General features: G+C 33.5%; 3 protein-coding genes across 3 annotated transcripts; all 3 read right to left on the minus strand.

Moving 5' to 3' along the window:
- Positions 1-2,543: 2,543 nt before the first annotated feature.
- Positions 2,544-3,239, minus strand: LOC111711770 (uncharacterized). Its single transcript, XM_023486206.1, has one exon. It carries the CDS (start codon positions 2,994-2,996, stop codon positions 2,583-2,585), a length of 414 nt encoding a protein of 137 aa, XP_023341974.1. The 5' UTR covers positions 2,997-3,239; the 3' UTR covers positions 2,544-2,582.
- Positions 3,240-3,256: 17 nt separating this feature from the next.
- LOC111711771 (uncharacterized) lies at positions 3,257-4,182 on the minus strand. The gene is made up of 3 exons (XM_023486207.1): positions 3,896-4,182; positions 3,510-3,658; positions 3,257-3,402 (listed from the first exon to the last, which is right to left on the minus strand). Exons 1-3 carry the CDS (start codon positions 4,054-4,056, stop codon positions 3,260-3,262), a joined length of 453 nt encoding a protein of 150 aa, XP_023341975.1. The 5' UTR covers positions 4,057-4,182; the 3' UTR covers positions 3,257-3,259.
- Positions 4,183-12,180: 7,998 nt separating this feature from the next.
- On the minus strand, positions 12,181-36,414 carry LOC111711769 (inositol phosphoceramide mannosyltransferase 3). Its single transcript, XM_023486205.1, has 14 exons — positions 36,319-36,414; positions 31,542-31,597; positions 30,664-30,727; positions 27,341-27,406; positions 26,878-26,968; positions 24,139-24,215; positions 23,524-23,605; positions 22,095-22,141; positions 21,606-21,661; positions 20,906-20,946; positions 20,456-20,509; positions 13,793-13,849; positions 13,627-13,710; positions 12,181-12,318 (listed from the first exon to the last, which is right to left on the minus strand). Exons 1-14 carry the CDS (start codon positions 36,378-36,380, stop codon positions 12,289-12,291), a joined length of 867 nt encoding a protein of 288 aa, XP_023341973.1. The 5' UTR covers positions 36,381-36,414; the 3' UTR covers positions 12,181-12,288.
- Between the last annotated feature and the right edge of the window lie 35,675 nt (positions 36,415-72,089).

Here is a 72,089-nt window from a genome sequence, read left to right on the forward strand (position 1 = left end):
CCAAAAAATGAGGAAACGGATCGAAAATATTGGGAAATCCCTCAAAAATATTGGGAAATCCCTCAACAATATAAGATCCTGATAAACCGGAATCCGACCTAAAAATTGAGGAAACGGATCAAAAAAAAACGGGAAATTCCTCTAAAAATTGGATTTGAGGGATTTCCGATAATTTTTGAAAAAACAGGAAACGCCTCAAAAAAATTCATTTTCGGGAGGTTTCCGTTTTTTTTGGGTCCGATTCCGTGTTGAGGCGTTTCCGTGTTGAGGCGTTTCCATAGCACCAGTTTGGTATCAATATTTATTCTGGATCTAACCTTTGTTTGAGTATTTGAAAAACATTTTGTTTAGTTTTTGAATCATAAATATTTACAATTAAAATCTATTTATAAATTTGTTCATTTTTATTAGGTACAAAATATACATACACTGATGCACTGTGACCCATACATGTTTGCAGTCTCAAATCATTTTGATTTGAACTGAATATAGATTTTGTGAATCTTGATATAAGCATTGATCTGGACTCAATGGAGGGAGGGAACCCCTGGACGCCATGAGCCTCCGCTATGCAGAAATGAGTAGCGCAACACATCAAAATTTGCCTGTGTAATACAGGAGGTTTTTTTTAAACTTTTGTTTTAAGTTTAAATAAAATTTTTTTTGAAATTTTTGGACATATAGTGGCATGAGAGGCTTCTCAAAAATGAGAAGTTTTTATTAATTATCATAAATAGTGCCTAATTATGACTAATAAAGTGGTATCTAAAACTTTAAAACATTTTTTACACGAAAAGGAAAAAATTTAGAAAAAAATTTGAATTGAATTTCATTTCATCTTTTATAATCTTTGATTTTAGCATTTTTTTTTAAAGTTCAAATTAAATCTAAAAAAATTGTATTTATTATTTAAATCTTAACATTTTTCAAGAAAAGGTATTATTTAAATCAAAGATGACAACAAAACAAACCAAGTTTACTCCAGAAATATTCTCCAAATATCATCCTTTCTGCGCAAGAAATGTTTAAAGTTTTATGAGTCCATATATGTTTCTAATCATGACAATCAATGAACAACTTTAATCTTTAGTAAAATTCTTATGCCACTACGTCAAATAAAAAGATGTTAAAAGTTTTCATCACTTATAAAAACGAAGATTTAAAAAAAATTGTGCTGTATAGTGCAGACCCGTTTACTGCTAGCGGAGGCACGGTCTGCATAGCGTAGGCTTTTTCTGCATAGTGGAGGCTCGGTGTACCTAGCGAATCTGGGAGGCTCAATGTCTGCATAGCAGAGGCTCATAGCGTCCGAGGGTGCCCTCCCTACTCATGCAGACATGGAGTAATTCAATTTCCCTTTGATAAACCATTGTTGTTATACCCTGCAGGGATAACATAAATCGAGGAATCATGAAATAAACCATGAAATATTAAAGTTTTCAAGGGTACCATTGTGAATTGGGCATACACAAAAAGTAATTCATACTTGGTCAGAAAAAGCTTTCAGCAATGCAGGGTCACTTCAAATTTCTTTAATTCATAATAACATTAATTGTAGTTTTTTGACTATATGGTACGATTCAAATTTTGAATGTTCCTGACTTCAGGTATCTTCGTCCTGCAGTTCACAGCTGGTCGTTTCATTGCTTTTAAAATACAAATGCTTCATGCAAAAACTTTAACCTCAGTACATACAACAAATAAAATGTAAATGTACAAGTTAGTTTTCGTACTGGAGCTGAATTTTCAGGAGAGAACCAATCATACCAAACATTTATTTACTATTGTCTGAGAAAAACAAATCCGTCCAGCCCGGAGACGGGTAAAATTGTTTAATTTTTACTATATTTGTTAATTTTTAATTTCATGAAAAATTTACCAACACATATAGAGGATAGAAAACTGTTGACGTTCTTAAATATTTTATTACCGGAGCTAGGTGTTGTATCATTTGCACTAATGATTGATCGGACTAATGTTTTAGTTGAGGGTTAGGTTAAGACAATTTCTAGGCCGAGAGCTGCGGCTAGGACAGGCTAGGGGGCCGAGCGCTGCAGCCACAAGTGTTACTGATCAGCTGACTTTAGTGCAAAAGTACGGTAGTTCAATTGAACATTAGAGCAAACGATATAGCATCCTGACTCCTGAGCTATACAGGATTTGACGGAGAAACACAATCCTGCCAGGAAATTAGACTGTTCATACTGTTTTTAATCAAATAAAGTTAAAAAATATAAATATTTATTTAGTAAAATCAGTTTACAAAGGTACTTAGGAATGGAAAAAATGTTGAAGACATAAACTGCGTTTTAATTAAATTGAAAAAGCTGTTGTTTTAAATAACATTAAAATATAACTAAAAATCAAAAACAAAAATATATCTATCAACTATAAAAAAAAATATCCATTGAAGTAAATTTTCAATAAATCTGATACAGATTATCACAGTTAGATCCAAATTAAATAACATCATGAAGAGCATAAAATTTTCAATACATTGGTCGGAATAAAATTAATTGCAAAATACATTTAAAACCATAATTTTCAATTGACTAGACATATCTGATTACAGGATATAGGTTTCAACACTGACGGTTATGACGATTATTCCATACTATTTCCTTATACCGATCCCTCTGAGCCCGGGCTTCAATGATTGCGCAGTTCTCAGTCTGTCTTACAGTCTGAGGTATGTCCACCTCAGTTCTAGGAAGAGGTCGGCCAAAAGGATCATTCTCATCGATCTCAAAAGGTACTTCGTCAAAGGAATGTTCTGCCATGTTATGAAGTATGCAGCAAGCAAGCACTATCCTCTGAGAGTTTTTCACGTTACATCGCATTTCTCTAAGGATAGGAAACCTCTGCTTTAATCTTGCATATACACATTCTGAGCTTAGAGTGCGGAGACCATTGAGAATCTTGTTGAAATGATGCTCCTGACGCGTCGATGGACTCTCATAATGCTTGAGTACCTTGAGACTTATAGGGTAAGCCATGTCAGCTGCCAGAAGGAACTCATGAGGTTCTTCATGGTTCTCTAGATCAGCTTTTGCCTGACTTTGTCTCCAGACACGCACATCATGAGCTGAACCAAACCAACCTGCATCTACTGAGTAAATCACTTTGTCATTAGAAACAATTTGGACATTTAAAGAATAAAACCCTTTCCGACAAAAGTAGAGATCAGCCCACTGTCTGACAGGAATTTTTCAAGGGCATTTCTGAAATCGGATGTGGCAGCCTTCTCGTACCAAACTTCTCATAAAACCTGAAGGAAGTGGTGCGCATTTGCTTCCTTTGTTGGGTTTTTAATCCAATCGTTCCTAATCCTGAGGAGGGCTTTAACCACATGAAAAGTGGTCATTCGCGCTGCATTCTGGCTCAATCCACCAATAGCTAGACCTGTAAACAGGGTTTTAGTAGAAAATTTAAAAAATCTAGCTTACAGAAAAGTTTGGAAAATGTTGTTTGATAATGAATTTAACTTCTTTAACACATAGAAACATTACCTGTGGTGTGTTGAAAACAAGCACCACTTAACTGCAGCAGAGCGACGGCCACCATATCCCGTGGGGACAGGGGAAAACCTCTTCTATTCACCCTCCTAAGATCGGCGTCCAAAACTCGGGCAATCCACATGACTGTCTCCTTGCCGAACCTTAAGCATGAATTAAATTACTAAATTACTAAACTATTTCTGGGAAAATTGTCTTACGACTAGGACAAGGTCGATCACCACTACTATGAAATTATACCATGGCGGAGCGCTGAAACCCTTTTCATAAAAATGCAGGTAAGACATAACATAGAGCACTTTTAACTCGTACGGCAATTAAAAAATCTTATTTAAAGATTTTACTTACACAATCTAAGATGCAAAAATCGTGGACTATACCTGCAATGTAGCTTAAAGGCTATATCAGACAGTCCAAAGAGATTTACATTGGCCTTCCCTCTATTTCTTTGGCCAATCCTTCGACGGTGAAAAGTCAGAAGGTCCTCTTCTCTCCTCAGGCGCTCCAGTCTCTCCAGTCTAGCCCTCCGACCTGCTCTCATCCTTCCTTAATAGATATGTAGGAAACGGTAGAAATATAAGAGCCTACAAAATTCTCCGTAACGAACAAGATGGCGACTTAATGTTTTTTAATTTGTGATTACAGCTGATAATTATCCGAGTCTTTGATTGGTTGAAAAATATCCGCGTCTTCTGATTGGTCGTTACAACTGAAGTTCATGGTTAAATTTATTTTAACTCTGAATTCATTATTTTACAGAACTTTTAACCACGAACTTAAAACTTGTGCATTCTTTAGTTTTAGACTCATGAGAACATGATAAATGGGTTGCCAGCAATCCCAGAAGGACCAGATAATCTACAGATTGGGAATACGGAGAGTACGGAGGAGGACACTACAGGTGGGGTTATATATGATGGAGTGTCTGGAGAGACCGATGAGCCGGAGGGAAACCTTGAAAGCGTAGAAATACCAAAGACATCTTTAGAGTGGGATTCTCATATTGAGTGGAACCAGACTATTGTTCCGGAAAATTACACAGTCAATTGCAGACGAGACTACTCGCAGGAGCAAAAGGATTGCCGAAAAACAGATCCTGAAGTTGAAGTAATGATTTTTAATCTGAGAATTTTTTATTGTTTAGGAAAGTAAAAGAAAAAAAAACGTTTTCTTGTATAATATATAGAGATATAATAATAAATAAAGAATGAAAATGAGTATTAGAAGCTGAGAAGGAACCGTGGATTAAGTTAAATATAAACATTAAGACATGTACTGCTTAGGATATTCTGGATATCAATGTTAGTTTTATTATTGTAACCTTATCGGTACATAAAAGCAATTTTTGGTATTCAAGATGGTTTTTTTTAACATTATAAGATTTTGTAGGTTTTTTTTTGTCTACAGGTTTTCACACTGAGATGAGAAGTACACAAAACGACATATACATTGAAACTATTTTTGTTGCTTTGAGGTTTATAATTTTTTTGCTTTTATAATTTCATAATTTTGAATTAAGATTAAGAGAACACATAACGACATAACATTGAAATTATTTTTTGTGCTTTAGAATTTTACCATTTTTTTGTCTTTTGACATACATAATATTTGATAAGAGTCGAATTTTATTTTTGACAGAACCAGTGCTGCCACGAAACTGGTAAAAAAATTCGAAATTAATTACATAATTTTGAAATTAAAAGTTGGTAAAGTAAAAAGTAAAATTAAAGACTTTGATTTGCAACTGAGTTCAGTACTTTTGAACCCATTCCAATTGCAGAAAGAGATAATTGTGGGGTTTAACTGCAAATCCGTAACTTTTTAAATAATAAGGATGTATTTTACATTGAATGTTATCAAAGTTTCTAAATAAAGGAATTTCGGGGCATTGTACAATTGGAAAGGTACATGTTTGACGAACAAGAGTTTTTAAAAATATTTCATATGAAGCATTACCATCAGAGAATTTAGTTAATAACAACGATTCGCCAAATAGGTCGACAAGGTGTTTCAAAAATAGTAAAATTAAAATTGATTTAGAAACAAAACGATGGGAAATGTTGTATTTAGGGGGTCCTCCAAAAAGATCATTAAAAACTTGGGTCAAACGAGATTCAATTTCGCAATGTACATAATGCTTGATTGAGGCAGGGTCACCTGTAAAATTGTGTTTTTCACAACTAAGGAATTCAAGAAGTATGCCGACTTTTAAGTGTTTTGGTACAAGTAAATTAAAAATAAAATCTGCAGGATCCAAGTTACCTTTTAGTTTGTGAATATTATCATGAATAGCAATGTTTGCTAAAGAAGTTAAAGGAAGAGGGTTTTTTTATTTCGCCAATGACGGAAATCACTTACACTCAAAATTCTGGGTTTAGGATCATTAAAGGGGCTATGACCCAACTTAGGTTTGGGGGTAGATAAATATTTAGTGGGGGAGTAAAGTGTCATATTAAAATAAAAATAGATCCGTAAAATGAGTGTGAATAAGTGATACAATAAAACACAAACCAATACAAAGATTGAAGGGTACACAACTTAAAACTAGTAAAAGTGTTAGTATAAAATATGTACAAAGTAGCAAAGTGTTGGAATTGCGACGGTTGAGTTAGTAGGACAGAACTTCTAACGTCGTTCCTGAAAAATAAAAGATGTATTATTTTTTTACCCTTTTAAATAAATTAGATTTTGTCCTATGTATAGAAGCAACGTATCTTGTGTTTTTGTGTTTTGACTGTTTTGGTTTTAGTAGTTTAATAGTAAGTCCAATAATTAAAGATACAGACAAGGTAAGAACACCAGCAAGGGAGACATAAATTTGATAATCAGGGTTAAGTAAGGGGTTTAAAAAATAATAAATAGTTTCAAAATCTTCAGGCGTTAGATAGCTAAAAATTATATTAGTATCAAGTGATTTCAGGCCAAAAAGGTAAATTGTATCATTGAAATTAACTTGAATAGTGAATTCAGATTGAATAAGAATTGGTATATCATAAGAATCTGGGTTAACCCTATTCCCGCTGGGGGGGGGGTCAATTTGACCCCCCCCCTGTAGTTTTTTCTACATAACTCAAAAAGAGCAAATTTGCAAATTTTTTTGCAGATTCTAAAAGTAGAGCACAAGAGCTTTCTAATGATGTATCATTTGTCATATTTGGATATAAAACATGGGATTTAGAGGGGACGGTCAAATTGACCCCCCCCCAGCGTATCCTGGTTTTCAAGTACCCCAGCGGGGATAGGGTTAAGAGAGTGATTTTGTGAAGGTTTGTGGGTTGCCGGGTCTAACAAGGTTAATTTAGATTGAGGCGGGATAAATACACCATTCAACGTGAGGAATGGTTTAATTTGGGCAGTAAATAGGATGGGGCAATTTAATAAAATTTTCGAGACGTGTTTTTGTTTTATGGCATCAATACAAGGAGTTTGAACTACAGATAATTGACAAGTTTTAATTTCGTGAAATTCTGAGCAAGTTTGATGATAATAAGTGGAGTTGTCATGAATGGGGTTGTATAAATGATTTAAATCTAAAATTATCCCAGCTATGGGGGTAGGTTTTAGAACTTGAAAAGTTTTGAAATCATGATCTTGGGTTAGTTTAACAGTGACTAATGCTCCTTCTTTGTAAAACGTTAATTTTTCGATGCGGTAAGTTTCCTTTTCATATGTTCTAATACATCTATTTAGATTCAAATTTAGATTGGTTTCAGCAGGAATTTTAAAGTTTTGAAGTAAAGATATAGCAGAATATTGTTTATCAAACAGAGCAAGGAATTCGTGTACGGTCCCTTTAATTGAAAGAAGAGAATTAGCTAATAATTGGAATTTTTCTCCTTCTTGATTTTGTTTATCTTCATCCATAAAAGAAAAAGATGAAGGAAATTTGTTATTAATTAATTGGAGGCTTTCAATGAGATCTTTGAAAGTTGATTGAGATATATGCTGACGTTTAAAAGTGCAGGGGGAGGGGAGGTGTTTATTGTCGTCTTGATTTATAAAGGATTGAGTTTAAGCGTTAATTCCCCTAATCATTTGTTTAATGGACGTTAAATCAATGAGTACATTGTTTAGTACCTTGGGTACTTCTGTACTTGGTTCAGGTTTAATTATTTGGTAAATTGTTTTAAACACGTCAAAAAGTTGATCAGTTTCATCAGTAGTAAGAGTGAAAATTTTAAAATCTAAATAAACCCTAGTGGTGGTAGTCTGTTTAGCTAGATCTGTTTCCGAGGTTGGTACTAATAGATCAAGGTCTAGGGCTAGATTTTTATTGAAATTGCTCATCAGCAGAATAAGTATGAGGAAATAATTCATGATTTTCTTGCCTGGGTTGAAGTTTTTTTTATATTAAAATGAGTTTGTTAGTTTGGGGGGGGGGGAATTCGAGGTTTAGATTATAAGTTTTAGATTGATATTTACCTTATACAGAGAGAGTGTTCTCTGTTTGAAGTTTTGCCCAGCAGTAGAACTGTAGGATTTGCATTGCTTGAGTTCTGGAATAATTTGAAATGGTTTGATCACTGTTGAAGATTGGGTGAGGTTTCTCCAGTATATTTGCATACCAGTTGTGTCCAAATCCAACAACTCCAGTAGTTGGGATAAAGATGGTTCTTGTAAACCTAGCCAGAAGTAGAGCTGATACATTAATTTGGTACCACAGGTGAAGTAGTACAGTTGATGGGATTTGGAAATTTCCGGATATTGGAGGTTGACCTAGTACTACAAATTCAGGCAGTTTACCTCTTAGACGCAGTATATCTTAGGAAACTCTGGTTAGACCACAGAAGAACTGTGATGTAATGAATTAGCCCAGGTCTCAGGTTGGTGACACATGAGGAAGGGGTACAAATTCAACTCAACAAAAATGGGTATGTTTAGAGGAGCTTTTAAAGCTATTTGCTTGAGATGAATGAGTAGATTGCGGTCAGCAGGTAGGTGGTGAAGAGCTTTGCCTTCCAGGTGTATAGTTCCTTGGAGAGAATTATTCATATGAGTATAATAATGGGTTGGCCATTTCTGTTCTACTGAGAAATCTGGTGACAGGTTCAGAGTTGGGAACGGTGAATTGGGAAGAGTTCCAGCTTTGTCTAACACTTGAATCCTGATTACTATTGCTTTATACATCTTGCCATCTGCTGTAGATATTTGACCTGGAGTTTGAGTCAAGTAAGATTGTCCTAATAAGTGAGGACCAGCATAAGTGCCAGTGCGGTACATCAGGTCATCAACCTTTGCTGGTAAAATGGTGGCATTGTTCCAAAGAGTCTTGAGGAAGATTCTGACGTTTATCTGGTTGATCTCATAATGATATTTCTTGTAATTCTGAGTTTTATCATCTAGTTTATCTCCAAATCTTAGGACTCATACTATATATGATACAGCTGAGCTGTCTTCTTTTGTCATATATCTTGCAACCAAATCAATTATGTTAGGCATCTTGAAAGGTTCATCCTGGATCTCGGCTTGAAAATTGGTGAATAATTCAGGTTGAGTAATGTATCTTGATAAATGAGGAAGATTGTGAATCTTCAGGGTTTCTCTGATCATCAGTTCTGATCTGGTCGTAGCGATAGTGTTAGGTCGTCTTTGTTGATTTATCTGTTGTATCTGGTCATGGGTAAACATATTTATTACTTCTGGCGATAGTTGATAATGAGGTTTTGAGTTCATCAAGTGAATCAAGAGGTCCATGATGGTGACAAAGCCAAGGTCGCACATGGGGCATCTCAAGGTATTATTGTGGAAGTGAAGATGGTGAGAAATCAATGTTGTGTTTATATAAAAACGGTGACAAACATTGCAAAATATTTCCCTCTTTTCGGAATGATTTCGGCTAAATCCACAATGTGTCATCAGAGACAAAAATGATGGGAATACTTCAGTACATTCTAGACAGAGCAGGGGTCCCTGGTATTGTTTTTGGAGTACATCTTGAACTGATGGATTGTCGCCTAACAAAGAACCATGTGTCATTAGATGGTTTAGATTCTGACGAGATGGTTTGGTTTGGTCTCATAATTGGATGGTAAAGTCATTACAATGACGACAGGTGAGAATCCCATTTTGCACTGTCCTGAAAGAGTTAGGAGTGCCAATGCGTCCTTCTTTTCTTGTTGCAACATCCCTAGCTTGTGTGATATTGCGAAACCTCCTAACCTTCTGTGCCGTTCTAAAAACATATTAGGTGGTTTACGAAAGCAGATTTTGCATGATCTGTCAGCAACAATAAAAACATCTTCATCTGCTTCAAGTTCTTCCTCTGTCCCAATAGACTCTGAGTCACTTTTGAAAATAATTGGTTCTTGAATTGGTCCGAGGATGGTTCTAACTCTTCCTGTCATCAAGGTTCCCAGAACTTCATTGTAGGAGTTAGGATGCATAAACGTAATGGGAATTTTTGGCGTGTGCCCTGATTCATTAGTCTGGGTTTGAGCAGTAGTGCCTGGAGCAAGGTTCATTGGCGGGCTGTCCCCGTTTGGTTTAATTGGTTCCGGTTGTTTAGGGAGTTTGGAATTAGAGTTGATCCAGCTGACCTAACTCCTCTTATCAGTGGGGACACTCCCATCGTCACTGTCCCACCCTCGGAGGATGAAGATGTAACTGAGGATGTTGTAGAGGATAGTAAGGAGGATGAAGAGACGGAGGATGTTTCACAGATGCTCCGAGACGTCATTGCTAGTTTGACAGAAGGAGATGAGAAGCATCCTGTCCTCTACTCCTGAGGACACTAACTCCCTCTAGCCTGCTATTGTCCCCAAAGTTGAGGTTTGGGACACAGGGAAGGCTTATAGAAGAATACAGGCTGTATCCTGACTCTACTAGGAAAGAGGCCAGTGATAGGCTGTCTAACCAGGTTTGGGATCTGCTCCGGATCATGCAGGAGCAGGTTGACCACCAGACCTGTAATAGTAAAGATATAAAGTTGATAGACGGACTGAAAGCTATATCAGTCATGCACTTTAGACTCGGTAAACTAACTGACAGAGTGCTTAATCGTCAAGCTAAGAAACCTTATAAGTAAAAGGGATCAAGGCTGATAATTATGTCATCAGATTATCTTTATCTAATATGATGTATGCATTTATGATTATGTAAATAAATGTATTGACATTGTAGAAAATATGTATATTACTTTGGGTGTTAATTATTGTACGAGCAAATAACTATATAAAGGTTTACTCTGTATGATAGAGATAGCCCAAAGTATAATATTGCCAGGTTGCAAAGATAACAACATTGCATGAGGGTTAGGTCCGAGTGATGGAAATAACCCAATCTGCAAAGTTGTCAGGTTGCAAAGATAATTGATCTAATACAAGTAGAATAACTTGAAGTGTGATCTTATCAAAGTTTGCTAATTTAAGTTTGCCAATTTATTGCACATTTTTTAGTAGTAAGAGAATACTACAACTCCTGAGACTTATTTAACCATTTTATACCTGGATTTATATTGATAAACATATATTGATAAACATGATAATCAAAAACACAGCAGTTTAAAAGTTTTAATTGGAATGTCTTAATCAGATGATTTTCCATGATTTTGAAAATGGACCACTGACAGATTTAGTTTGTTATTGTTGTTATATTTCTTTTTGTAAAATTCTGTATACTTTTGACTCTAACAAAAGAAACAGGGTTAAGCTTAAAACTTCAATGGCAACCAAAAATTCTTTATAACTTATGTTCCGAGATTAAACTAGGTCTGCAACCTTTAATTTATAGTTCCCCCCCTGACAATTTCATAATTTCAGTCTTTTAAAGTTACACTATATATATAAAATATACCTTTCAAGGGATCTTTGTCACAAACTCTGGTTTTTTATCTTTTTGCAACCTAATGTTGCATTCCTTATTTATTTCAAACTATGAATTGTTTTTAGATCAAAGATCTACATTTAAAATATCACTTTGCAGCAGGTTGAAAACATATAAGGATTAAAATATTTGAGTTTGTGGCAAAGACTCAATTCTTTTTCAACCTTTAAATAAAGCAAAATATAAATGATGTCATGCATACACAGTTCTAGACATTTGAGACATTCAGAATGGTACAATGAAAACAAATATGGAAATAAATCCTCCAGATGTCATAAAAAAATATTACCTCTGGAATTGGTATTCAAAGTAATGGACTGAAACGAAAAACTATTTTTTCAGTTTTTCTTTGAATGATTTTTTTCTTTTTATTTTGAAAATGGAAATCAAATTTTTAAGTATCTTGTTTGAAATGAAAAACAAATATTTTCAGATTTTAATTTTGAATTAACACTAATTTATTTCAGTATTCTGGCTTTCATTGTGAAATTAAAAACTCAAATAAATCGTTATTTATTTTAAGTTTAAAATTCATTTAAAGACTTTGCCAAACTATTTTTCATTTTGAAAATTTAAAAATGATTGTTTTAAAAAAATTCTGGTTTGAAAAGCTATCATTTTGAAAAAATATTGTTTAAGTTTAAAAACTAAATGATTTCCAAATGGACGCATTTTGCACACAGTGAGACTTTTGTATCTTCAGCGATTGAAGGGTTCATTTAGTTTGTCCCTGACTATACATTGAAAGTACAGATGTTCTAAGATATCACTAAAAACTTTGTCATAATGTAAAACATTATTTAAAGACCTTTTAATAGATCCAATATTTATCCTTGTAACAGTCTTATTTCTCAACTAATTTATTTATAATTTATTAAACATGATACATTTTAAAAAAAGGATGTAAAATGCAGCAAAATTAAACACTAATGACTGATGATGTTGAACAGCGTCAATGATCAATCCATGTAGCATCATAGGTCTGAACACAAATAAACAAAACAAAGCAAAAAAAGTTTTGAATTAATACAGTAATAATATATATACTTTGCTTATCTCTCTGGGTTTCTGTTTGTCTATATTCAATAAAATTTGGAACGCCCTTTCATTAAGACTTTAATGCATCGATTGTTGATGCTGAATGTGGGGTTTCAATAATTTGAATATTTTTTTTTGAATTTAGGTTTTCTTTTAAAAAAATAGATCAGGAGGGGAATTGAAAATAAGATTAAACCAATAATCTGATAAAAATCAAATGCTCAAAATAACTATAGACTAAGACCAAACAAACTGTACCAAAATAAAGAAAACTGTTAAGATATGATTAAAAACAGCCCAATTAAATGAAAGCAATTGTTCAGTGTACAATGAGAACCAGAACATTTTAAAGTTTGAATTTACCACATTCATTAGTCCAATGAACATGAGACACATCAATTGTGAGCGGGGAAAAAATCATCATTATTAGAGTACTTTCTAAAAACCCTTTCATCAGAGACCAACATGACCATCTCATCAGAGACCTGTATCTTTTTATCAGATTCTCCCAAGGATTTTTATTGGAGATCTTACACTTCTCACTGGAGCCCACCAAAGCTTTTCATCTAAGACCTCAGATTTTCATGAGAGACCACTATCTTTTTGTTTAAAACCCCCAATTTTTGCTGCAAATCCTAAATATGGAAACTCTACCCAGATTTTCATGGAAGACCCAAGATTTTTATCAGAGATCCCAAACTTTTCAATGGAGACCCAATGAAGTTTTGCNAATTTCCATTTAAAAATTGTGGTGACTTTATTGAAAATCTTGGGTTTCCCAATACAAATCTAGGGTCTCCAATGAAAACACAGTGGTCTCTGATAAAAGTCTTGAGGTCTCTGGTCATGGTCATGGAGTTATCAAATGAAATGGGGTATCTGATAATAGTCTAATAATTAGAGATGGGTGTGTTCAGTTTATTTCATTTTCATTTTTTCATTTCATCTCTACCAATGATGATCATTTTTTCCCAGTCTCATCAATTGTGTAGGCTAAACAGACTCATTTCCAATACAAAAAAAGGGATTCTGTAAGTTACAAGTAGAACTATTAACTTTTTAACAACATCATAGACACTTTTCTTGCTATAATGTTGTTTTCCTATTTAATAGTTTTCTGGTTCTCACTGTACACTGGCATATTTCTCATAATAGGTTAATTTTCAAGCTAATTTTCATGTCTTACTAAATTTTTAGTGTGAACAATAGTGCATAAGCATGCAGTGTAACTGAAAAAAAAAATTTGGTTTGCCTGATATGATATTGAGGTGTTTGATTTAGGCAAAGCCAGATACTTCTGATGAATCATATGAATATTTGTATCATTATATTTGACCTAAAAAAAATTGCTAGTTTGTCTACTGTAAATGATTGGAAAAAATAACATGTTTAAATTTTTATGCAAACTAAATTCTTACAAAAGCCCCAGAGAAGAAAGCTGGACCTGTACGCCAGGGTACACTGTTTGGGTTATTCTGTACAAAAGAATGATCATAAAATAGGGAAGATTCATGTACATCTGTCAACAGAAGTTAGAAGTTGGTGTGATTATTGTTTTAAAATAAAATTAAATAGGAGTGACACTTTATTAGACTTGATTAATTAATTACCTTAGCATTGTTTAGATTTAATAAAATTGATATTCAGATCACTTACAGAATTTTGCTTGGTTATTCTAATTAATGGTTTTAGTTTAGATAAATCATGAAATATTATTAATTAATTTTCAACTGATGGTCACATTAATTCAGACCATGTTTAACTAAAGGTCATGGAAAAAGTGAGTCTATATAATTTGTTGTGCTGTATTTTATAGATACTAGAAATTCAAGGCAATTTGTGCCCTTCTTTCTAGGCTTTTAATAAGGTGCTTTGCGCACATCTTCTATTTAAATTGTGAACATGTTCTTTTTGTTTACATTTTAAAACAAAGAAGAACAAATTTTTGCGGATGTAAAAAAAAAAAATTTGCGGATTTTCAAAAATCTAAATTTTTTTACAAAATTAAAAATCTTTAAAACACATTTTTTAAAAATGTTCATCATTCATAAACCTTCCCTGTGGTCGCGTGATGTCCCACAAAAAATTTGGGCTTGATCAGTTTAGCCGTTTTGATGTTTATTGGATACAAACAAACAGACAAACAGACAAGCCAAATTTATATATAGATTTCACCTGAGACTAACTGTCGATGTTTGTCTTTGAATGTATTAGTAACAAAGGCGTTCTAGGGGGGGCCATGGAGGTAAGGCCCCCCTGTAAGGGGCCCAAGAAACATCTTACTCCTCCATACAAAATGTTGAACAATGTTGACAGTTCTAATTGTTTCCTACATATACTTCGATGTTGAACCTCCTCTCAATTGTTGTGATCTGATCAGTCAAAGATAAACCTTACTTTATCTTTCAGACGTAAATAAGCCCATGGTCAATTAAGTAACAAGGTGAGATTATAACCCTCATATTAAATAGAACATGAGTAAATACAAGTATACAGTAATACTAATCACATAATTATTACAGGTTTTGCCTAAAGAGCTGAGGATGCCTGATCTCTGGGTTGAAATCCTGGGACCCCACTGATGAGATGAGATGATTCCTTGTCTGATAGAGGAGAGAGAGATCTTTAGCCAATGTATCCAGAACTCCCTCAACATGCTGGAGCAGATCAGCTCGGAGTGTATCCCTCTGTCTGATAGCATTGCTCAGGATTCTCCAATCCAGGAGCATTACATCCGTGATATCACACACAGAGTCTATACTCTGAAGTGGATTAGATGGAGACTCATAGTCCAGGAGAAAGAAGTATTTGTCTTCAGAGCTGAGGTTGGTCTCCTCACAGGGACTCACATCCCCCGTACTTGGGTATGAGTTGCTGTAAACCGCATCCATCCATATATCGTACAGCAGGACCAGTAGACAGATCAATATCAAGGTTATGCAGGCAGGGGCAGGGGTACTAGTGTATCAGGCTGCAGGGTCCTCAGTCAGCTCCTCAAAGTAGCGTGGATGGATGGCGATGGGAGGGTTGATGGAGTTGTAGATCGGGTAGAAGATGGCGGCATCAGGGTTTATCTGGTAGTACGCTACAGGGAACCTCTTGATGTGTTAACCTTCTGAAGATCTCCGTAGTACTGTTGAGGTGGAGGGATCCGAGAAGCACGGGTATCCTGTCTCCAGTAGCATCATCAGGCCAGGGGGGAGTCGGCACCTCTCAATCTAAATATGTATTGAGGGACTGTTCCCAGATTATATCAATCTCCTAGATATGGATTTAATCTTGTTAATCTCAGAATACTTCACAATCTCATAAAATCAAAGTTGGACAATGGATCAATTTTTGGTAAAATATCTCTCAGTGCTTTCTTTTTTGAAGGACTTTAGTAAAATGCCTTGACAGATATAAAGTACATGCAGGGTTGTTAATCATTTTTAAAAACGTTTGAAAAACTATTGTTTTTGTTTATTTTTTAAGTTAAGATAAAAGATTTTTTCCATACAAGTTTGCCCATCCATCATGTTTGTCCCAAACTTCAAATATTTCCCCCAAAATATCCTGTTGGTAAGGTTAATTTTTTCATGGTTAAGTATAATTAGCATTTTTCTTGCCCCCTCCCCCCCCCACCATAAATATTAAGGGGGGCAAAAATTTTTTTTTTAACTACTTCATGTGGTGCCATGTGAGAAGTTAAAATGAACAATAGTTCAAACTTACTTTCTTGCTTGTTAAAACTAGGTTTATATTCATTTGAACTATTATCACAATGTAGATCAAATGAGCCCCACCCTAACCGGTGCTATGGAAACGCCTCAACACGGAAACGTCTCAACACGGAAATGCCTCAAAAAAAAGCGGAAACCCCTCAAAAACCGGTTTTTTTGAGACGTTTCCGCAATTTCTGCAAGAAAAACGGAAATCCCTCAAAACCCAGTTTTTGAGGGGTTTCCTCTTTATTTTGAGGACGCCTCAAAAAAAAGAGGAAACGCCTCAACAAAATAAAGTTTTAAAACTTTTTTCAAAAAACGGAAACGCCTCAAAAAAAAGCGGAAACGCCTCAAAAAAAAGAGGAAACGCCTCAACAAAATAAAGTTTTAAAAGTTTTTTCAAAAAACGGAAACGCCTAAAAAAAAAACGGAAACGCCTCAAAAAAAAAGAGGAAACACCTCAACTTTAAATATTAGGAAACGCCTCAAAAATATTCGGAAATCCCTCAACATTTTCCAGTTTTGAGGGATTTCCCAAAAAAAAACGGAAATTCCTCAAAACCGGTTTTTGAGGCATTTCCGCGTTGAGACGTTTCCGTGTTGAGGCGTTTCCATAGCACCCCCTAACCAGGCTCAGCGTGAAATTTTAAGTTTTAATAAACATTTTTTTCAAAAAGTTGGTTATTCATAAATGGTCATTTGAAAAGCAATAGTTATTAATTACGATCATTTTTCAAAATGATCGTTTTTGTAAAAATTGTTGTTTTGTTAATGATCGTTAACAACGACCCTTTTTTAACGATTCTTAACAACAACCCTTTGTTAACAATCATTAATGACGACCCTTTATTAGCGATCGTTAACGACAACCCTTCCTTAACAATCTTTAACGATGACCCTTTCTTAACGATCCTTAATGACTACTCTTCCTTAACAATTGTTAACAACGACCCTTTGTCAACGGTTGTTAATGAAGAGAGGAAACAGACCTGCAGGGCATCTGTACTTATCATTGAGTAGCTATTAACTTAATATCAAGAAGTTTTAGCTCCCCCACAAATTTTTAACTTTATGTAAGACAACATTCAATAAAGTTGCATGTAATTCTTTTTTCAAAAACTATTATTTTTCCAAAAACAATCGCTTTTATAAAGTTCGTTGTTAACGATCATTAATGACAACCCTTTGTCAACAATGGTTAACAATAACCCTTCGTTAACAATTGTTAACATAATTTTCAATAGAAATAATTTTTCAAAAAGGATTATTTTTTCAAAAGTAATCGTTTAAAAAAACAATTGTATAAATACCGGCCACAAATTGTCTTCTAAAGCGAACGTTTTTCGTTTTCTAAAAGTTCAAAATGAGTGCGTCATTTTTAAAATCGATCGTTTTTTTCTTCCCAAAACGAAATGTTCAATTTTGAAAACAATTGAAAACGAAACAAAAAACCATTGTTTAATGATCGTTTTCAAAAACGATTAACAACCCTAAATATGTGTCACATCTTGATATTAATTTAAAACAAAAATAAAATTTGTTATGGCATTTTTTAGTACCCTAACTATTTATGTTATCGGTCTATTGTTTTTCAAATTCCTGGCCTTGAAAAATTGGGCTTTAAACATGCATTTTAAGCAATATATATACTCTGTGACCTTTTCCTAGAGGGGGAGGGGGCGTGATGCGTCCCCCTTCCAGGCCATTTTACATAGATTATGACCCACCAGCTAGCCTTTTAAAAATTGTTCAAATTAAGATCAAAGTAGTTCAGATAAGCAAAAATATAGTTCTAAAATGAACAAAAAAAGTTCAAATGAATTTGTTTAAATGAACAAAAAATAGTTTAAATAAATTTGAAAATAAATCTAATGAAACAGTTTTAATGAACAAAAAAATAGTCAAAAGAAACAGAATTATTTCGAAATATAGCAATAGTAGACTTTGATTACATAAACATTTGAAATATTTAGCCCAACAAAAAAGTATAAAATAGCAAATGTGGACAATCTACATTGAATGGGTTAAAATGGTGTCTAAAGTTACCTCACAGGACTTTAAATCAGTACCTCTAATTTACTGTGAAATTTTAGTCTTGCACACATAATCTAGACTGGACAAACACCAGGCTCGAATATATTTAGAAGACGACATTCTATAAGTCCAGTGAAGCCAAGAGGATACATATTTGTAAATTAAGATACATTAGTACCCCTTGCAATACAAATTTGTGTCATTTTATAACGTAAATGTTTACAAAATTCTGTTTTGTTTACTTTTACCATCAGTATAGTTGTACTATAAGTACATTTAACATGCAATTAGTTTCTTGTTATTCTTTGTGACTAATATATATAATAGGCTTTTAGGGCGCTTCGCGCCAATCTTCTATTTTAATTGTGAACATGTTCTCTTTGTGTACATTGTAAAACAAAACAAAAAAAGTTCGCGGATTTAAACAAAAATTTTTGTGGATTTTCAAAATTTGAAAAAATTTAATGAAAATATCGAATTTTGATGGAGGCAAATTTTTTAATTTTGTTCATTCATAAACCTTCCCTAGGGCCATGTGAGGTCCCACACAAAAGTTGGGTCCAATCGGTTCAACCGTATTGACAGCTATTAGATACAAACAGTAAGATAAAATTATTATTTTTTATTTATTAGAATCAACAAAATCTATAATTTATTTAATGTTTCCATTATGATTGGTAAGGAAATTGTGATATTAAAAATCTTCAGTACAACAAAAACTACTTAATGTGTATATTTGGCCTTTTTTGTTTTCATATTATCTAATATATAAAATATAGGAACTCTTCAGTTCAAAAATCTAAGGGCATTTAAATTGTTATAATTTATAAACTATAACTAAATTTTGTTCTAAAATATTTGTTATTTATTTATATTCTCTGAATCAATTATTTTTATTTTCTTAAAAGTGGCTCTTAATAAAAATGGTTTCCCCACCTCGCATAGTTTAACTGTAATGCTTACCCCACCTCGCAGGAATAATAAAGAAAATCAATGTGTAAATGTTGTCGACATATATTTCTGATATTCTCTCGGCCTAGTGTTTGTTCTGTCTGGATGATGTGTGCACAGTTTAAACTTCTATGAAACTTTGTTGTACTTCTGATTGTTCTTGATCAGAGTGAACAGTCCCTTGAATACAACTGGATACCAGGGATCAGTACAACCCAAGCCGTAGCATTAGACACAAGTTTCCTGCACACTACCGCTCTGGGTCCTGTGCTACTTACAGCGAACAAATAGTATACAGAGGGAACCTTTCTGGACGAGCTACACCAGGAGAAGATGAACCGGGTTTCTATGATTGTGCCAAACCCCGCCTACATTGAAGAAGTTGAGCTGGATGAAGATGAGGTTGATCCAGCGGACCTCACTCCTCTTATCAGTGGGGACACTCCTATTGTCACTGTCCCAGCCTCGGAGGATGAAGGTGTAACTGAGGATGTTATAGAGGATAGTGATGAGGGTGAGGAGATGGAGGAACTTGATAAGGAAGTTGAGGAACTCCGTAAGGAGGTGATAGACTTCCTGCACCCAGTCCTGGGGGCACATGCTCCCAACAGCCCCCTGTAGTCCCTCGTATTGAAGTATGGGACACAGGTAGAGCTTGGGAACTTGAATACATACTGCACCCTGATCCGAGTATAGATGAGATCAGTAGCAGGCTGTTCAAACAGGTGGTAGACCTGCTCAGAATCATACATGAGCGGTTCAGCCAGCAAACCTGAAATAAAAGAGATATAGAACTGATTGACGGACTGAAAGCTATATCAGTCATGCACTTACTTGGTAGATTTACTGAGAAGGTGCTCAATAGTCAAGCTAGGAAACCTTATAAGTTAAAGGGATCAAGGCTGGCAATTATGTCATCAGTTTATCTTTATCTAATATGATGTATGCATTTATGATTATGTAAATAAATGTATTGAAATTGTAGAAAATATGTTTATTACTTTGGGTGTTAATTATTGCATGAGCAAATAATTATATAAAGGTTTACTCTGCATGATAGAGATAGCCTGAAGTATAATATTGCCAGGTTGCAAAGATAAAAACATTGCATGAGGGTTAGGTCCGAGTGATGGAAATAACCCGATCTGCAAAGTTGTCAGGTTGCAAAGATAATTGATCTAATACAAGTAGAAGTGTGATCTTATCAAAGTTTGCTAATTTAAGTTCGCCAATTTACTGCACATTTTTAGTAGTAAGAGAATACAACAACTTACAAGCCAAGCAAATATTTGAACCAGTTTGGAGAATTTAATAATTATATTGGCTTGCAGTTGTTTCTAACAAATACAGGGCTTTGGAGAATAGAAAAAGTAAAAAATAATGAACATTCTCCTTTTTTATATTCCACCGTAAAGCTTTCATCACAAACTCTAGAAACTTGGATCCCTGAAATAAACAGCCAAAAATTAAAGAATAGAATTCAGAGTAAAATTTTAAAAACATTTTTAATTATTTTGAATAAAAGTTCAAAGGTTTAATTCTTTTAATGATGAAGTATGACAGACACACTTGCAGTTTTAGTAAATTTTTTGCATGCTGTTTTATTTAAAAGACATATTAATAATTACTTTCCAGAAGTAATTTGTAAAAACCCCTTTGGACAAAAATGTTCTGGATTTTGCTATTATTTAAAGTCTGCTGGTGTAAGTTTAAACTGCATGCTACTAATATCATGGTTTCACTCAAAAAATGTTGATTTTTTTAAAATGATAAGAAATACAAGAACTTGTTATCGCTCAAATTTGCAAAACTATTTGTCTCTAGAAAAAATATTATGGTCACCTTTGGAAATCCAAATACAGAATTCTGAATATTATTCCACCCTGTTAACAAAAAATAAAATGAATATCTTTCAAAAAAGAAAATTTTCCTGGAAACTGTGATTATTATTGGTAAATCTGCAAATAAATTTAGAGGGTACTTATCATTATTAAATGTGGTTTCAAAATTCGCTGAAATTTCAAAAGACTGATAACACTAATTTTCACAAATTCTACATCAAATAGAATTAAGGAAACATCATATTGAATGTTTTATTCATAATGAAGACTCTTTAACCCGAAACAAGTTTAATATTGTTCTCAAGGTTTCTCTGATAGATAAAATATGTTTGTCAAACTTTTTTGATTTTGTTAAACAAATTTTATTTGAATTTCACGAAAATCTTGAAATATTTTCAGTAACAAATAAAGCATTTCTGATGAAAATTAAAAATTTTTGCAAATGAGAGTTATAAAAAATTTGGCTAATCAAAAGTGATTTATAAAAAATTTGGGAACTATATCAATTGAAATCAGTTAATCTTAACATACTTGAATTTTGAAATGTAAAAAATTGAAATGTCTGCAGGATTAAGAAAAGTGTATGTTAAACAAATTTTTTTAGTACAGGGTTACATACAATAAGGTTGAGACTTTAATGACAACCTAAAACTCTAATATTTATTTAAAAAAGGTAGATAATAATAAAATAAAAGTCTCACCATCATAATTTTGTGAAACGAAACTGTATGTCAGCAGACTGAAGAAAGGTTTTAAACTAAAAATCCAGAATTAATGAATCCTAACATCTGAATTATCAGTATATCATTCCATTGAATTTTGAACAGTGGTTAGAAATCCATAATTTAGTGAATTTAAAAAAGCTCTACATTTTTGTGCATTGAGTCTTTTCATTATAGCAGTAAAATTAGTAAAAATCAAATCCTGCTTCCCTTAGGGTTCAGTCTTTGTTCTCACTCCCTTTAAAGTTGTATTTCTAATTCACAATTGTACCCTTTAAAAAACCTTCATCTTTAATAAAATGATTTTAAGGTATAGTTTTGAAACTTAGCTTGTCATACAATACAGACTAGGAACAGTTACATGTGCCCCAGAAAATAAGATTTTGTATTAAAAAACTATTTTAAAATTCAGCCAATATTATTTTGTTAATTTTAGATAAAATTAGGATTTAAAACAAAAAAAAATACCTAATTGAATCAGTATCAAAATATACACCTCCATTTCTGTACACTATCTGGATTAGTACAGAAAACATTAGCTTGAAATGTAAAAAAAAATTTGCCTTAGTCTAAGATATATTTTCAATGCTTCGATGATCACACATTTATATTTTTTATTTTCTATATTTTTTATTGATAATGTAAAAAATGTTTGAAAAACCTTAAAAAGGCAAAAATTGACGTCAATGAAGGTATTTAACATACCATTGTAGAACTATTATTGTTTAAAAGACTAATTCTTATAAAATGCTTTGATGTTGAAGCTTCTATGATGAATATGGTATTCGGAAGCAGTTTAAGCAAGTTTAAATAAGGATTTGTTAACCCTAAACAATTAATTTACTCTGTTGCAAGGTCATCTTTGACCAAGATTTTTTCCGGCAGCCAAACCAAACATTTTCAACTCAGACAAATATGTAAACAACTACATGTGCATTGCTCTTGCTTCAAATTTAGTTAAAAACCATTAAAACTTGTGATTTATTTATTTTTGCAACCAATTGTCATTTTATTTCAGAAGATGAAAATGTTGTTTTAGCACTGTTCAATAACCTGATTTTTCCGAATTACCCAGAAATAGTAAGCTCATTTTTCACAATAATAAAACTAATTACCCCAAACATTATATTCATACTCTACAAATCATTTTTAATCATGTGTATTTTCAGGATCAAAATATATAGATTCATATTATTATTGTCTTATGGGTCAGAAAGAGGATTAGAAGGATATTCTGTGAATTATTGATTGTTCCAGAACTCTAGTTGACCAGGACCATTGTTTGGAAAATATGTACCCTCTTGATTTCCAGGAAAATTGACTGCAATAGTTCTCATGGTTGAGAAAATGTTGTAACATTGTTTTTGTTTTTGTAGAAAGGGTCTTAAGGCCCTGTAGGTGTTTCAGAAACATCAAAACTAATCCGACATATTTTAACACTTCATGCTACAATTCAAAACGTTTAAATTTGAAAAGCCTTTAAAATGGATTTAAAAACATTGGTCACATCTTAATATTTGCCTTAAATTATAATATTTGATTCTTAAACTCACCAGCACAAGCATGATTTAAATTGTGCACACTCTTGAAAAATCTATCCTTATTTTACCAAAACCTTCTTTAAACGAAAAGCTAGTCACAAGCTAATATTGGTTTTAAAATATATATATCTAGTTAAGTTAATAAGCTAGGCCTTGTGACACTGATAAGTCCATTTAGTCTTTAAAAATTTAGGCACAATCCCATAGCTGTTTGGATCTATGTGACGCCTTAACCAATTAAAACATTTAGTTAAAGGAGTAGGCCTTTAAAAGTTGGATGAAAGTGACATAAATCTTATCTTATATGGGCAAGCTAATATTGGACAAAATAAATGGAAATAACATTAAAAATTTACCTCATATCGAAGAATATCAGATTTACCGCCTATATTTTCCTCCTGGTTAAGCAAATCCTTCACGCTATAATCTTTTATCTCTCTAAATATTGGATATGAAAAAATAATAATAAAAAAGATAAAAGACTTTCAATACAAAATCATTAGCGACAGTTTAAATGAAAAGTTTGACAATGATGTCATCCTTTCTGTTTTTTAGAGGTTATGACTAATAACTTTTTGACCAATTTAATTTCATCATCTATGTGATTATTAGAAAACAATGGCCTAAGTTTACATGACGTTGTTTCAAAGCAATTAGTTTTACTAGACACTTATTAAATCACTAATTTAGTGACATGAAATTGGTTCTTCTTGCTTTTCAATAATTCATTAAGAAATTTTTTTTTTTTTAAATTGACTTGGGGAAAATTACAGATTATTGGGAGTGAAAAAATGAATTAATAGAAAAAAGAAATGACTACTTAGGTAAAAGTATCAAATAGAAATGTAATTCTAATAATTAAATACCCCTGAAAAACACGCTTAGTCCTTCTCATCTTCCTTCTTTAGATGTATTTTATTCATTTTTTAAATTAACTATTTATCTACTATTATCAGGTGTGGATCAAATACCTGTCTATGTCTTCTAAATTGACTCCCGTCAAATTTTTTCTCAAATCATTTGTTATTATTTGTGTCCAGAGATGAACCTAAATATAGTGGATCTTTCTAGAAATTAAAAAGACAGTTTGCGTAATCCCCAATTTCCAGATTCATTACTGTACCCTTGAAACTATCATCTGACCATTAATGTGGAATATACTGTTGTTTTCTAGGTTGTCACATTGTCACATTTCTAGAAACCTTAATTGAAAATAATAACATTGATTTCCAATTAATACTTGATCAGACAAATCAAATAAAATTAGACTTCTAAGAATGTCATACCTCCACAATTCAAATTCAACATGACTGTCAAAAATTAAGTCTGGTGGGGGGGGGGTCGTCCCACATCCCCCCCCCCTCCCTTTGAAAAAGACCAAAGAATAGGTATATGGTTGAAATGCATGATCATAGCTCAAATTTTTAAGGCCAGCTCATTGAAAAAAAATTTGACTTTAATAATTTGGGTGCTAGGTAGGGTTGAAAATAATGCCAAAAAAATGTCAGAAAAATGAAAAAAATATTTTTTTTATTTTAAACAAATATCAAAGTGTGGCAAATGTTTCTACATCCATTTTCAAGGGCTTTTCAAAAATATAGTTTTATCTTTAATCATAAAAATGTTCCAGCCTATTTTAACAAAAAATTTTACACAGACCAGACTTTTTAACACCTTTACCCTATGCATAAATTTTAATTTTTTTTTACAAAAGGTATTTTTTAATATCTAAATATTCATTTTAGTAAAGCTTATCGTTTGCATACATACTAATTTATAGTTAGGTTTTGTTACATTCATCATTACAATAGCTATATATCTATAATGATGCGGAATAATTCTATTTGAGTGTTAAAAATCTTCTGCACTCCGCGGCCAAAAATGCGTTTAAATCTTCAATTTTTTTATGTTGTTTGTTTCTCTGCTCCCTTTCCCTTTACGCGGATGACTGACGAGTCCTCTTGGAATTGGATACAGATTTTTTCTGGGACATTAGTATAGACTGGGGAGTTTCCTGGGACTTCACCAGGGAAGTTGGAGTATCTTGGGACCTCATGGCAAAAATGCTAGTCTCCTGGGTTCTCACAACGGAAGTGGTAGTACTCTCTCGGGACCTTACAACTTAAGTGGGAGTCTCTTGGATCACGGAAGTGGGCATCGCTTGGGACATCACCACAGAACTGGGAGTCATCTGGGAGATCACCATGGAACTGGGAGTCAACTGGGACATCACCACGGAACTGGGAGTCAACTGACATCGGGATATTTTAGGGGGTATGGGGGATGACTGGTTTTTGTCACAATACTCCTATATAAATGCATTTGTCTTGTGTTTCATGGTGCGAATTTCAGATATTTATCCTTGAATGGATCCTGTAAACCCGCAATTGTGAACCATACCCCATAATTTACTCTGTTGTAAGGTTGTCTCTGACAAGTTGTACCTCCGTTGAACCCTCCGTCCACTTTCCAAACCAAACATTTTCCAAGGTCCCGCATAAATATAAACAAAAGCCTCATGGAGCTAATAAAACGCAAAGTGCATTAAAAGAACCAATTTAAACATAATTTCAGTGAATCATTTACGAATAAACAGTGAAATTACTTTAACCAAATAATTATTTATTTCAGAAAGATTAAATTGCTTTAGACTTCAATTCAAACAACTATTCCCGTGTCATACTATTTCAGATCGTAAGTTCCTTATGTTTAATTCACAACAATACATTTAAACCTTTATTTGCCGATTCACAACAGTACCTTTAAAACTTTATTGCTGATTTACAACAGGACCTTTAAGCCTTTGTTCAATTCTCAATGATACATATTTCTTTAACCAATTGTTCGTTTACAACAATATTCATGTATTCAATTACACCCAACTATTTTAATATTTATTAACAATCATTATTTATATGCATGTACGCCAATAACAAATTGTATTTTGTAGGAAACTTTGTTACTGAAATATACTTTTATCATCAAGAAGTTCTCATCTATGTATTGAGTATGGGAGTTGTTTGATCCAGCCTATTCGCCTTTGGATTTGTCATCCCTTGAGAAGCTTACTTAGGAAACATATACCCTGCTCTGACCGAAGTTTCCGCTATCTCAAGTTGGATTTCCTTAGCTCCATTATTCGCCTTTGGACTTGTCATCCCTTGAGAAGCTTACTTAGGAAACATATACCCTGCTCTGACCGAAGTTTCTGCTATCTCAAGTTGGATTTCCTTAGCTCCATTATTCGCCTCTGGACTTTTCATCCCTTGAGAAGCTTACTTAGGAAACATACATCCGGCTCTAACCGAAGTTTCCGCTATCTTGAGATGCATTTCCTTAGCTCCATTTCCGCCAATTTTGAGTCATATTCCTATTGATCAGTTCACAGCAATATATTTAGATGTCATCTTTGTTACAGAGAGCGATTTTGGAAGAAAATCACATATTTTACAGCAAAAGCACAAGAAAGCACAGCGGTTTTGGGTTGATTTCAAAATATGAATAGCTTCTAACAGCCACAAAGAAAAGATTTAAGGGTGCCAGTAGCACACCAAACCCTTGATTTTGTCAAAGAGGCATGTTGTAATATCCTATTTTAATAATTTTCAATGAAATAGTGGACAAACTTCTGAACTAAGACAGAACATTAAAACAACAATATATCTGGGGGTTAATAATTTTCCTTCATCACATTACATACTAAATTTCACCTGATAATCTGGATTAACTTTGACAAAAGTAAGAATATTTTTCTGATACTTCTCTGGAATATGTTTACCCATCCAAATGAAATGCAGTTTTCTAAATATTAATAAAATTTAAACAAAAATTCTAAAAATTGGTGTATTAATTATATTTTCAATTCAAATATTTTTAATTACTTTTTTATAAATCTCCCTTGAGAGACTGTAAGCGTTATTTCAAGTGACCCTCCATTTGAAGAGTGATTTGTCTTAGCCTTAACAGTACCCTTCAAACCTATAGCTTTGACTGGATTTCAAGAGTACTATTGCAAATTGAACATTGCCATCTTTACATTGGGAGTCAATTGAAATTGTGCTTAATATCCCTTTAATATTTTTGTGAAATTAAATGAAATTTTAAAATATAACAAACTTTTTAATAAAATATTTTGTGTTACAGTTAACGGACTTTTAAAAAAAAAGATTTTACTTTGGAACTGTGTAAGATGTTTCTGGTTCTATAGGTAGATCCACTGTTATAGCCTGTGTGTTTCTCCTATAATTAATAACTCAAACTTTTTTTGTAATATTAAATAGGGCTGGGCACATTCCATCTTTTTGTAGCCATTTTGGTACAGTTAGTTCCAACAGTTAAAAAAGAAAAATCTTAGGTAGCTATTAATTTCAAAGGTAAGAACTTAAGCCCTTTTTTATGGTTAAAGCTACAGATCTAAAAACTACAGGGTGAGTAAAAAAAAGTGCTTTTGCGGCACCTGGTGCAAAATTGTACTTCTTTTTGCAACTCTCCTGTAAGTTTTTTTGGTACTCCAATGGCCCAAAAAAAAATACGCAAATCTTTTTCTCTCTCAAAATCTAAAATTTGTTAAAGATTGAATCAAAGAATCACAGAAAATTTGTCATTTTGCTAAGGATTCTAATTCATATTTTGCTTTATCTGTGTAACAGTTGGGAAAAAAAGTTATTTGCGGTTTTATTTTCAAAAATGTAAAATTGTAATAAGAACATTCACAATTTCTAGTAATGGCCTAATTTTTAAGGAAAAGTTATTTAAATTCTATAGTTCCTTTCTTCTTATTATATTCTTAACCCTATTCCCGCTGGGGGGGGGGGGTCAATTTGACCCCCCCCTGTAGTTTTTTTTACATAACTCAAAAATTATTGGTCTGAGGCTGTTGAAATTTTCTGACTTTTCTTACATACCCAAAGCCCTCCCTTTAGGCCTAAAACCGGGCTTTAATACTAACTGCCTGAGTCCTCAGGCACACTGCCTGAATGACTGCTTTTGCCTGTAGCAAACTAAATCTTTGTTTTGACCCACTTTCACTTGTCAGATTTTGATAAAATTTAGCTTTTTGGAAAGCCTATGACATAAGAAAATGGATTGCACAAGTTTTGCGAAAAAAAAATTGCAAATTTTTTGCAAAAAACCTGTCAAAGGAAATTTGCACATTTTTAGTTTTTCTTGATTAAAAATCAGGTTATTTAAAATTTTGCATATTTGAAATGGCATGGTCAAGGGCTTTTCAAAAATGTATAATTTGTCATTTTTTGGACATTTTTTTTTTGCAAACATTTTTACTATAAAACTGGATTTTGCGATAAAAAATTCAATTTTTGCAAATTTGCAAATTTTTTTCAAATTGACCCCCCCCCAGCGTATCCTGGTTTTCAAGTACCCCAGCGGGGATAGGGTTAAGTATTTATGCTGTTCAGTTGAAACCTTAAGAACCATTGAAAAACAATTTTTCTGTAAAAATTATACCAGAACTGAAAATTACAACTTTCTAATTACAATTTTGCAAAGTTTTTGAGGTTTTGTGCTTCAATCTTTTGAAAATTTTAGATTTGGATAGAAACAATTTACTTACAATTTTTTGTTTTTCTGAACATCGATTTTGAGAGAAAAAAAGGTTTACGGATTTTTTTTGGACAATTGAAGTACCCAAAAAACTAACAAATCAAAAAAATATTGAAAAAACACTAATTAGGAGAGTTGGACAAAAAAAGTATAGTTTTGCACCAGATGCTGCAAATCACATTTTCTTTATTTACTCTTGAAAAATGGATGTAGAAACAAGTGTCACACTTTGATATTTGTTTTATACAAAAAGAAATATTTTTTACATTTTTTGGAGCTTTTTTTGGCATTTTTTTAACCCTCCCACCCAAAACTATTAAGAGTATTAATCTGATTTGTTCAATGAGCTGGCCTTGAAAAATTGGGCTATGAACATGCATTTCATACCTATTCTTTAAGCTTTTTCTAGTCTATTTAAGTCAATGCATATATTCAGACCCACCCAGCCCTTATAGGGTTAAATGTGTTAAAACATTTCAGAATAATGAATATTTAGTTAGAATATGCGGATATGATGTTACAGACATTTCTAACAAGTTTAACTGAACATCAGATATGTATTCAAATTTTGCAAAAACAAAATATTCTCATATTCTAACAAAATATTCTCCTATTCTAACAAAATGTTCTCTATTCTAACAAAATATTCTCATATTATAACAAAATGGTCTCATATTCTGACAAAATGTTCACCATTTCAAAATTGATACATTGAAAACATGCCTACAAACAAACCATTAAACGAAAACAGAATTTACCTTAATCCTTTTTGTACCAAAAATTCCCATTAAACATAGAAAACATTGTGCTTACATATATTTATCTATTATTAGGGATTTTAATGTTTTCATTTTTTTTAAAACAGTTGTTTTGTTATGAAAACAACAAAGAAAAATTGGAAACAAAATGATCGTTATTAAAAAACTTGTCGTTTTGTTAATAATTGTTAACAACGACCCTGACTGAGGGACAAACTCTGAGACTGAGGTAGCCCAGCCTCCTCTTTGGGGAGATAAAGAGAAGTCTTGGCATGTTGGAGATATTAGAGATCCTCTGGGTAACCTCTCAGAAACTTCCCAGACTACAGCTGATGAAATCCTTGTTCTTGCATATGATCAAGTCAGGGATCTGCTCCACAACTTGATCAAATTTCAGCCTGCTAGAAAGAGGAGGAAAGCTACCTTATTGAAGCGTTGAACAACTTGTTGTTTATTGAAGTAAATTTGTAAAAGATTGTTACATAAAATCAAAGAAAGGGTCTCCAGATATCCTCTTTGTGTTGATTATGATCCAATCATCATGAGGATTAGATGATTACAACTATAACAGTAATTAAAAGATGTATGAAATTATATATAGATTCTTAACAATATATATATGCTTTGTTTTGCTTTTCAATCCTTTTCAAATACAATTGTTTTGTTTTTCTGAAAAAAAGATCAGTTTAAAAAACAATATCTAATTCTGTCAAAAAAATCATGAAAGGATGTAAGCCTAGCCAAGAGGATGGTTTTTTTGGACGAACTGCGTATATAATCAGTGAGGGGAGAATAAATACCCTGTTATCTTATGTTTGCCTATTCTTAAGTTTAATTTGCTATTTATAGCACCAAGCCAAGCCAAATTTACCAACAGCATCACATGTTAGGGAAGGGGTAGGTTCATTGATCTGAACCTGGAAAATGGGGGCAGGTGGCTATGCTAGGGGCAGTTGAGTATGATCTCTGAACGAGCACAGTGCTGTGGAGTGGTTCGTAATCATGATGTTCTCTCTAATCACTATATATTGCTATAGACTGTTTGATTATGTTTTTAATATCATTAATAAAGTTATCATCTTGTGTTAATTGTGTTATATTTTGATATCGTGAAGCAAACAAGTAATATGAGTATTTATTGAAATTAAGTCTGTATTATTTTAATGTTTCACTTACCCTCCTATTGTAGTTTTAGGATCTTTCTGAGTTATTGATAAGTTAGTTAATTCTACTCTGGGATCTGCAAATATCAAAAGATTAAATCAAAACCAATTTGAAAGGGTTTAAAAGTGTACTTTTAAGTAACCCTCCATGGAAAGATGAAAATGCCCAATTTACAATGGTACACTTGAAACTTTAATCTGATCAAGTGTGAATTAGATTTATATTTTTATTTGAACCTGTTTTATTTGATTTGCAGTTTCCCAGCAAAACATGCACATTTATTTTTTGCTTATAAGAAGCTATGAAGAAAAAATTAGAAGAATTAACTTGTTTCATCAGGAAAACGACAATATCTTCCACATTATCAGATGAGAGCCATTGTAAATTGGGCATTGTCATCTTTCCATGTTTACTAAATTATGCTTCAGTCTCTTTAACCCTTTTAAATGTCTGAGAAATTCACTTAAATGTTTAACTTCACTAAAACACTATGAGGGGAAAGCCAAACCATTTGTTTGTATTATTTCAAACTTACTAAAACCATTCTGAACTTACAAACTGAAGGTTAGGCATATAATTTTTTTTTCATATTTAAAATTATAATAAGTTACAAAAGGTTTGAACCAAAATTTATTTCAGTTTTGCAGAATTTGATGGAATTGTGTGGAATTACATGGAATTTGGCAGAATTCATGGGCAAGTAAAACTCAATTTCACTAAAGCTTTAAAGAAATCTGCATTTGAGTTCCTGAATGATTAATAAAATCTATATATGAGGTGTTAACTGTTAATGTAAATGAAAATAAATTTCTGAATAATTGAAAACATGTGAGTGCATTAAACAGTTCATTGTTCTGAACAAAAACATATGTGTCACTCATATTGATTACCTTTTTGAGTGAACAAAAAAAGTTCATTTCTTGAAGATGGCCAAACACAGTAAAAACTAAAATTTCGAAATTAGCCTAAAGTTTAGTCAGTCTTCTTATTAAATTTACTTCACATTAAGACAATAAATTTATTTCTTTTTCGGCTCTTTATATATCACATAAAAAGATATTTTAATGTTATCTATTTATTTTTTTGCAAAATAATTTTGTGACCTCAAGCCTTTTCTTCTTTTTTTTTGTTTGCCCAGTTTTAGTTGCATATTAGAAATTCGAATTTTTTAGGTCTCTACATTATTAGCTTTTAAATAAGAGGAGCTAGAATAGATTTTAAGTTGGTAGATAAAAAAGTGTGATTCAATAAATCTAATGTTTCATCAAAAGAGCATTTTTCTTTGTTTTAGCCTATTATATTTGCTGTATCACCAGATTATATTTGGTTGTTTAATTCAATAAACTAGGACATTTCATGGAAAACATAAAAATTCGTAAAAAATATTCTACCCACATATAAAGTTTTTCTTTTTATATATTGTTCATACTTTTTATAAGGATTTCATATATACTATCTGACTATGAAATGCATAACTTTTTTGGTCAAAATGTTACAGGTCCTTTTTGACCACCCTTTTTCAACATATGATATTTAAAGTACACAATTTAACCAATTAAACATATTTATGGGTTTACTGATAAATAAATAAGGTATTAAATCAATGTGTAGGGCCAATAAATAACAGAAGACACTTTTTTAATACATTTAGTTTTTCTAAAAAAATTAAATTTTAACAAGATCGAACTTTTATCATTCATTTTTTTGGTGGCTTCGCAAATTATTTCCCAGGTTTTCTTAATATTTGATTGGTTGTCAGTAAGTTTATTTTCAAAATACATTTTTTTGCTTAGTCTCAGTAACTAGTTATAAAAGTTTTTAACCTTTTAAAATTCATTCTGTTCTCAAATGACGGATTTATATTCATTTTGTTAGAAAATTGAAGTTTTGTTTTCCTAGAAGCTAGTAAATCTTGAGTGATCCATAGTTCAATTTTGTGAAAGTTCTTGTTAAATTTAAAGTTTAAAACTGGAAAAAAACAATATATATAAATCGTTAAAAGTACTACTGAATAGATCAAAGCTTTTTTAAGCATTACTTTCTCCTGTAACATCACTCCAAGACAAGGCTTTAAGGGCATTTTTGAAATTATTGATACTTTGTGCTGAGAAATCACATTTATGAATAGTTTTTTGATGCAAATTAGCCTTGTTTTCAGTGAAAATATGGAAAATAGGAAAATGATCACTAATCCTTGAAGTTAAAATGCCACTTGGATAACAATCATAGGTTGCATTTGTCCATAAGTGGTCAATTACTGTAGCAGAACTACGGGTCACTCTAGTTGGTTTTGTAATAATCTGAATAAATCCTTGGCTAAACATGTTATTTGAATAAGTAATAGTATTAGTATTTAGATAAGTATTTTGATGGTGCGTTGAGATTCCTCCATTTCTTTTTTTAATTTCTCACAATGCTGAGCATATTTCACTGTTTGGTTAGATTCTCTAATTTCATGATTCTTGTTTACGATGCGATCAACTGTACCAAAATCTTCAAAAACTAGATGGCTTAGGAAAACAACAATCTGGTAGAGTGCCTTAAAAGCTTTATGGTTTGGGGTTGGAGAGTTTTCATCTGATACTATTGGTGCATGTCCTTTCATAATATTTACTACCTTTTCGTAAACTTTGCATTGTGATTCGGATCCGTGTTCAGGTAGGGTCTGTTCGGTAATTTCGGGACCTAATCGCATTGATTCCCCTAAAGGGCTTACTTTTTTACCCTCTTTCTCAAGTGAGCGTTGTTTACTGTTTTCATCAGGTTAGGCATTACTGTTAGTAGGTAGTTCAATTACTTTCCTAGATGCAGGTGTGTTTAAATTGTGAACATTTTCTTTTAGTATAAATTGTAAAATAAAAACACACAAAAAAGTTTGGGTTTGAGGGGTCTGTCCTATTGAATGTAGTACTGGATTTAGATTTTATCTATTTTTAACAAAATATATTTATTTAGTATCATTTCAGGGTTAGGTTGGGTTAGGACAATTTCTGGGCCCAACGCTGCGGCTAAGGACAGGCTAGGGGGCCATGTGCTGTGACCAGGACAGCCCTTTAATTTTAACAATTTTCAACAAAATTAGTATATGTTTAGGGTTAGATTAGTTTATGACAATTTCTTGTCCAAGCACTGTGGCTAGGACAGGCTAGGGGTCCAAACACTGTGGCTAGGACAGGCTAGGGGTCCAATCACTGTGGCTAGGACATGCTAGGGGGCCAAGTGCCACATCCAGGACAGGCTAGGGGGCTGGGGGATGCAACCACATGAGCAATTATATCCATATGAGATTTTGCAGACGTTATAAAAAAATTGTTGATTTTCATAATTTTTAGATATCAAATGCTGTTAGAGGCAAATTTATTTGAAATTTGATCATCAAGAAATCTTCCTGGGGTCAGTCAAGATCCCGAACAAAATTTGTGGGCCATCAGTTTAGCCATTCTGACGTTAATTGGATGCAAAAAGACAAACAGAGAGACAGATAGACAGACACACAAAGTATATATAGATAGATGAAATTCTAAGAATATAACTTTTATAACTCATGTTGCTTTTTTCTTCACTTCTGAACTGAACAATTGTTGAATTAATCATGATAAATTGTTTGAAAAGTAACTGACTAAACTTGTTGTGTAGACTGTAAATAGGCTGGGGCATGGGACTAGGTAGCCAAGCTGGTTTTATAGGACTGCAGGGGTATTCATGATTTGTTTTAAATTCAGAAAAAAATATTTTTTTATTATTTTAGAATAAATCATGTTTAATTTTAAATAGATTATTATTTGATATAAAAATCTCCCCTGCATTACGCACAGGGGAGGGGAGAAGGATAGGGGAGAGGGGGATTGGTAAGGGGTAAGAGATGGGGGTTAAGGATATAGAAATAATTCAGGTATGCCCCCTCCCCTCTTGCTTGCTAACTGCATATGTGACTCTTTCAATTATTTCTTCTACCCCCCCCCCTCCCAAACCCCAAAAAATCTGGGATTATCGATGTTATGGACAAAGTTTTTTTGATTTTTTTTATTTTTTAATATTTTAGACTTTAAAAAAATTGTGATCTTAAACAATTTAAAATTATTTTTGGAACAAAGAAAAAGGTTATGTTGTTAGATAAGTTTTGTAGTTTGATAAGTTTTTTGATGATAAGATATGTTTTGATATGTTTTGTGGTGATAAGTTTTGTGGTGATAGGTTTAGTGACGATATGTTTTGAATGGGCTCCAACATCTTGATTTGCTGTGTGCCATCATGCATCAGATTGCAAAATAGAGTTCAACCTTTTACTGAGAATTTGGTCTGCAGAATAATGCAAAAGCGGAATAGTGCAATTTTATGCAAAATGAAGTTTAGGAAAATTTGCTCTTTCTTCTGCAAAAGTTGTGCAATAGTTCTGTGAATGGAAACCCTAAGTACATGCTGCCAAATTATAACCTTAGAACTTCTGTTATCTATTCAAAACTGTAATTAATAGGCTTACATAGTGATAGGCAAATTGAAACAGCTTGTAACCTCCCCCCCTATCCCCCGGGCCCTAGATATACCCTGCCCCCCCCCCCATAAAAAACTAGATCTGGCTGATTTTAACTAAATATATACTTAACAAGCCAAGAAATATATTATTCCTGAAACAGCTAAGACATCAGGGAGGAAAAGGAGAGGAAAGGAGAGAAGAGGGGGAGAAAACAATTTTTGCATAGAAAGGGGAGATGTTAAAAAATTTCAGATCTGGTTCAAGACAATCCATGAATTAGCTAGATAGTTAAGAAGATAAACAAAGAGATTCTTCACCTCCTTTTCTTAGGACACTCCCCCCCAATAAACCTAAACTCACACTTGTGGGAAAATAGGATATATCCAATAGACATTGTTTCAGTCTGTTTTTAGATTGTTTTCTGTATCCAGTGTCTGTAAATATGATCATATTAACCCTCTCTCTGCTGGGGTACTTGAAAACCAGGATATGCTGGGGGGGGGGGGTCAAATTGACCCCCCCTCTCTAAATCCCATGTTTGATGTCCAAATATGACAAATGATACATCATTGGAAAGCTCTTGTGCTCTACTTTTAGAATCTGCATAAAAATTTGCAAATTTGCAAAAATTGAATTTTTTATCGCAAAATGTTTGCAAAAAAAAATTTGTCCAAAAAATGAAAAATTATACATTTTTGAAAAGCCCTTGACCATGCCATTTCAAATATGCAAAAATTTTTGCAAGATTTTAAATAACCTGATTTTTAATCAAGAAAAACTAAAAATGTGCAAATTTCCTTTGAGAGGTTGTTTGCAAAAAATTTGCAATTTTTTTCGCATGACTATTGCAATTCGTTAGCTTTCTAAAAAGCTAAATTTTATTAAAATCTGACAAGTGAAAGTGGGTCAAAACAAAGATTTTGTGCTACAGGAAAAAGCAGTCATTCAGACAGTGTGCCTGAGGACTCAGGCAGTTAGTATTAAAGCCCGGTTTAAGGCCTGAAGGGAGGGCTTTGGGTATGTAGGAAAAGTCAGAAAATTTCAACAGCCTCAGACCAATTCTTTTTGAGTTTTGTAAAAAAACTACAAGGGGGGGGTCAAATTGACCCCCCCCCCCAGCAGGAATAGGGTTAGAGAAAAGAATGGCTAAATTTCATGTTCATGTTTAGGGGTAAGCTGAATTTGCATCTTACCAAACAGATACAACAACAGCTACCACCAGTCTAGTAGAACACTTTTTCTTGATCTGATTCATCTTATTCTAAAACTTTATACGGCTTTGGCAATAAACAGGTTTTCAGTAGTAAACTTGACCAATGACTTAGATTTTCAAAACTGTTAGATAATGTGTATACAACTTGGCCATTAACCCTAAAAAGGATGATGGGGGGGGGGGGTGGTTTTTTGCAGTACCACTCTCATTTTATTTCTATCTCAAATTATCAATCATTATTTTGAAATAAACATTTTACAAGTCACAAACTTACACAATATTGGATCTTACTTTGGTTTTTTTCGGGATACTTGCTAGGACAGGTGTGTGTCTTGGCTTTCTGGTTAAAATAAACACACATGTTTACAAACAGAGTTGGAATCAAAGCATTCTAAACATGGTTCATGTTCCAATTTTATTTGATATGTTACACATTTCACATTACACATTAATTTGTATCATTACAATTCACAGGCTATAAACTTCAGAGTGCTCAATCAAAGCATGCCAAGCAAATTCAAAGTTTCATGAGCATTTTAATGATTAGCTTTTTAGTGTTCAATCAGGAAAAAGCTTAGATCCATATCATCCATATTGCCATATAACTAGAATTGACAAGTTTTAATGTATATTAGGTATGGGAATTTATTTGTGGCACATTAGATTCCAAGTTTTGAGAAGGGAACTTTGGTTTAGTTTCAAGCACTTTGACAGCAATTTGGCAATTAACTCCCTAATGGTTAACTCCCTAAAATCCCAATTAGGTAAGATAATTGTTAAATCTGACTTTTCAAAAAGAAATAAATGGCTTGTTAAAAATGCATACTGAGTGAATGTTTAATAGTTTAATGGCATACAAGAATTTGTAATACTTTTATTTCTATAGTTATTTGAAAAATGTGATTCAGTCCAGACATTGAACAATTTTTGCCTAGTAAAATCTAAGTTCCAACTAAAAATTAGTTTAAACATAAAATTATTTTGATGTTAGAACAGGTGCAGCCTACAGGGAACACATACATTTTTTTGTGATAGGTGGGAGAGTGGGGGGATTAGAAGAATAAAATTTGACCTGAGATTATGTCACTCTAATAGTTGTATTATAAACAACCCTTTTTAACATTTACCAAAGGTTAAAAATGTATAACAATTATAGATTTACAGATCCATTTCTAATATGGTTACATGCTTTCATCTGATACTAATTATTATACAAAATATTGAGGATGATAATTATACTTTGTTAATTATGTATTTTTCAAATTACTACACAGATGCAAAACCTTCTTGTTTGCATGTATTTCATCTCATAATAATTGTTGTACTAAAATTTTAGAGATTGTAATTAAGCTTTGATAAATACATAATTACATATTTCTCATAATATTACACAGATGCAAAATCTTCTTGTGTGCACATATTTCTTTTTATAATAATTGTTGTACTAAAATTTAACTTAAATTTAATTTAAGTTAAATGTTCAGAAAAACAAAAAATTGTAAGTAAATTGTTTCTATCCAAATCTAAAATTTTCAAAAGCTTAAAGCAAAATTGTAATTAGAAAGTTGCAATTTTCAGTTCTGGAATAATTTTTACAGAAAAATTGTTTTTCAATGGTTCTTAAGGTTTCAACTGAACGGCATAAATTCAATACTTTAGAATATAATAAGAAGAAAGGAACTGAGAATTTAATCAACACAATAATCAACACAAAGAGGATATCTGGAGACCCTTTCTTTGATTTTTTGTAACAATCTTTTCCAAATTTACTTCCACAACCAACAACCAACCAACCAATAAGGTAGCTTTCCTCCTCTTTCTAGCAGGCTGAAATTTGATCAAGTTGTGGAGCAAGGATTTCATCAGCTGTAGTCTTGGAAGTTTCTGAGAGGTTACCAAAGAGGATCTCTAATATCTCCAACACGCCAGGACATCTCTTTATCTCCCCAAAGAGGAGGCTGGGCTACCTCAGTCTCAGAGTTTGTCCCTCAGTCAGGGTCGTTGATAACAATAACGATCATTTTGTTTTCAATTTTTCTTTGTTGTTTTCATAACAAAACAACTGTTTTAAAAAAAATGAAAACATTAACCTCCCTAATTATTGAAAAATATAAGTAAGCACAATGTTTTCTATGTTTAATGGAAATTTTTGGTACAAAAAGGATTAAGGTAAATTCTGTTTCCGTTTAATGGTTTGTTTGTAGGCATGTTTTCAATGTATCAATTTTGAAATGGTGAACATTTTGTCAGAATATGAGACCATTTTGTTATAATATGAGAATATTTTGTTAGAATAGAGAACATTTTGTTAGAATAGGAGAATATTTTGTTAGAATGTGAGAATATTTTGTTTTTGCAAAATTTGAATACATATCTGATGTTCAGTTAAATTTGTTAGAAATGTCTGTAACATCATATCCGCATATTCTAACTAAATATTCATTTTTCTGAAATGTTTTTACGCATTTAACCCTATAAGGGCTGGGTGGGTCTGAATATATGCATTGACTTAAATAGACTAGAAAAAGCTTAAAGAATAGGTATGAAATGCATGTTCATAGCCCAATTTTTCAAGGCCAGCTCATTGAACAAATCAGATTAATACTTTTAATAGTTTTTTCAATATTTTTTTTAATTTGTTAATTTTTTGGGTACTTCAATTGTCCCAAAAAAATCCGTAAACCTTTTTTTTTCTCAAAATCGATGTTCAGAAAAACAAAAAATTGTAAGTAAATTGTTTCTATCCAAATCTAAAATTTTCATAAGATTGAAGCACAAAACCTCAGAAACTTTGCAAAATTGTAATTAGAAAGTTGTAATTTTCAGTTCTGGTATAATTTTTACAGAAAAATTGTTGTTCAATGGTTCTGAAGGTTTCAACTGAACAGCATAAATTCAATACTTAAGAATATAATAAGAAGAAAGGAACTAGAGAATTTAAATAACTTTTCCTTAAAAATTAGGCCATTACTAGAAATTGTGAATGTTCTTATTACAATTTTACAAATTTTCTGTGATTGTTTGATTCAATCTTTAGATTTTAGATTTTGATAGAAATCATTTTTATACAAATTTTTGCTTTTTCAAACTTTTGATTTTGAGAGAGAAAAAGGTTCGGGTATTTGTTGTTGGGCCATTGGAGTACCAAAAAAACTTACAGGAGAGTTGCAAAAAGAAGTACAATTTTGCACCAGGTGCCGCAAAAGCACTTTTTTTTACTCACCCTGTAGTTTTTAGATCTGTAGCTTTAACCATAAAAAAGGGCTTAAGTTCTTACCTTTGAAATTAATAGCTACCTAAGATTTTTCTTTTTTAACTGTTGGAACTAACTGTACCAAAATGGCTACAAAAAGATGGAATGTGCCCAGCCCTATTTAATATTACAAAAAAAGTTTGAGTTATTAATTATAGGAGAAACACACAGGCTATAACAGTGGATCTACCTATAGAACCAGAAACATCTTACACAGTTGTTGTATCTTAGACTGATCTCAATAAGAGTGAACAGTCCCTTAGATACAACGGGATGAGGATCAGTACCGCCCGAACTTTAGAAGAGAAGACACACATATACAGCCGTCCGTCTTCCACTATTGTTCCGGGCCTCGTTCTACCAGCACAGCTTACAGAGGGCTTCTACGTATATGAGCATTGATGAAGATACAATGATGAACCAAGCACACGGATTGACACTAGATGATGGACATGATGAGGACTTGATTGCGAGGAGACAGGAGGAGACAATGAAGGAGATGTACAACTTCCTTGGTGAGATATCTGAGAAGATCCAAACATTTAATACCACCATGAGGAGAAGTGCAAGCTCTGGTCAGCCACCAGTGGTTCCTGATGGTAAACTGTCGGACACAGGGTTGGCTTGGGAAAGAGAAATTGATCTCTACCCAGATGCAAGTAGGGATGTTATTATATCTCGCTTGTATAACCAGGTCTGGGACCTGCTCCAGAAGATGAAGGAGCGTGTTGCCCAACGGACCTGGAAAACAGAGGATCAGGAAATAGTTGAGGGATTGATCAACATAATGGTCCTATCTGTACGTAATAATATGTCAACTGATCATATCCTTAAAGATCAAGTTGAGAATCATGCTGTATAAAGACCATGATTCGTCTGTATTGATTATAATGTCAAAGTACATAAAATGATAATATAATGCTGTAATGTACAATGATGTATAAATAAATACATGTATGAAATGTTTATTATGGAGAGAGGGTGTTGTCAGGTTACCAAGATGATGAGTAATATCAGGATTGAATCCAAGTATAAGATTAGTCCCATATATGAAAGTATCAGGTTTCAACGATAGTGTATTACACAAAGGTCCAATCTGATAAAATATTTAGACTTAGTGTGTATCATTATCTATAAAATTAAATGAGTTCGATTCATTGCTCTGAGATGATTGAATGTGAAAATACAACAATCATTTATGGCGCAGTGTACCGGAGAGTCTTTTTAGTTTGGGTTTCCATGAGATAATCCATACTTAATTAGACCTTAAACTCGAACCTATGCAACCATTAAAACACCCCCCCTCCACCTCTTCATATTTTGCCCTCAAGTTAAATATTTTTAAAGCTTGGGGGATAAAAGTGAAAGGTTAAGGGTTGAAAGGGTTAAAAGCAATAAAATTCAACAGCTGTATGAGTTAGCTAAATACCTTTAAAAACATTTCAAATTGAGAGCTGATTGTTTTGATCTAGAATTGAAACTCAGCCTAGTTAGTTTTATTATTGTTGAAAAATAGACTCAAAATATAAACTAACAACTCAGCTAATTTAATATTGCAAGATTGAAAAGATGAATCATATTGCAAAATTATATAAGCTGGAAAGCCCCCCCCCCCCCACCTGGCTCTAATGAAACGTTATAAATGATATTTAAAATGTGCAAGTCAAATTAAAATAGGAAAATTTGTCTCATGTTGATATCTACGTTTATGAGATTAAGCATGAGTAAAGATAGATCCATTAAATATATTTAAAAAAAATTAAATTAAATGTGTTGAATGATGAAATATCTACTCACGCCCAGTACTAGAATTGTTAAACATTTTTTTTGAGAAATATCAAAATAGTGTTTGAACAATGAAAAGTCTAGGGGGATAAATATCTAAACTTTAGTAGAAATATTAGAGTAATTAGATGAATAAACAGCGTGCTTAGCTATATTGAATATTTGAATTCTAAAATAAATTGAATTTAATATTTGAAGCATGGCTAGAATGAACGTTGAAAATGTGCAAATTGGAAAACAAAATAATCGAGGCTAAACCTATTTAGAATAAATAATGGGGTTGTACCAAATTACGTATCAAACCCCGAGATGAGGGTGGGTAGTTCACCCTTTTTCCCCTCTCGGAGAGGGTTACAGGGCTACACCGGAGAACTATGCAAACCATTAGCAGACAAGGTTACATAGTACTCCTGCAATAACAGAGGTGCGTCTATATCTCAGCCAATGAGAAGAGATTAGACATAGCACCAAATTCAAAATAAAGATTCTATACCATAGGAAGAGTTGGAATAGGAATTTAGTATTTATAATAAAAATGCCCAGATACAATCATTCCAATAAGGACCACGATAAGAAGAAGTTCAAAGGTATACCCCAGACTTAAATTATTTACACAGACGGACTACTTAGTTAGATACTCTGTAAGAATAGTTAAGTTACCTGTGGTAGTATAGTAGATAAGATCTTCAAGTTATCAATCCTAAGAATAGCACAGTGAGAGTAATTTAATTTACAAGGGTAGATTTTGAATTCGAGAGAATTAGAATTAACCCTCCTTTAGTTGAACCAGTGAGTCTTACGAGATTAACAGGTTATATTAGTTAAATTTTAATAAAGGGTTTTAATTCCGAGTTCAAAAGAATTAGGAATAAATCCTGCTCTGATCTAAAACCAGTGAGTCCTAAGGGATTAACAGGTTCTATCAGTTTCTTTTTTTGTTTTTTTAATATAAAGTTCAATTTTGAGTTCCAAAGGAATTAGAAAACTAATTTTGGTTCAGTCCGAGTTCTTTTAATTTTGAAATTATTAGAATTAGGAAAAGAGTGAGTTCCAAGGAATTAACTCTAAGTTCAAAAGTTCTGAGTTCAACTGAATTAGGAACTTTTAGATAAATCCTGAACCTTTTAAATCTATAGGGCACTTTAAAAGATTTAATTACACTTAATCTTTAAAAATGCCTGGAGATGAAAATAATCCGCACCTCCAACCCACTGGAACCTCTGCTGGAATGGGAGTCAATAATCCTCATCCAGCTCCAGGAGTACAGCAGGGTGGAGGAGGGGTTCCCGACCCTACTCTACAAGCAGTTGTCAACCTCCAGACGGCATATAACCCGAACGGAGGACCTGCTATAGAGAGAGGAAATGTAAGGGATGGAGCAGAGAGTGGTCGAAGGAGTCAGACTGGAGGTAGCAGACGCTCTTTCGGACAGAATCCACCGGACCCTCCTGCTCCCCCTGCTCCAGTACAAAGTAACCCCACAGCCATGGACATGTCCTCAAAGGAAGGGAAGTTCTCTGTACTGGACAACTTGGAACCTGTAGGATTAGAAGAAGAAAACCGATATGTACCTGATCCTAACAAAGTTCTATTCAGCAAAATGAAGTGGAGCTTCGATGGGCAAGATAGCTTTGAGGATTATGTGGTACGTATTGGAGGTTATGCCCGTACATTAGGAGTAGGTGAAATATGTTTCAAGAATACGTTATTTCAATCTTTCCGCCCTCCCTGCTCTTTCATAGTATCTGATATGGAACCATCTATGTCTGAATATAGAAAGATGAACAGGAAGGAATATGTACAAGCCCTCCATGAACGGTTAGAACCTGCCTCTGCCTGTGAACTCATCTATACTCAGTTTAAAGAGAGAACACAGAAACCCGGGGAAGTATATGATCTGTATTTAAGGGATAAATTTAATCTCTTTATCAGATCCTTCCCCGCAGGCAAAAACAGGATTTTTAAAGAATTTTGTGAATCCGCAATTAGAGGATTACATAATGAAATCTTGAGAAACAAAGCGCGTGACTTTCTATCTATCCAATCATTAAACGGTCGTAAAATAGAAACCTTTGATGAATTGAGAAAGATTATCCAAGTTACAGTTGAGAATATCCAAGCAAGAACCATTGCTGGAGAACTGGATGCATCAGAAGCTGTAGGCACTGACATCCGTCTCATGAATTATAGCTATAAAGCAGATATGATTTAAATGCAATTAATGAAACTATGGATGAGGAAGAAATCGCAGCTTTTAGAAGGTTCAAGAAATATCAGAATCAAACTTACAAGGTTAAAGGGATTAAAGGATACACTGTTCCAGGGAGGCAACCTGCAGAAGACAACATTTGCTACAATTGTAATGGGCAAGGTCATTTTAGCAGGAATTGCCCCCGGAACAATTTACCTGGACGATACCAGAACGTCAACAAGGTAGAGAAATCCAACCCTGATAGCCTAGATGATCCAACAGGAGACCAGGAAACTTCAAGCTCTGAATCTGATCTAGAAATAGATTATGTTAAAGAGAAGAAGAAGCCTAAGCCTAATAAAATAAAGAGTAAAAAGGGTCGTCGCGATATTTACCAGATAGTTGAAAATCAAGGTGAACAAATTAATTTAATAAATACAAAATTGTCTGAAATTTGTACCTTGAGTTCACAACTATCTGAGATGATGTCAGGTATGTCAGGGAAGAAAGGTGAGGTTAACACTCTGGGTGCAACCTCAAATTTCCCCTCGGATATAGATGACATCAACAAAGAAAGTAATGACGACATTTTTGCTTTTTTATAGGTAGCTCATTATCTCACCCTGGCCCGGATAAGGAAAAGGACAAATATTCATCCCTTGGCTATATCCGGGCTATGAAGAGTGGAACCAGAGTCTTTATCAAAGCTTTGATAGACTCTGGTAACCTCTTTGGTGACATAATGAGCGAAAGGCTGGCTAACCTCTTAAAAATCAAATACAAACCATGTGCAAATAAAGCTGATACAGCAGTAGCAAACCAGAAAGTACATGTGTTGGGTCTAGCTGACCCATTTGATTTAATACTAGAAGGGTTAGAGGATCCTATTAATGTTCAACCTTACGTAATCCGTTCTTTGAGTCATGATTTAAATCTTGGAGAACATTTTTTACAAAGGTATAAAGCTGGATTAGAATTTGAGGGAAACAAAGTAACCTTAAATTTAAATAATCATAGCTTGGAACTGGTTAGCAGAAGCAAATCACTAATTAGGAACTCTAAAGATCAATGATTTATTAGTGTAATGGAAGAAGATAAGGAACGTAGAAATGCTATATTTTCTATACCTGATCCTAATCCTAATTGCATTGAGGTTGGAGACACTGCATTCTCAGTAGAAACTGTAAAGAGAACAGTACTACCTAAAAATACATTAACATTTGTTGAAGTATTTACTAAAATGAATGCTGGAATTGGATTTCTTAAGTGCAAGAAAAATAATGCATTTATGAATCTAAATCAACTTTTGCCTTTAAATGGTATGTTTAAATGTGAAAAGAATAAATTTCTCATACCAATATTAAACATGGGGGATAGAGACATGATTTTGCAGCCAAAAAGAAGGCTGGGAAACGTGTATCCCAGCTCAAAAACATGTTTAAAAGCAGAAACCCGTGAATCAACCAATCAATCAATCATAAGTCATAAGTCTACTCTAGAATTGTCTAAAGAAGAGATTCAAGAAAGAAGATCTTTTCTGAAAGAACAACTAGATGTTAAGAATATGATAATAAATCAAGATCAACAGGAACAAGTTATAGATCTGATCATGAAACATTTCGACGCTGTATCAATCAGCAGCGAAGATTATGGATCATCAGACCTACTGCAGTTCCATATAACCCTCCTACCTGGTTCTCATCCTGTAAGAGCCCGTTGCAGGCCATTAAATCCACTCCAAGAACAAGACTTAAAGATTCAACTTGATGAGTGGTTGGCCGGCGACGTCATTGAACCATCAGTATCTCCATGGGCGTCGGCACTTGTTCCTTGTAAAAAGAAAGGGACAAGTTGTCTTCGTTGGTGGATAGATTTCAGGCCAGTCAACCGGTGTACAGTGAAAGATTCTTACCCCCTGCCTTGTATAGAAAGTAACTTGCATAAGTTATCAGGCGCTAAGATCTTCAGTTCACTAGACTCAGCAGGAGCTTTTCATTCATTGTCAATTAGCCCTGCAAGCCGAGACTATACCACTTTTATTTCACCTTTTGGCACTTATCGATTCAAACGAATGCCATTTGGTCTGTCTAACTCACCCAGTGCCTACTGTAGATTAGTTCAACTGGCACTGTCTAAGCTCCCTCCTGGCTTTGCTATCGCCTATCTGGATGATATCTTAATTTATTCCAGTACGATAGAAGAGCACATGCGTCACCTGGATGCTGTCCTGAAGGTTCATGCTGATGTAGGAATGAAAATAAACCTCAGCAAAACCAAGATTTTCAGAGACCAGGTCATGTATTTGGGACACTTGGTGAGTCATCATGGAATTAAGATGATTCCTGAGTATGTTAACAAGATCCTGCTCTGGCCCATTCCTAAAACAGGAAAAGAATTAATTAGTTTTTTGGGGTTTACATCCTACTATAGAGCATTTATTCCCAAATATGCAGAAGTAGTAGCCCCATTAAACAAATATAGGAATGAAAAGAGCTTGGAATTAAACCAGGATGAAATCTCTAGGATTAATAAACTTAAAGAATTATTCATGGTTCAGCCAATTAGGGCATACCCTGACTATAGTTCAAAAGAACCATTTATCCTAGATACTGATTTCTCTGGAATTGCAGCAGGAGGAATTCTTTCCCAAGTCCAAGGTGGACAGGAAAAATTCATCGGCTGCTTTAGTAAATCAATGGACGCGGCTCAACGCCAATATCCAGCCCATAAAGGGGAGTTACTGGCAGTAATTTTAGGGTTACGGAAGTTTGAAGATATACTCCGAGCCCGGAAATTCCTGATCAGGACGGATTCGTCAGCTATTACATTTCTCCAAGGGCTAAAAGAAGCCAGGGGAATATTTGCTCGATGGTTAGTGTACTTGTCATCCTTTGACTTTGACATTATGCACAGACCAGGTAAAGTAAATACAGCTGCAGATGCCTTGTCCAGGACCGAAATGCCTCAGGATGAACAGGACATCGAGGACCCGGACAAGTATCTGATCTATCCGGAAATTGATGATGTGTATCTAGTTAGTAAAGATCAATCAATCAATCATACCGGAAATTTAGTAGAAATATGTGCAGTTAACACAGAACCATTTTCTGAATTTCTAGTGAATAAAACCATAAATAAAAACTGGACACTAGAAACTAAGAAAGATTGCCCTTTGCAATTGGTCTTAAATTTAGTCAAAGAAGGGCGAATGCCAACTCAAGCTGAGAGAAAACTTTTGCCCACTTTAACTAACTCATATTTAAACTGGTTCAATTTCCTGTATGTAAAAGACGAACTGTTATATTTACAGTTCTATGCAGAGAGAATTGGTAAAATGGGATGACCGAAACCCTTGACAAACTAAGAGATAGGGCATTTTTCCCGGGAATGAATAATTTAGTTGCATTGATTGTAAATAATTGTATATCATGCATACAGAAAAATAATTCAATCCCCTCTGCAAAGAACAAAATCCAACATCATGAAATACTTAGTTATCCAGGTCAACGTGTATACCTTGATACAGTAGGACCACTAACCCCTTGCAGGTACAAAGGAATTGTGTGTAAACACATCCTCACTATCCAAGATGGGTTCACTAGGTATCTCATAGCTGCACCAATTCCAGACCTAGAAACAAAAAACATTGATTGATAAGTTTTTTCTAGTTCATGGAATACCAGAGACGATTCACACTGATAATGGATCGTCTTTGATGAGTCACTTATTTCAAGATACTTGCAAACAAATGGGTATTAAAATGACACAAACCCCGACCTATAGTCCCCAGGGAAACAGGGTGGAAAGAGCTCATCGAACCTTAGGACAAATACTTAGGTCTGATGATAGTTCTGATCCCAGTTCATGGGTGCAAAAGGTAAACGCAGCAGTATTTGAAATTAATGTGGCTAAGAATAGGATCACTGGGGTGGCCCCTTATTATGCAATGTACGGCCGAAACCCCAGAGTCCCTTTAGACATAGTCTTCCCAGATAATCATATGCAGGGTGCCTTAAAGTGGACTAACTTTGTGTTGAATGTATCTAAACATTTTGATTATTTACATGAAGAAATGATGAAACATGAGCAATTATGTATACCAGTGTCTACAGAAATTAAGGTACCCCGGGGAAGTACAAATATATCCCTGGGAGACAAAGTATATTATATGTCCCCCAGGGGCATAGTTAATTTGTCTAAAAAACTTACTTTGAGATGGACAGGTCCCTACAGAGTGACAGGGACCCCCACTGCATCATTGTCAATAATCAACCCTATTGGTAATTGGGCTGTAAACAAACGTGAATTACATGTCCTGACCAGCAGGCTGAAGAAAATTGACCCAAACTATTCTAGCTTAAATAATGAACAAATAGATTTGGATCAAATAAATGATGAAGATGATGAAGACAGTGAGGTCCAAATTTCAAGGGACAGGGACTTGTATACCCTTGATGTACAGTTGAAGGAATCTACAAAGGAACCTTTAGACTCGTCAGAGGACGAGGAGGAATATTTTCCCCAGGAAATAATAAGAGTCCCCGATTCACAAGGGACCCCTGGGAATATATCTCCCTGTCCCCCTTCTCAAGATGTGCCTAATGAATCACTCATTTTGCAACCTAACCAGATCAAATTAGAAGTTGATTAAAGGTTACCTCTAAACGGGGCGGATGCCACTGAAACTACAGTGCAAACCCCTGTAGAGAAGAGGAAGTATAATCGCCGAGAATTACCCCCACCACGTGAAGGTCGAGAGGGGGTTCGATGCGAAGCTTTCTCTAGAGCCATGAAACACTTTCAGCAGAATCTAAAAAAGAGGAATAAATAGTTTTATTTTATTTTTAATTTTATTGTTCCTTTTTGCTGATTCATATATATTCGTTCAAAATAAACAATTGTTAAAATAAATTCAAATAATTGTAATGTTCTGAATGAAATAAAAATACTTCGACTAATAGATTCTATGATGTGTGTGCGTGAATAAACTATGTGCATATCTAGGATAATTAGGAAAAGTTAAGAAAAGTTAGGTTGACAGACGGACATTGACTTGACGCTTTCTTTAAAATAACGTAAAATTAAGAAAATGTAAAATTCTAATTTTATGTAATTTCAGGTAGTACTATACCACGGAAGATGAAGAAAGCTCAAGATAATTCCCTACCTATGGTTCAACAAGGAGCCAGCATGATGATGCAGGCAGGAACAGGAGCGAATAACATGATGATCCCTGAAGGATATATGTTGATTCCCCAGGGTCCAGCCTGGCCTCAACCTACTGTTAGTGCGCAGTTAAGCACTAATTATGGGAAGCATCATGCTAATAACCAGCGGAGGAAAGCTCGCCGTGAGCAAAATGCTATGCACGGGGCGAACATCGATGTGAAACCGCCCGTAGTTCAGGCACCAACTCCCCCCTCAGCTCAGCTGGTCAGCAGTCCAAGAGCTGAACAGGTCATGAATCCAAATCCCTACCAGGTCCAACCAGGAAGGAACGGAGAGACAGCTGAGGGAGGAGGTTATAACACTGAGGAATATGCCAGGATGAAGGCCAATAAGTTAGCTATGCGGGGAGAGAGCAACCTGCCAGCTGATGTATTGTTGAAGGATGTAAAAAAGCTATATCATTACTTCTACGCCTTATCCAGGGTGTTGGTTACACCTGCACTAGACTCCACTGGTGACATCATTAACTTGTGGAGGTATGTGAAGAACGGTAACTTGGTCATAACTGGAGCCAATTTGCTGAATGTGATAACTGAGATCATGTTCTTCTTCTATACTTAGGCAACCCAATGGGACCAGATGGTTTGTTGGCCCCTGTGCTGACCGCACTCAATATGAAGGGTATAGGCAGGAACGTTGTGCTTGATGGGCTTACTGAGAAGAGTTTAGTTCAGTTAAGCCCAGAAGATATTGTCACTAAAATTGATAAAGTGACAAAATCAGGAGCATATAACACTCTGCGCCACTTCCTAGAGGTACTAGATAACTACGGGACGATCTCCGCCCGAGTGCCTCATGGTGCAGTTCAGTCCTGCTATAAATTTGCCTATAGCAGTAATAAGGCCAGAACCGTCCTTGATGTATATCAGATGGCCTCCAGCAGCCGCTACAGAGAGGCCTTCAAAATGTTGTCAGCCTACGTAAGGTATCAACATGATCCACTGATGAACAATCATGACATTAATGTATTGCTGAGAAACACTGGCCTGAGCCTTCATAAGTTTCGAGGCTTTGCATATGTTGAGATAAGAGCCGAGGAAGAGGCCACAGAAGAGTCAGAATATCCAACAGAAAATGATCTGATGAATCTGTGCGGTCTCCCAGCTAAAGCCCAAGACCAGATCAAGGAGACTATGTTCTTACTTGACCCTCTGGTACTGAAGGTTGATGCGATGGCTAAAGAACAAGCCCGGATGTTACAGATCATCCAAGAGCTCCACGGTATGATACAGGGCATGACAGCTACTAGCAATGCAAACAAGCTGTCGAGCAAGCGATGGTTGTAGAGGTGGCGACACAAGGAGAAGAACCGCCTGTCGCCCCCATCGACGAAGTCTACCAGGATTTCGAAGAAATCGTCCGACTTGAAAAAGATCAAGTTATGTTTACTGATTAACATGATAAACTTTAATCTGAAATATATTTTTTTTGTATATTCAGTAGTTAATTATTGTATAACATAACAGTTACCACTTTGTATGCTGATCAATTTATTAATTTAAAAAGAAAATATATTTTACAGTAACCATAATTTACTTAAATAAAATTAATATATTTGATCGGCTCAGTTGTAACATAAGGCAACCCTAGCTTATAATGCAATGTGAGTGTGCTAAGGTATTAATTGTGACCAGAATGTATTGGTTCATTGGCCAACAATTGTCAGAATCAAATGTTCATGTGTTCACAATTGAAAGTTGCATAACTGTATGTACACACAAATACATCTTGAAATAAGCAAATTCAAATGATACTTTACGAACCTTATTCCAAGAAATTATTTGATTACATACTGTGAGTTAGTAAGAGGCGAATAGTAAAGAAAATTGAATGTATTTAATTTTTTTAATTTAAAAATTGTTTTTCTTTTTTTTCTCTCTTTAATGTTTTCAAAGTGTCAAATATTCCTATAGAGCGTAATACGACGCCTCAATGTACAATGAAAATTAGGAATATAACAGTCAGCAAATTCATGATTATGCAATATAAACAAAATAATCTTACTTATTTGCAAAATAACTTTTTAAATCTATATCGTCCATAACTCCATTCCTTATTGCACACTTGAAGAGTAAACAGCTGATTAATTACAGAAAAATAATTATTATAATCCAGCTGCACTGTCATTCATCAATCGGAAGAGATAAATGAAGTATACTGTCCTACCATTGGCTGAATTAGATGTGACAAATTAAAGGGAATTTAGACACAATCGGAAAATGTTAAAGACGACATTTATTCTAATCTGTTTAACTATAATGAAATTAACAGCCATTAAACAGATAAGGAAAAATGACGCGTTCACCTTCGTTGGGTTTGATTGTAATTAACCTACCAGACTAAATTCATATAAAAAGTCGGAATGGTGCATGCCCATGGCATTACATGAAAACCCAAAGGGGGATGAAAACATAAAAATGACATTAGTACAAAAGTTTGGATCTCAAATTGTGATATAGAATTAAGTGTTCTAAGCGAACCTCCAAATTTTTCTTGTACTGCGGAACATGTGGCCATCAGAAATTTTTCGGACCTCCGACGATACTGGAACCAGAAAAAATGTCTGAAAATGAATGCCATGATATGTACAACCGCAAAGCATACATCATAAATGGTAAGACTATGAGAATTGGGTTGAACCAACAAATCCAATTCCCAGAAATTACTCATGGATGTATTTACTCAGACGAATATAATGTCTATTGTGATGGTGCGAAAATTACTATTAATGGTGAACAACATGAGCGAATGTTGGAACTGAAGTCAGTCACCATAACAATGTCAGAAGTTGACATTGAAGTCTCCCCTAATAAAATAGTCGACCTTCATGACAATGTAGAATTAGAAAAACATTGTATTGAAAATATGAAGTGTTTTATGGGGATTGATACCTACCTGATATTGGAGAAACCAGATCGGTGTCAGTTAGCAAAGATCAGGAGTTTAACTGTCAACCAGGTCCAGTTGACCCATAAAGGGAAACGTGAACCTTATTTAATTAATGAGGAACACAAGATCATTCTCAGGAAAATAGATAAACAGCGAAGTGAAGAATGTGACTTAACATATTTCACCACTGATTATCCTGAGCTAATGATAGTCCCAGATTCTCAGGAAAATGTCGTTAAACTCATGGAAATGTCAACGCATGCTGATAGTATAAATGTTGACCTAGAACTGCGAATTAGTGAAGAGTTCTTAAATTTCCAAATGAAGAAAATGATACAGTCCACTGTACATGAGGTCCAACAACACCTATGTACACTTGGAACAAACTCACTTCATCAATTGGAACGGAGCCCTATTCACCCAAATGCATTGATTAGGGACCGGGGAGATATCATCCAAGAGATGCAGTGCAAGACTGTAGAGGTCACCTCCAGTCCTGGTTATCAAAGACATGACAAATGTTTCAAGGAATATTTGCCAGTATACTTGGGTGAGGAACCTGTTTACCTTGATACGTCTAGATTGATCACAAGACAACCAATTTTTGATTTATTAGATTGTAAGGAAGTGTTCCCACCCATATTTGAAACCACTAACGGACAACTGGTCCAAGCTGCTCCCTCAGTTCAACCTATCGTACTTCAACTGTCTAAACCTGAACAGCTTGGATATCATGTAGATGAACTGGAACATGTAGAAGAGACAGACAGCCTGTTATACACTCACAAAGAGTGGCAGGCTTATATGGAACTCTTCCATGCAAAGAGGAGCAGCAAAGCTGTCACTTATGCACTTACAGCTCAATATTGTGCCAACTCTGGCTCTTGTGGCGAATACCAACCCACTGGAACCATAGGGTTCGAATTTGACAGCCTGTTTCAGAGCACAAGTAAGATACTAGACTGGCAATCATATATATGGGGACATTACGCTAGTTTCATAGTAATCTTATACTTGATGGGAAAGCTCATATATGTACTGGTGAGCATAGTAGTGACCCGTAAAAAGGGAACCTCGTGGGTTACTGCTATAAGACTTAACACGTCCTTACTGGCCGAATTCAGGAATAATCTGATTCGAACTCTCAATGAACCCGAGAGGAGAAATGATATGAACTCCCCTCCTGGTGTTGAACTAGAAGAGTTCAATTAGCTCCAACATCCCTTATGATGATAGTAACCTAATCCCAACAGGTTACCTATGCATCAGAGAAACCTTGAGAACAAAATTAAACTTGTTTCGGGTTACAGAGTTTTTATTATGAATAAAACATTCAATATGATGTTTCCTTAATTCTATTTGATGTAGAATTTATGAAAATTTGTGTTATCAGTCTTTTGAAATTTCAGCGAATTTTGAAACCACATTTAATAATGAAAAGTACCCTCTAAATTTATTTGAAGATTTACCAATAATAATCGCAGTTTCCATGAAAATTTTCTTTTTTGAAAGATATTCATTTTATTTTTTGTTAACAGGGTGGAATAATAAATTTGAGGAACAACAAGTTCTTGTATTTCTTATCATTTTAAAAAAATCAACATTTTTTGAGTGAAACCATGATATTAGTAGCGTGCAGTTTAAACTTACACCAGCAGACTTTAAATAATAGCAAAATCCAGAACATTTTTGTCCAAAGGGGTTTTTACATATTACAATTAAAAGCTTTTAGATTAATTTGGCGACTTCTGGAAAGTAATTATTAATATGTCTTTTAAATAAAACAGCATGCAAAACATTTACTAAAACTGCAAGTGTATCTGTTATACTTCATCATTTAAAGAATTAAACCTTTGAACTTTAATACAAAATAATTAAAAATATTTTCAAAATTTTACTCTGAATTCTTTTCTTTAATTTTTTGCTGTTTATTTCAGGGATCCAAGTTTCTAGAGTTTGTGATGAAAGCTTTACGGTGGAATATAAAAAAGGAGATTGTTCATTATTTTTTACTTTTTCTATTCTCCAAAGCCCTGTATTTGTTAGAAACAACTGCAAGCCAATATAATTATTAAATTCTCCAAACTGGTACAAATATTTGCTTGGCTTGTAAGTTGTAGTATTCTCTTACTACTAAAAATGTGCAATAAATTGGCAAACTTAAATTAGCAAACTTTGATACGATCACACTTCTACTTGTATTAGATCAATTATCTTTGCAACCTGACAACTTTGCAGATCGGGTTATTTCCATCACTCGGACCTAACCCTCATGCAATGTTGTTATCTTTGCAACCTGGCAATATTATACTTCGGGCTATCTCTATCATGCAGAGTAAACCTTTATATAATTATTTGCTCGTACCATAATTAACACCCAAAGTAATAAACATATTTTCTACAATGTCAATACATTTATTTACATAATCATAAATGCATACATCATATTAGATAAAGATAAACTGATGACATAATTGCCAGCCTTGATCCCTTTTACTTATCAAGGTTTCCTAGCTTGACTATTGAGCACCTTCTCAGTAAATCTACCAAGTCTAAAGTGCATGACTGATATAGCTTTCAGTCCGTCAATCAGTTCAATATCTTTTTTATTTCAGGTTTGCTGGCTGAACCGCTCATGTATGATTCTGAGCAGATCTACCACCTGGTTGAACAGCCTGCTACTGATCTCATCTATACTCGGATCAGGGAGCAGTATGTATTCATGTTCCCAAGCTCTACCTGTGTCCCATACTTCAATACGAGGGACTACAGGGGGCTGTTGGGAGCATGTGCCCCTAGGACTGGGTGCAGGAAGTCTATCCCCTCCTTACGGAGTTCCTCGACTTCCTTATCAAATTCCTCCATCTCCTCACCCTCATCACTATCCTCTACAACATCCTCAGTTACACCTTCATCCTCCGAGGCTGGGACAGTGACAATAGGAGTGTCCCCACTGATAAGAGGAGTGAGGTCAGCTGGATCAACCTCATCTTCATCCAGCTCAACATCTTCAATGTAGGTGGGGTTTGTCACAATCATAGAAACCCGGTTCATCTTCTCCTGGTGTAGTTCGTTTAGAAAAGTTCCCTCTATATACTATATGTTCGCTGTATGTAGCACAGGAACCAGAGCAGTAGTGTGCAGGAGACTTGTGTCTAGTGCTACAGCTTGGGTTGTACTGATCCCTGGTATCCAGTTGTATTCAAGGGACTGTTCACTCTGATCAAGAACAATCGGAAGTACAACAAAGTTTCACAGAAGTTTAATCTGTGCAAGACTAAAATTTCACAGTAAATTAGAGGTACTGATTTAAAGTCCTGTGAGGTTTAACTTTAGACACCATTTTAACCCATTCAATGTAGATTGTCCATATTTGCTATTTTATACTTTTTTGTTGAGCTAAATATTTCAAATGTTTATGTAAACAAAGTCTACTATTGCTATATTTTTCGAAATAATTCTGTTTCTTTTGACTATTTTTTTTGTTCATTAAAACTGTTTCATTAGATTTATTTTTAAATTTATTTAAACTATTTTTTGTTCATTTAAACAAATTCATTTGAACTTTTTTTGTTCATTTTTGAACTATATTTTTGCTTATCTGAACTACTTTGATCTTCATTTGAACAATTTTTAAAAGGCTAGTTGGTGGGTCATAATCTATGTAAAATGGCCTGGAGGGGGACGCATCACGCCCCCTCCCCTTCTAGGAAAAGGTCATAGAGTATATATTTTGCTTAAAATGCATGTTCAAAGCCCAATTTTTCAAGGCCAGGAATTTGAAAAACAATAGACCGATAACATAAATAGTTAGGGTGCTAAAAAATGCCAAAAAATTTTTTATTTTTGTTTCAAATAAATATCAAGATGTGACACATCTTGTTAATCGTTTTTGAAAACGATCATTAAACAATGGTTTTTTGTTTCGTTTTTCAATTGTTTTCAAAATTGAACATTTCGTTTTTGGAAAAAAACTATCGTTTTTAAGAACGACGCACTCATTTTGAACTTTTAGAAAACGAAAAACGTTCGCTTTAGAAGACAATTTGTGGCCTGTATTTATACAATTTTTTTTTTAAAACGATTACTTTTGAAAAAATAATCCTTTTTGAAAAATTATTTCTATTGAAAATTATGTTAACAATTGTTAACGAAGGGATTTTGTTAACAATTGTTAACAAAGGGTCATCCTTAACGATTGTTAACAAAGGGTTATTGTTAACCATTGTTGACAAAGGGTTGTCATTAATGATTGTTAACAACGTACTTTATAAAAACGATTGTTTGTGGAAAAATAATAGTTTTTGAAAAAAAAATTACATGCAACTTTATTGAATGTCGTCTTACATAAAGTTAAAAATTTGTGGGGGAGCTAAAACTTCTTGATATTTAGTTAATAGCTACTCAATGATAAGTACAGATGCCCTGCAGGTCTGTTTCCTCTCTTCATTAACAACCGTTGACAAAGGGTCGTTGTTAACAATTGTTAAGGAAGAGTAGTCATTAAGGATCGTTAACAAAGGGTCATCGTTAACGATTGTTAAGGAAGGGTTGTCGTTAACGATTGCTAACAAAGGGTCATCATTAATGATTGTTAACAAAGGGTTGTAGTTAACAATCGTTAAAAAAGGGTCGTTGTTAACAATCTACATGTTCCAGTTCATCTACATGATATCCGAGCTGTTCAGGTTTAGATAGCTGGTGTACGATAGGTTGAACTGAAGGATCAGCTTGGACCAGTTGTCGGTTGGTGGTTTCAAATATGGGTGGGAACACTTCATTACAATCTAGTAGATCAAGAATTGGTTGTCTTGTGATCAATCTATACGTATCAAGGTAGACAGGTTCCTCACCCAAGTATATTGACAAGTATTCCTTTCAACACTAACACGCCTCCTCTGTTATCCTCATGCTGCTTCCTTCCATTTTGCCCCAGCCCTTATCACTCCCCTGATCCCTACCAGGAGGAGAAGGAGACACCTATGGAGACTAATACCTACTTTAAGGCTGCTTTTCAGGCTGCTCTTCCAAACAACATACTGTCTGCTGAGATACTGTTGGTTTTTTTTTCCAGCAAGGATATGCAGTTTGCTCGTGTGATATTGCTCCGTACCAGAATTGTCATTGTCCAAGATATACAAGTCAAGACACTCATAGCTAAATTCATTCCTTCAACATATTTTATTTTTATCAATAGTAATTGTAAAAGAGTGGCTGCTTTATTTCTCCCTATGCCTGATTGGAAGGGGGGAAATATTGCACAGACCCTTTTTATGCACAAACTTGCTCGGCTAGGCTAGGCCTAAGCTGGGCTTGTTTGGGTTTAAAAGGGTTTGCAACATTTGCAACTCTTCTAGTTTTTTCTGTATGTTCGTCTCCACTAGATCTTCAATATATATGTTTTCAAGGTATTTTCTAGAGTTCTAGAGCTTTAGTTTGGAGAGTTCAGTTTAGAGAGTTTAGTTTAGAGAGTTTTTAAAGAGGACTCGAGTTTAGTCAGATTAATTGATTATTGATTAATATGTCCGATTTATAGATTTTGATATTATCAGAAATTCATAATATACAAAATAATAGATATATTTTAGCCAATATATATCAAAATATACCAATAGATAAAAGATTTAAAAACTTTTTAAAGTATTAATGGATATATTAGATGAAATCAAAGATAAACATTTTTTTCCAAATTCTTATATTCCTAAAAAAAATATATGTTAAAAGCAACTTCTACCTGAATCTAAAAATAAAAGTTACATTTAAAACATATAGGAGTATAGAAAAATATAGAGATATAAATGCTTTATAAAATTATTACATAATGCATTCTAAGATAGTTATTTTCTGTCCACAATCTGATATCATACCTTAAAATTTCATCCTAAAAATTTTGTTAAATGCAGCTATTGTCTAAATCCTTAAAAATTTATAATTTAAAATTGATAGATACAGCTAGTGATAACCTGAAAACCGTGGAAATGGAAGACAACTTTAAAGCATTAATTTAGTCTATCTTATGTCGTTTCAAACAAAATTAGTTTTAAAAGTAACTTTGTAAAACACCTTCTGAACTTAAATGTATCTGTTTACACTGCACAATTCCTCATGTTTAATGAACTATTAAAAGTCAAAATTTTAGTCTAAAAGTCGTCTTCTTATTTCAGAGTTTGGTTTTCATAACTGTAGAAAGGTATAATTTCTTTGTTCCCATACATTAGAATCTTCCCTAAAAAAGTATATTTGGACTCCAAATATCTAGATTATGCACTCTGATTTAAAGGTTTCAAGCTTTTAAAGCAAAAATCGACGAAATTTTACCAATTTCTTCTCTAAAACCAAAATTAACAATAAGTGGATTATAGTGCTTAAATGTACCAAAAAGTATAAAAGGGTAAGCACGGCATTGCAACATTTTAAAATTAATTTTTTTATTGATAAGGGAATTTATAAACAGACTGGATCTTGGTGGGAACTGATAACCTTTTCTAACATTTTTTTATCTAAAATCAAGAATTATATGTAATCTTGGAACAATAAAAAATTGCAGTGTTCAAAACCTACTCTGAATGTATTCTGAAATTATGTTGATCTAACTCTTATCCTATCTATTTTATCATTAATTATTGTTTAGAATTAACAATTAGTATTCCACTTTTAATATTAATTCATTTTGACTTATATAAATAAGTTTTCTAATACCTCTCCCCTTTTATAATCAATTTAAATGTTTTTTCTAATACCTCCCCCCCCCCTTTTTTATAACTGATTTAAATGTTATTTAATTGATTAAAAGTTCAACAGTCTTGCAAAAAATTAATAAACTGGAGTTTAAAAATATCGCTATCATATCCAACAGTAAGAATCCTAAACGTCAGGGGTAAACAGAATGTTTCTGACTATTTATATTATTTACACTGACGCGAGTACGTCATTAATGGGGGGATTTGTTTTCATTACAGTACTGAGAATATAATTGCAGACCCACCCCCAGATCTGATAGATAACAGAAACGTATTTTTAAATTAGTTAAATCACTATAAAATAAATTGCAGAACAGTCCCTTTAGTAAAACATGATAATACGTTTGAAAGCTTTATTTTACTGATTCTAAAGTGTATATATATACACGAGAAGAAAGATTTGGGAAAAATGACATTGATTTATTTTTAAACGGACTGTTCAGCTGTATCACTAAGATCAGAGGGATTCTTGGGGCAGGGAGTGAGATAAACATGATCTTACATCGCATTATATTTGAGAAAGTAACAGATGAATATTTCTTTGAAAATTTTCAAATAATTCTTCTATTGTTTGGATTTATTGCAAAGAGGAATATAAAAATAGTATTCGGGATGAATAAAATTGTAAAAAAAACAATTTTTGCAATAAATGAAGAATTTGATATGGATATTTTGATTGGCTTTGATTGCACATCAAACCAGTTTGACTTGTTTTATATTTTAGAAGAATTTAATCTTAATGAAAACATTTTGAAAACAAACAACAAGTTTGCACTTTCAAGTTTCAAGTTTGAACTTTTTAATAAAGAAATAAAATCTGAAAATGCATCTAGAAAAATTAGATTAATAGACCAATTTTCTAAAAGTTTCGCAGATAGCCATAAACATAAACCTATTTATCAATTGGAAGGAATTGCTTTATTATACGCATTAGACCATTTTAGATTAGAGATTTTAAGATCACCTCTGTCAATTTTAGTTACAGACTCGCATGTAGCATTTTTCCTCTTTGCACCCATTTGCCCCCAATTTAAAAAGAATGCCCCAAATTGAAATAAAATTTCAAATTCCACTAACACATTTGCCCCCATTTGTCCACAATTATAAAAAAAATGCTCCCAATTAAAAACATTTTAAAACACATTTGCACCCAATTAAATAAAAATGCCCCCAATTTTTTTTAAATTATCATTTAAAAAAAATTGCTTCATTTCTTTCAAATTTGTCAATCCCAAATAGGATTGAAAAATGAATTATATGGACCCGTGCTATTTTAAAGTGTGCTAAAAATTCTATTTTCCCAAAAACTTTCAAAAAACCATTTTTGCAAAATTTAAACTTAATTTTACAATAAAATTTGATGAAATTTTCAAAGATTTCAAATTACAAACAAATGCTTGTCAAGTTGGATTTAATACTCAATTTACCAATTTTAAGTTTATAACATTCCTAACTCTTGCAGAATAGTTAAAAGTTAAGTATAAAACTGTTCAGAAGGATAATTTAACCAAAATTTACATAAAACATAATATTAGGGTTTCCAATCAGAATTCTGTTGTACGGAATTGAGCAAAATTGCAGGCAACTGTGTGGAATTGAAGGCACCTGTTCACGTATTTCATGTTAAAGTGGGAAATTGCACGGAAATTATAGAAAGTTAAATCAACATGACTGGAGCTCTACAATCTATATAGAACATAATTTAAAGTTTTTATATTCACTTTAGCACCATGTTGTCGATGTAGAAAACTACACATACTAACATCCTTGTAAATTTGTCTGCTTTTTTAATACACTTTAGACCTCTAGACATCCTGAAACTTATTATCAAATTTTAACATATCAGTATCTCAAGCGCATATCAGTATCTCAAGCGAGAAACACCTAGTGAACTAGCTCTGGCTTTGTAGTGTTAGTGTGTACACTGTACTGCAAAACTCAGCAAATAAAGTAAGTACACTCATACTTATAAACAATCCCCATATAGAAAACTGTATCATTCTTTTCTTTTTTCCCTATTTTCTGCTGTTCCTTCCTTATTTTCTTTTCTTTATTGACGGGAGAGTATGGCCGGAAAGCACTGTAACAAAAAAAAAGATCCCCCTAAAGATGGGGCTTCCCAACTTTCTATTCTTGGCTTCCTAATCCCGCACTGGGAATTTTAAGTGCTACCAACGCCATGCCGGAAAAAATCAATGATACCAGGACACCCAACGAACCGACATCGATCACAAACTCGCAACCCAACGATAATGGCAAGAAACGCCCTCTTGAAAAAGAGGGAGAAAAAATTAGTCCATTGGGAAAAACTATGCGCTTAGGTGACGATGTTAGCTGTTTGAACCAGCCTGAACCTCGAACCGATTCCCAACGAAGTTTAGGAAAAAGTAGTTAAAATAATGAAAGAACTTGCGCCAATTGTTGCTGATAAAAACGCACCAACTCCGAATCATGAAGCTTTTAACGCACTGTATCAAATTGTCATCTTTTTAGCCATGTAGTTTTTTAGGATTACGGTACCATCGACCACGTCGTAATCGAAAACCGCGAAATTAGAGAATCAAATCAAACAATGAAATATGCCCAACACTGCGATAAACTTAAAAAGGAAATGGAAAAATCCCAGTGCACTGTTAAAATCCTAGATATGCCAGTTGAAGATTCTCTAATTGGCGGTAAGATTGAAAATACGAACACAACCAGGGAAAACGTTAAAAAAACTTTAAAAAACAAGTTGAACGTTTCTCCGGATCTCCTTATCGGAAGTTCAATCAGTATTAACACGAAATCGATACGTGACGGCAACACACCTGTCGGTATAACCGCTGCGGACAAGGACAAAAAAATCTCGATCGAAAAAGCTCTTAGAGCTGCCTCGAAGAAAGTAGTCGTGAAATGGCCTTCATATTTGTACTCTCACATCAAGGAAATCAGGAAGGGTTACAATAAATCTAACAAATTTAGAAATTCCCAAATCTTGATAAGACCTTCTGCCTCTAACAATAAATTGGTAATATCCTCCCGCCCAACTTCAAATGATAGATGGGAATATGTTGAAACTTTGAGCTTCCCCATGAACCCATCAGACATTGATAAATTTGGCCAAAAAAGACAACCTTGTAAATCTACCTTCAAGGATGTCTCGTTTAATTTCCTTGACGCCAAAGAATACTTTAAAAACATTCCTAGCAGTAATATTGACCCTCTAAGCAACTCCTTTCAACCAGCAAAAAATGGTGTACCATCGGTACCACAACCAGGAACACCGAGAGCTACCACACCAACCAGGAATAGATTCAATGGACTCGGAGAATCACAAGCATAATGCTACAAACATTTTATGATTTAAAATTAATAGGTATTAATTCTATTAACAATTTCAATTTTATTTTGTCTGGAATAATTAAAGAATTTTTTTTTTTATTTACCAAAACAAAATCAAATTTTTAAAATTTTCATCAACTATCATAAATATCTTAATGTTCGAAGCTAAGCTTACTTTTCAATTAGTTAAACAGGCTGATGATAAAAAAGTTGATTTCATAATTTTTATTTTGGGAAGCAACTTACTATTCACAATTATTAAAGTATTAATTAGCATAATATCTCCAATTACAAATTCATCTGTCCATCTCATGTTTCCTGGCTCTCTCTGGATTATAAATGTTTTATATGTTTGTGCGTCTGCGCCAATCTCACCATCTGGTACAGCCACACATCAGGGTACACTTTCTTGAATTTATCCGTTGTGTACGAGGAAATATTATAGGAACAAGGATGTACCCTTCAGGAACCAGTTCTGTCATAGTACAAACTAAAACAGGTTTAAAAATACATTTTAGTATCAGCGGAACTTTACTAGATCACAGTCGACTGTTAATCAAACTTGATAGTATATATACCTCAACATATTTTAAGGGCTCTAAAATTATGAAACGTCTTAAATCTTTATCATTTCAAAAAATCGTTGGGGAACAGATATCTTGTTTCTTTTCAAACCTTCCTCATTAAGCTTAAAATTCGTGTGCAAGCGTCCACGTTGCATATATACATTTTATGAAGAACTTAAACTAGGAATTTTTAAAAGAACCTTAACAATAAGCTATGAATTATTTTTACTTAATACAAATGTTTTCGTTTTTTATCTCCAAAAAATCTTTTTAATCTTAACAAACATAGTACTCATTGCTACCAATAATGGCGACATTTAACGATCTAAGTGGCATACGTTTTTTATCACAGAACGTTAATTCCTTGAACTTATCAACGTGTTTTCAATTGAGTAACAATCTTAACAGATTTGACCAAAAGTTAGAATCCATCTTAGATAAGAAGGCAGAGATAATCTTACTTCAAGACGTTAGGTTAGGTCCAGAAGGTGAAAATATTCTTAAAAAAAGGTTAGAATTCCATAAGTATGTATCGTATCATACATACACCAACTCTACTCAGACTAGCCGTGGTGTAGCAATATTGATTAAGTCACAATTACCTTACAAGATATTAGATGTTGTGAAGTATAGTCTGGAGAACTATTTGATCTTGAAAATATCCTTTCGCGACTCACTCTTCTTGATTGGTTCAGTATACGGTCCCACGGTTCATCAAGACCCTGACTTCATGATTAACCTAAAGAGAGACATTATAAGTTTAGGTAATCATGAAATTCTTATAGGTGGTGACCTCAACATGGTAACTGATGCAAATACAATAACTGCCACAAATAATTTCAACTTGGATATTAAAAACATGTTACAGATCCCCAATGTCTCAAACTCTAAAACCCTCTCTGCGTAAACCGGGTTTACTGTTGACATTTTCAGACATTTCTATCCTGACCACAGAATTTTCAGTCATGTTCCTTTTAATAAAAATGACCTCTCAAGGTCAAGAATTGATCACTTTTTATGCTCTCCAAATTTTGTTAAGTCCTTTTCTAATCTAACTTACCTACCTATTACTACGAAGCTCTTCGACCACAAGGGAGTCCTCCTTGTCCCTGCCAGGAAGTCTCCTTCAAATTTAACATTTCTTGATCCCAGTCTCCTGACCATTCCTGGTCTAAAGCAAGCCGTGTGTCTGGAATCTCTTGGAACTTTTTGCGATTATCTTGATCCTCTGGTTGATCCTCAATACATTGTTGAGATTAACAGACAGCTCACCTTTGCACAGTCCCTTCTTGCCGACATCATCTCTATTAAAAAATCAATTAATAACTTCCCTCGCGATAAACTACTAACTTCCGTAATTGAAAAAAAATAAATGTCATGAAATCGATGAAGTAATTTCTCCATTTCTAGATATAGGTGATATAGTTCAAAATAGACCAATCTTAATTGAATATGATAAATTTCTTGAGACCTTAATGAGCAATCTTCACAATTGTATAATGTCACACCAGCGTGCACATAAAAAAGTCACTAATATTTTATTAAAAGACATGAGAAATAGAATGTCAGAGCTGCAGAGCATGAATTTAAACACTCAATCCAACCTTTATCATGAGCAACTATATTTTGAACAAAGAATCTTAAATTTTGATGATGATTTAAATCTCCGAAACTGCGCCAGAACTAAGTTATGGCATTCTATGAATTTTGAGAAACCGACTAAATCGTTTTGCACGTTAGCCAAAGCGCAAAAGGGTAACGATTCCTTAAACCAATTTAAAAAAAGGGACGAACAGGGGGTTATAGTAGATTATGATAATGATGATGAACGTAACTCCGATCTATGTAACTATTTTAAGGACATTTATAGCAAAATTCTGGAAAAAAGTTGAAATCTTGAAGAATTTCTGACTCCAGAGATTATGACTAGCGATTATGTGCAATCAAAAAAATTATCCAATTTAGATTCTGAGAGGGACAATGTACCAATTATACATTATGAGCTTACAAAAGCATTAGAAGAAACAAAGATAGGTTCGAGTCCTGGGTTAGACGGATTCACTTATGCTGTACTTAAATTTTTATGGCCACTAATTGGACATCCCGTTACCAAAGGTTTCAAAGTTATGGTAGAAAAGGAAGAACTATATCCAAACTTAAGAACTGCTAGTATCAAATTGATTCCAAAGAAAGGTGACTGTTCAATGATTAAGAACTGGCGCCCTATTAGTCTCTTATCTAACGTTTATAAGATCTTTTCGAAAGCATTTGCCAATAGATTGAAACTCGTAATTGACTCAAACACTTCTAATTCACAAAAAGCTTACTCAAAGACAAAAGTCATACATGAAGCGATTGACTTCAAAAAGGCCTTCGACTCCGTATCGCACGAATATATTCTCAAAATTTTTAAATTCTTTACTCAGATTATATGATAAAAATTGTTAGGACTACTATGAAAAAGAAAATGGCTGGCATTATGACCTTCTTTGAAATATTATGCGGAGTAGCTCAAGGTGACTCTCCGTCAGGCCTACTCTTTATATTAGCTCTTGAACCTCTGCTCTGGAAGTTATCACTAGACCTCCGGGTTGCTCACCCAGTCTTCAAAAATGGTTCTCATGTCAATGACAGTAGTTATGCTGATGACATCTCCATCCTCGTTAATGGTGATCCTGAGAATATAGTAAATGTTAAGACTATTCTAGATAATTTTGGTAAATTATCTGGTCTAATAATAAACGTAGAAAAGATTCAAGTTTTACCAATCAATGTAATGCAGAAAATATTGCTGAAACTGGCTTTTCTATCCTGAAAAATTTAATGATTTTAGACAAGCAAAAATTTTGACTTAGAGGAAACCAATTTTAACAAGCTCATTAGAGGGATGTCGTTATTCTGGGCAAAATTTAAACTGTCAATTGTTGGTCGAATCAACATTGCAAAAACATACCTACTCTCACAAATTGGCTTTTTCGTCCCGGTACTTTCCCGAATCATACATAGATGCAATAAAAGTGGGATTTTTTAGGAAATCAATAAACAATAACGATTTTTGGGCTAAAGAAATCCAACAATATAGAATATCTCCAGATTTTCCGTTTCATTTTAAAAGCGCAATAATTGCAAACACCCCTTGTGGTGAACTGTCAGTTTTAGTAAGAAAATTCTGTAATGTTTTATGGTCGACGAATGGTAATTTCCTTGACATTCGAATATTTGATAACGACATTGCACGACTAGAATCCGGCGAAAAATTAGGCAGAAACCATTTCAGAGCAAATCTTACACTTGAAAAAGTTCTCTTGATAAGGAAACTGAGATTCGTCCACCTAGTCAACATTTTCAACAGCGTTTCATCGAAATCAAGTTTATCAATTTTAAAACCACATTTATTTCCTTGTGATGTACAACCACTGAAAAAAAGTATGTTAAGAATATAAATTTTAATAAATATTTTTTCAACCGTTTATTAATATCATATAGAGTTAGATTAGCAAATAAAAAAACAATTAGTCTCTATCGATCATAAGTAATAAAAGATATCCGCCTGACACCTAAGACGACCTCAGACTCATGCAAGGTAGAGTTTACCATAGATAGTAGAGCATTATCTGAGCATTATACCAACTAATATTTTTGTCTTAATATATTTATATGAATCTCCAAAAAAGGAATTGTGTAGCTATTGACTTTCAACAAAAAATTATCTATTCATAGGCAGCAAAATTATATTTAAAACAAAATACTTGTTGGTATAATGCGGATTAGAAATAAGATGATGAAATTTGCTCAACACCTAAGACAACCTGTCATACTCATTTTTATTAATAGACATTAACATCAGAAGTATAAAAAAAAAAATGTTTTGATTATTTGAGTGCTGACTAATTATCTACTTGTAAATGCACACTGAATGTATTCTTAGTTGAGTTTTCAATATGTATACTTTTACTTTGTTTCAACAAATACGATCAAAACAAAATTACCAAACAATATATTTTTAATTGGTTCATAATAAATTTTCTTTTGTGTTTTATTTTAAGCTGAATCATCAGGCATTATTATTTTGTATTTTGGGTTTGAAAATAAATACTATAAATTATGAGAACTGGTAATTAATTAGTGTAAATTAGGAAGAACCATATTCTTGACTTTTTGATTTATCAACTATCTATCTATCATAAGTAAAATAAGCTGATGAAATTTGCCCAACACCTAAGACAACCTGTCATACTCATTTTTATTAATAGACATTAACATCATAAGTATAAATGTTAATGGCTATTTATAAAAAATGAGTATGACAGGTCGTCTTACGTGTTGGGCAAATTTCATCATCATAATTATACTTATGATAGATAGATACTCAACAAATCAAAAGGTCAAGAATAGGGTGTAAACTTCCTTAAAATACACTACTGATACTTTCTCAGAAAATAGTTTAACCTTATACCTTGAGTTTCGGCCAAACTTATTAGAACTTTTCTATTTAAAATCAGTACATAGGAACGGGAAGAGAAAATTTTCTAACAACAAAGACAAAGTGTTTACCCCAATCCTTACCTTCTTTAGAAAAATAGTTAAAGGTAGCGTTAAGATAAGAAGAATCCTTGATAACTTTAAGCCTGTAATTGTTTCTGGTTATGGGCTGAGAAAGCTCGTTGCACTTGCCCATTACAACAATGTAGAACCTGAGAGAGATTGCAACTTTTATAAGGTTTTCAGAATTTCTAAGTTAAGAAACAACCTGAGAAGTTTTATTTTTAATTTCACAGCACAGACCTCATACCACAAAGCAATGATCGCACATTTCGTTCAGGATCATGACCCTACATGCCAATGGTTCCTGTTTGGAAATCTTAGGCCTGCGCCGAGAGAAACGATCTCTCATATTTTCTGGAACTGTCCCAAAATAAGTGATATCCTTAACGATCTCAACCTTATAATATCACATGAAGAACTGAAAATTACAATATTTTTAGGATGTAGCAATCCACTATCTTTTAACATAGAAACTACCAACATTATTTGTTTCATAGTTATGTACTATATATTTTCTACAAGGAATACCAGACGAATATATAATACCTGCAAGTTAAAGCAATTTATTTTCTATCACACCTCTAAAATTAACAAACCCTTGTTTGTGGAATATGAACATGAAACCTAAATTATTTCTTCTTGCAATGTATAGTTTTATTTTAGCCGGGGAATAATAATTGCAACTTCCACAACTAAGGTATTACCATACCAAGTTGAATCCAAGAAAGAAAATTTATGCAGGTCGCAGTGTAAGCTTTTTTCCTTTCATATCAGAGTAAAGCAACCGACAGTGTTTAAATTAGAATTCAAAAAGAGTCCATCCTACAAGGATGATTCTAACGAATCGTGTAATCTTAACCTAAAGAAACATCCAAGTGTCACAAAAAATTGCAACACATTATTTTTTCTACATAAAGGTAACATTCAATGAAAAAACTGGCCTCTTCTTGTTTCTGGATAATCTGGAACAAACCGTCGCGTCCTACCGAGAACGCAATAAAATTAAATCCTATAAGGATATTATTAAAAATTTTAAAAGCATTTTAAAAATGTATAAAAATCACGACGCAATTCAAAGTGAATTCGACGTATATGGATCCATTAAGGATACCAGTGCAAATGCACATATCAAGGATGTAAATTACACATTTTTCCCCCTCCCCTCCTCTCATGGGTAACCCCCCCGGAAGGCAAGCCTCTCTTGGTCTTGCTGTGGGTACTCGTCCTCAACTTCTTCACCTACCAATCCTTTCTCCTACTCCCTGTCATATCTCCTTTCTATTTTAACTTTTCAATCCATCTATTTCCTTTAATTTTCCATTTTAATTATTCCATCCCATTACCAATTTTATCCAATCTAAAATTTTTCCTAAAACTCTTTATTTACCTCAATTACTCCAATTGTGGCTAAATAGCTTAAGAAAATCGGTAAGAAATACACTCATGTTATCTAACTCTTTTCAGAAAATTGAAATTGAATCTAATACAAAGTAGAAAAGCATAATTTCTATACCTTATTTACCTTCTTTGGCAAATACAAAGAAAAATTTGGACAAATACAAGAAACATTTAATATTTGTTTAATGATTACCATATTATCATATTTATTTTCTGATATATTCTTTCAAAAAAATCATTAATGCGTGGCAGATCTTTGTATACTTCACAATCCAAACCTGTTATGAAAAGATAGAATTTCAAGCCTTCATTGTTTATGATAATTGAATGCTAAAATAAGCTTTTCTTGTATTTTTTCCCCTTTAATGTCATTCTTGCCTTCTTACCTCTGTAAAAAATTAAAATCCATGCTCACTGTTTAGATTTGTAAAGAAAAAAACATTATTAGAGCTACTTTTTTAATATTTTTTTAATATTTTAATACTTTTAATATTTCTACAGAATATATCTGTTAATAGTTCTACTGAATATATCTGTTAATATTTCTACAGAATATATCTTTTAATATTTCTACTGAATATATCTGTTAATATTTCTGCTGAATATATCTGTTAATATTTCTACAGAATATATCTTTTAATATTTCTACTGAATATATCTGTTAATATTTCTGCAGAATATATCTGTTAATATTTCTACAGAATATATCTTTTAATATTTCTACTGAATATATCTGTAAATATTTCTACTAAATATATCTGTTAATATTTCTACTGAATATATCCTTTAATATTTCTACTGAATATATCTGTTAATATTGCTAAAGAATATATCTGTTAATATTTCTGCAGAATATATCTTTTACTATTTCTACAGAATATATCTGATAATATTTCTACTGAATATGTGAACTTTAGATCGTTTTTAAACAAATCCCAACCCTACTCTCTAGCACTAGAATTATATCATTTTCTTCTCAATATATTTCGCCAAAAACTTTGGCATCATCAGGAGTTAGTCCTTACTCTTTTGAAGAGTATTGAATATATCTGTTAATATTTCGGTGCTATGGAAACCCCTCACACTGCCGTAAACTAGTGAATATTGGACGAACAAACAAAATCTGAATTATATGGATCTGCAGAAAAACAAATTTAAAATTATGCTTTATACAAAACAGAATTAATAAATGTTTCTGTCTAATAATAAAAGTAACTAAATTCTGAAAAAGTTTATGCAAAAAAAATAACATTTTTATTGTAAATGTGCGGTTTTTTATGTGATTTTATTGCAATAATCCCTTTTTCTTAAAGTTACTTAGATGGAGGAACTATCTTTGTTAGATTTCCTCACCCTGAGACTTTTTGTGAACAAATTTTGTTCCCTGTGTATAAGGAACGTGATCAAAAATGATATTGTTTAATTCTCTCTCTATGATAGACAGATAATTGTGAAAATGTAAATTCTTTACACATGTGTTAAATACGTCTCTGTAGGTCTCGGTCCCTAGAATCCCCTTCCCCCAATCCGGCCGCCCAATGTTTACAACCTAGTCACCCCCTTCACCCCCCCGCCCTGACACGGTCAAACAAAACTACAAAAATGCCGACTATGGGAAAAAATATTTATAACTCCTATTCTATCCTAATTCTATTTTTAAATTATGAAACATTAGTATTTTGCTTCTTGCTCGGTGATGTGTATAAAATAGTTATATAGCTAGTGAAATGAAAATATTCTATTTAGTCTTCCCAGTTTACAGTAAGAATTGCATGTTGTTAGAAAGGAAAGGAATTTGGTGCCCTCCCCCCCCTCGCCCTCTAGTTTTTTGGTGTGAAGTTGGGACATTTCATAGAGAGACATTTCATGGATAGTACATTTCATAGACAGGACATTTCATAGACAGGACACTTCATATTTAGGATATTTTAAAGACAGGACACTTCATATGTAGGATATTTCATAGAATAAGAAATTCACAGCTAGGACATTTCATTCATGACAGAAAATTTCATTTATACAATATTTCATAGAATAAGAAATTAATAGATAGAACACTTCATAGAAGACTGTTCACAGCTAGACCATTTTATAGACAGGACATTTGATAGACATGACATTTAATAGAATACAAAATTTATAGGTAGAACATTTCGTAGAATAAGAAGTTCATAGACAAGACATTTCATTAATTAATTAATTCATAGATGGGACATTTTGTGGAAAAAATTTCATAGACAGGATATTTCATAGATAGGAAATTTCATAGAAGGCATTTCAAATACAAGACATTTCAATAGGATATTTCATGGAATAAGAAATTCATAGCTAAGACATTTCATGGACAGGACACTTTATAACTAGGACATTTTATAGAAAAAGAAATTCATAGATAGGATATTTTATAGAAGGCATTTCATATACAAGACATTTCATAAATAGGATATTTCATAGAATAAGAAATTCATAGATATGACCTTTCATAGAAGACATTTCATAGACAGGATATTTCATAGATAGAACATTTCATAGAATAAGAAATTCAAAGATAGGACATTTCACAGAAGGAATTTCATATAACATTTCATATAGGATATTTCATAGAATAAGAAATTCATAGATATGACATTTCATAGTGTTGTAAACTCTGAGCTTTATTTGTCTACAGCAGAATTTCAAACGCAATAATTAACTCTCTTAGTTCATATTTATTAATTCAATAGATGTAATAATTGTATATTTATATTTGGGAGATTAGTATTCAGCATTCAGATCCACCAAGGTCTCAAACGACATCAGGAGCTCCGCCCTTCTCAGCATCAATAAGGACATGTGGGTCAACAGTTCCACCTCCATTCTCAGATAGTGTTCCTCCCTTGATATCCTCCTACGCCCCTGAGATGCATCTACAATCGATTGATGTAAGTTCTGCCAGACAACATCTATCTGACCCTCGATCCTTCTCCAGTTACTGATAACTACAGTGACCCGGCCTCTGTCTGGCTGGAGGCCCAGTCTCATCCACAGGAGGTCATTCTCATCTGCATCCTCCGGCCTATCCTCCGGGTCTGGGGGATCTACATTAGGATCCCCCGTCTGGGGGTCAACTCCTCCTGGCTCTCTCCTATTCCGATCATTCCCTCCTTCATCTACAGGTCTCCCAGGCACACCAGCAGCAGGCAGGACCCGAACTACCTCCCCATGGTCCTCATGGTCGCCACCCCCTGGGGGTAGGGTGGTCGTAATCTTCATTATAGCTTTTAATAACCCTTTGCAGTATTGTTAATTACTTAGCTATTATCTTGTCTAGCTTTACTGAGCTGCCTTATTTAGTTTTGCAAAGCTAGTAACTTTGTGGAGCTATCAACTCTGCTGAACTATTAATGTTGCGGAGTTGTTAGCTTTGTGGAGCTATTAACTCTGCGGAGCTATTAATTCTGCGGAGCTATGTATTTAGTTTAGCTATGCAGAATTATATGTATCCTTGCTTGTATATATTAATATAAATATCTATAACTAGCTATTGATAGCTGAATATACTTATCAGGCTATATTATGTTAATAGTCTGAATTATGAATCAATATAAACTTGGGAGCTGCACTTAACCTAAGGTAGAAGATTATATTTGTATATAAGTCTTTCTACTTGTAAGGTTCTTTGTGCACTGCCCTCTCTTGTTCAGATTTGTTTCGAGAGCAGCGAGTATTATCAATCTGTTTTAGATTTACAACAATAGACAGGATATTTCATAGATAGAACATTTCATAGAGTAAGAAATTCAAAGATAGGACATTTCATAGAATAAGAAATTCAAAGATAGGACATTTCAT

The sequence above is a fragment of the Eurytemora carolleeae genome, unplaced genomic scaffold (assembly GCF_000591075.1).
Source record: "Eurytemora carolleeae unplaced genomic scaffold, Eaff_2.0 scaffold1204, whole genome shotgun sequence".
NCBI lineage: Eukaryota > Metazoa > Arthropoda > Copepoda > Calanoida > Temoridae > Eurytemora > Eurytemora carolleeae.

Bases quoted from the DNA above. Each gene is read 5' to 3' on its own strand.
- LOC111711771 (XM_023486207.1), bottom strand. From the start codon at position 4,056: ATGAGAGCAGGTCGGAGGGCTAGACTGGAGAGACTGGAGCGCCTGAGG. The intron at 3,659-3,895 runs GTATAGTCCACG...TTCATGCTTAAG, and splicing joins GCCTTTAAGCTACATTGCAG to GTTCGGCAAGGAGACAGTCA. The intron at 3,403-3,509 runs GTAATGTTTCTA...CCCTGTTTACAG, and splicing joins TTGTTTTCAACACACCACAG to GTCTAGCTATTGGTGGATTG.
- LOC111711770 (XM_023486206.1), bottom strand. From the start codon at position 2,996: ATGGCTTACCCTATAAGTCTCAAGGTACTCAAGCATTATGAGAGTCCA.
- LOC111711769 (XM_023486205.1), bottom strand. From the start codon at position 36,380: ATGAATCAGATCAAGAAAAAGTGTTCTACTAGACTGGTGGTAGCTGTT. The intron at 13,850-20,455 runs GAGAATGTTCAT...TCTTTTGTACAG, and splicing joins TACGGTGGAATATAAAAAAG to AATAACCCAAACAGTGTACC. The intron at 13,711-13,792 runs GTAAGAATTTAG...AATTTTTTTTAG, and splicing joins CTTTCTTCTCTGGGGCTTTT to GTCAAATATAATGATACAAA.